This window comes from Monodelphis domestica, chromosome 7 (genome assembly GCF_027887165.1).
Source record: "Monodelphis domestica isolate mMonDom1 chromosome 7, mMonDom1.pri, whole genome shotgun sequence".
Taxonomy (NCBI): Eukaryota; Metazoa; Chordata; class Mammalia; order Didelphimorphia; family Didelphidae; genus Monodelphis; species Monodelphis domestica.
This window is the reverse complement of record NC_077233.1, coordinates 231,097,372-231,153,403: the sequence shown is the minus strand read 5'-3', so window position 1 is coordinate 231,153,403 and position 56,032 is coordinate 231,097,372. Positions and strand designations below refer to the sequence as shown.

Sequence of the window (56,032 nt, the reverse complement as noted above, 5' to 3'; positions counted from 1 at the left end):
GGTCTCATTTAGATTCTGAGAGACACCAATTGATCTTCACTGGAAACAAGACTATACATAACAGAATCATAAGATATCAGAGCTACAAGGGCTTTTATAGCTCACTTAGTGAGAAGAGATAATTGAATCCCAAAGAGGCAATGTAACTCATTTATGATCAAAAACAACCACCTGGCAGAGACAAGATGAAGATCTTACTGTCTTAACTCCCAATCTTTCCACCGTATTCTGCTACTTCTCTTGCTCCCTTGTGTGAATCTTCTCAGCCAGATTATCCTGGAGTATGAGGTACATAATTTGATATCTTCAGGCCAATATCAAAACCTCTGACAAAGGTCTAATTACCCAAATTTATAAAGAGCTAAACCAATTGTACAAAAAAATCAAGCTATTCTCCAATTGATAAATGGGCAAGGAACATGAACAGGCAATTTTCAGTTAAAGAAATCAAAATTATTAATAAGCACATGAAAAAAGGCTCGAAATCTCTTATAATCAGAGAAATGCAAATCAAAACAACTCTGAGGTATCACCTCACACCTAGCAGATTGGCTAACATGACAGCAATGGAAAGTAATGAATGCTGGAGGGGATGTAGCAGAGTCCAGACATTAATGCATTGCTGGTGGACTTGTGAATTAATCCAACCATTCTGAAGGGAAATTTAGAACTATGCCCAAAAGGCGCTAAAAGATTGTCTGCCCTTTGATCCAGCCAGAGCACTGCTGGGTTTGTATCCCAAAGAGATAATAAGGAAAAAAGACTTGTACAAGAATATTCATACCTGCACTCTTTGTGGTGGCCAAAAATTGGAAAATGAGGGTATGCCCTTCAATTGGGGAATGGCTGAACAAATTGTGGTATATGTCAAGCTTCTAACCCCAACTCGCGTCTAGCTCTCTCCACGGGAAGTGAGTGAATTCCAGAGGCTGTTCCCTACCTCACTTCCTGTGTCTCACAAGTGCCAATGGTTGGCTCTAGCTTGGCTTAGGACAGCCCAGGTGGGCAGTTAGTTATTTCTGATTTGTCATTGACTAGCACATGCCCGTGTAGTGTGGGTGTGCACAATTTTTTGGGTGCTATACCAAGATGGAGACTTTTAGAATTCACACTAGGAAGTGTCTAAGGCCAGATTTCTTTTGAGTCTTATATTTCAGAGTCAAATTTTCCATTTGACTATGATCTTTTTTTCAGGAATGTTTGAAAGTCCTCTAATTCATTGAATATCCATTTTTTACCCTGAAGTATTATGCTCAGTTTTGCTGGGTAAGTAATTCTTGGTTGAAGTCCTAACTCCTTTACCCTCTGGAATATCATATTCCAGGCCGTCAGACGCTTTAATGTAGAAGCTGCTAACTTTTGTGTTATCCTGACTGTGGCTCCAAGATATTTAAATAGTTTCTTTTGGGGTGCTTATAATATTGTCTCCTTAACCTGGGAGTTCTGGAATTTTGCTATAATATTCCTGGGAATTATCCTTTTGGGATCTCTTTCAGGTAATGATCAGTGGCTTCTTTCAATTTTTCTTTTGTTCTCTAGTTCTAGAATATCAGGGCAGATTTCCTTGATGATGTCTTGAAAGATTATATCTCAATTTGTTATCATGGCTTTCGATAATTCTTAGATGAGATCTTCTGGATTTAATTTCCAGGTCAGTTGGTTTTCCCATGAGATATTTCATATTATCTTCTACTTTTTTCTTCTTTTGACTTTTTAAAAATTGTTTTTTGATGTCTCATGGAGTCATTAGCTTCCACATGCTCAATTTTAATTTTTAAGACATGCTTTTCCTTTTTTCTTTTTATCTGTTTCTGGGTTATACATGTATTATCACATGAAACATATTTCCATATTTTTATTTTTTGTAAAATAATCTTATAAAACCAAAACTTCAAAACATACCTAAATGAACAAGTGATAAATCATATGTTTTCATCTGCATTCCTACTCCAACAGCTGTCTTGACTTTTGTCTTGCCACAGGGCTTGAATGACTCTGAAAGAGATAGTAGAAATCTGCTTCACTTAAATCTAATTGATGCACAAGTCAAGACATCACCCTGTGATGTTATAATTCCTCTTTGGAAAACAAAGGACAAACAAAAACAACATATGCCAGGTACTGTACTAAGAAATTTACAATGATTATTTCATTTGTTCCTTACAAAAATTTCTGGAAAGGAGGCACTACTATCATCCCCATTTTAAAGATGAGGAAACTGAGGCAAACAGAGGTTGAGTGACTTGCCCAAGGTCATGCAGTCAGTAAGTGCCTCTGAGAATGTAAAGTCAGGAGAAAAGAGCAACTTAAATCATAGCATAATAACAAATCATAAACATTTGCCCAAGAACAAACATGGGGAAGCTAGTGGAGATAGAAATTTTTCTGGAACTTTCTCTTAGTTCTGGGAAAAGAACAGTCATTTTTTTGCCATTTAAATTTTTTTATTATTTATTTATTTTATCATTAAGATTCATTTTAGCTCCTCCCTCACCCACTGAGTAGGCCAGCAATATGATATCAATTATACATGAAAGATAGCCACTTTCCAGTAAGAAGTAACTGGGGTTTCCTTTTTCTTCTAAAGAAAAGGATAACTGCTAGAGCCAACTTTCCTCATAGCTGTGGCTTTTCCTTTATTACAAATCAACTCCCCTGATTTAATCTCTCCAGTTCTATTGAAAAGCTTCCTGTGACCAGTGACCCTACCCATAATGCCAAGCTAAGAAAAATGCTTTATGTTGGATTATAGATTACAAGATCATTAGCTAGTATGCAAATGTCTCTTCTTTCACCTGCATAGATTTTTTCCAATTACATATAGATACAATTTTAATAATCATTTTTCTGACATTTTGCCATCTGTTTTTGCCCTCCTTTTCACTCCTTCCCCTCCACAAGATAGCAAGTTATACATGTGCTATCATGCAATACATATTTCCATGTTTATTAAATTATGAAAGAAGACATATATCACTTATACAAGAAAAAAATCATGAAGGAAATAAAATGAAAAAAAAATGGTATTCAGACTCCATCAGTTCCTTCTATAATGATGGATAAACTTTTTTGCCATTAGTCCCTTAGAATTATCCTGAATTCTGGCATTACTGATAATAGTTGTCATTCATACTTGATCATCATACCTTATTTCTGTTATTATGTATAACATTCTTCTGGTTTGGTTCACTTCACCTTACATAACTACATATAAATACGCCTTTCTCAGGTTGTTGTTTTTTTATATGTGTGTCCTGTTTGTCATTTCTTATGGTACAATAGTATTCATCATCATATGATACAACTTGTTTAGTCATTCCCTAACTGATGGACATACTCTCAATTTCCAGTTCTTTGCTACCCCTATCTCAGATCTCTTTAGGATCCAGACTTAGTAGTAGCATTATTGGGTCAGATGACATGCACAATTTTATGGCTCTTTGGGCACATTTCCAAATTGCTCTCCAAAAAGGTGCGATCATTTCATAGCTTTACCATCAGTGTATTAGTGTTTTATTTCCCCCACATTCCTTCCAACATTTATCATTTTTTGTCATATTAGTCAATCTGGTAGATGTGAATAGTATCTCTTCTTTTACTCTGGGTAATTTATGTTTTAAAATATTAATATTTAAAATTTATTTAAATATTCATCATTTTGCTTAGAATGTTAGATTTATTGGCATTTCTTTAGTTATGTTTTCTTTGACTTTTTGTACTTTAGCACTTCTTTACATTTAATAGTTAACTAGTAATAGAGGGGTCAATTCTCCTAACCCTTCCCCTATCTCTTCTTCTCAAATAAAAATTTAATCTGGCAAACATTTCCACAGAATCCTGCCAACAGATAATCCATCATGGCCCCATATATTGCTAGGGCTTCCTTGCTCTGTTTGACTTCCTAGGAGCCACCTAGACTCTTCTGTGATATTCTCAACCACTGCACCAAGGTAATTTTTATTTCTTTAGGGTATCTGCAAGTGAGATAGCCAGTTGGGAAGCAGAGAATCAAACTAACACCAATGTATCCACTTCTTGTTCTAGTGTCAAGAAAGGCCATTAAATAGGGCTAACTCTTGCACAGGATGAATGGAAAATAAATGAAATTACTATGAGAAAAAGTATATGAATCAACCCAAGTTTATAAACTAAAGGGTGAAACAGATTTGCTCCTATTTGCTGGTCTACCAGTAGATTTATAAGGGCTCTTAGAAGATATATAGTCCAACCTCCCACTCCTAATATTACCTCTGAAGAAACTGAGATTCAGGATCACTAGCCAGTGAATATGAGCAGCAGGATTTGAAACAGGTCTTCCTGACTCCAGATTTACAACTCAATCTACTAAGCCAGACTACTTTTCTAGTCCTGAACCTTTCCACTAAATCATTTCCTCTTTGATATAGCCTTCTATAGCTTCTTCTATGTACAAAAATCTCGTGTGGACAACATTAAATAGGAAGGGAATGATAGGAAATAAGAGGCAGAGATTACTAACTTTTGGAATATTCCTTCATTTTGGATACAAATCTTGTTATGGTTGTTTGGATTGCTGGATCAAAGTATATGTACTGTTTTATAACCCTTCAGTCTTAAATCCAAATTGCTCTCCAGAATTAGTGCATTAGTGTCTCAATTTTCCCACATCCTTTCCAAGTTTTGTCATTTTCATTTTCTGTCATAATAACTAATCTAAAAGGTGAGAGGTGGTGCCTTGGAGTTTTTTTAATTTGCATTTCTCTCTTTAATAGAAATTTAGAGCATTTATTCACATAATTATAGATAGCTTTGATTACTTCATCTGAAAATAGCCTGTTCATATCCTTTAACCATTTATCAATTGAGGAATGACTTGTATTCTTATACATTTGACTAATTTTTCTATGTATTTGAGAAATATTAATTTTTTTCATCATTATGATTACTTTGTATTATCTTCCATCCTATTTTCCCCTTGTTCATCCTACTGTCTCTCTCCTTTCACCCTGTCCATCCTCAAAAGTGTTTTGCTTCTGACCATACCTTCCCCATTTTCACTCCCTTCTATCACATACTCCCCTTTTCCCTTCTCTTCCTACTTTCTTGTAGAGTAAGATAGATTTCTATACCTAAGTATATGTATGTTCTTTCCTCTTTAAAACAATTCCAATTGGAGTAAGGTTCAAAAACATTTCCCCCATCTCCTCCTCCACTGTAAAAACTCTTTCTTGCCGCTTTTATGTGAAATAATTTACCCAATTCTACCTCTCCTTTAAATCTTCTCCTAGTGCACTCCTCTCTCTCTCTCTCTCTCTCTCACCCATTATTTTTATTTTTTAGATATCATCTCATCATGTTCAACTTTTACCCTTACCTGCCCTAATAATTATAAAGTTCTTAGGAGTTATAAGTATTATCTTCCCATGTAAGAGTAGAAATAACTTAACCTTATTGAATCCCTTATGATTTCTCTTTCATGTTTACTTTTTTATGCTTCTTTTTGGTCTTTTTGTAAGTCAAATTTTCTATTCGACTTTCAGGAATTCTTGAAAGTGCTCTCTTTCATTAAATATCCATTTTTCCCCTGAAGAATTTTGCTCAGTTTTGCCAGGTAGATGATTCTTGGTTACAATTCTAGCTCCTCTAAACTCTGGAATATCATATTCCAGGCCCTCTGATCCTTTAATGTAGAAGATTTCCTTCATACAACAACATCTAGCATCTTTGGATTAGAGGACATGGACATCATAAGGGATTCAATAAGGTTAAATGTGATGTGATTAATTATATTAGATGTGATTTAAAAAATAAAACTAAGGGGTAAGAGAGGAATGCACTAGATCCATTTTCCAGGTCAGTTGTTTTTACAGTGATATATTTCACATTGTCTTCTATTTTTTCATTCTTTTGACTTTATTTTTTGTTTCTTGATGTCTTCTGGAGCCATTAGGTTCATTTCCCCAATTCTAATTTTTACAGAATTATTTTCTTCAGTGAGTTTCTGTACTTCCTTTTCCATTTAGCCAATTCTGCTTTTTAAAATGTTCTTTTCTTTAGCAGATTTTTGCATCCCTTTTACCAATTGGCCTATACTATATATTGGCATTTTCTTCAATATCTTTTTGTGCCTCCTTTACCAAGCTGTTGATTCTTTTTTCATAATTTTCCTGAATTACTCTCATTCCTTTCCCAATTTTCCTTCTGTCTTTCTTATCTGATTAAAATTCTTTTTGTGTTCCTCAAGCCATTCTTTTTAGGCAGGAGACCAATTCATACTTTTCTTTGAGACTTTGGATACAGCCATGTTGGTTTTTTTGTACTTCTTTGGAGTTTGTGTTTTTGTATTCCCTGTCACCAAAATAATTTTCTATGTTAAATTTATTTTTTGTTGTTGTTGTTTGTACATTTTTTCTAGCCTTTTTCTTGAGTTTTAACTTAAAGTTGGGCTCTCTTCCTCTGACAATGGGGGCACTGTCCCAAGATTCAGGTTCTTTCAGTCTGCTTTCCGAACTAGCTTTGGGAATCTATAAGTTTTCAATTCTTCCAAGGTAGCATGCTTGTGGAGAGGTATGTTTAATACTCTCTGGCCTGTGCTCTGGTCTGTGAGGAACCACAAATGCTATTTTATGCCTTAGAACTAGGTCTCCTGCTCCCCTGCAATTGAAAGCACTGGTGTACTAATGTTCCTCTTTACTCTGGAACATTAACACCAGACTATGACACCAGACTATGACTTGGATATTTTCATAGGTACAATGCTACAGAGTCCTACAAAAGGACTCCTGTAATCTCTTTCTGATCAGTACAAAAAAGACTCCCAGATGAGAAAATGCTCTCTACTATACATAGTTTTCTATAACTTGGACATTTCCTAGTTGCACGGCCAGTACATGTCAGAGATGGGACTTGGACCCAAGTCTAGCTTATTCCAAGATAAGATCTTTACTCACTCCACCATGCCACCTCATTATAATTTATAAATAAGTAAATGTACATATATTGGAGGTATATACTAAAAAAATGTTTTTTAGTTATAAAGGAATCTGATCACAAAAATTTGATGACCACTGATCTAAATAATCTATTCTATGGCTAGCATCTTAAAATTCGATGATGTGGACATATGATACCTTTGTAGAGGCTCCCCCTTTGGGTTAAATATAGTCAACTTTCCTGACAGCATTTGTAATTCAAAGATTTGGGCTTGGTGAGTATTTTTTCATCATTGATGCCTGAACTAATATTTATGCATTTCAAAGAAATAATTAACCTTGATGGCTGTTTCCCTCTGTGTCAGATAAAGTGGACCTGTCCTCAAGTAGTGAACATTTCACTTGGCTCCTTATCTCTGGAACCCTCCTGGTTATGAAGCTGCTGATGAGACCCCATGTGCTTCGCGGCCTTTGGGCTGCCTGGCCAGCCTCTGGTTCTCTTCACCCTCGTCCCAGGAACCTCCTCACCCATCCCTTCTCAAGGACAGAAACAACACAGTGGGGAGACTATGAAATCCCCAAAGAGTTTAACTTTGCCAGTGATGTGCTAGATCACTGGGCACATATGGAAAAGGTGATGGAGGAGTTGTGGTGGGAGGGATGGGAAGGAATTAGAGCTAAATGAAAATCACACTGAGTTGGTCCTTACCATCCACTTGTAGAAGGATGTTCCCTAGCTTCTGGCTTGTGCCCGGTTTGGCAATAAATGGGACTTTTAATGCCTATGAACTGGCTATATCCATGAAAATGCTCTGCCCGGAGTCCTGTGTCCTAAGACTGATAAAGGTCTCTCACACCTATCCAAAGATAGGTGTGTTGAACCAAAACAAGTCTCTAGAGATACAGTTGGGACTAAAGTTTTCATATGCCCACTGTGTTCTGGAATGTCCTAACTGCCATGTGTGACTTTTTCTCTTTATTCCATTAAACATCTAGTAGGAACTGACTGTAGAGCCAGACACTACTGAATGACTGAACAATAGATCCTCATCATAATGAACAAGTAGCACAGGCATAGCACTAGCCCATCAGGAATTGCCAGTCAAATGCAAAAAAATGTACAAGAGAAATAGACAATTTTTCACAGATGGAAGGCCAATGTTCTAGAGTTTTTCTTGTCAACAAAATATTTTGTTACTAAAGGTCCTTACACTTAAAGTCTATGAACTTAATGAATTGATTTTTCTTTCAATCAATCAAAAATCATTTGTTAAGCTTTTACTATGTACTAAGCATTGGTGATGTAGTGGACAGAGTGCTGGGCCTGGAGTTAAGAAGTGTGACCATAAGTCATTTAGCCCTGTTTGTCTCACTATCTTTTTTCTGTAAAAATGAGCTAGAGAAGGAAATGGCAAACCAATCCAGTATCTTTGCCAAGAAAAACCCAAAAGGGGTCACAAAGACTCAGGCATGACTGAAAAAAACTGAACAATAACAAAGTATTGTACAGATATCCCTTCTCCCTCCAGATCATGGGGGTGCTATGCCCCTAACCAGGGGCATAGCACCCCCATGATCTGGAAAATTCTTGTAAAAAATTTTGGACTTCCCTTTGTATCAGAGAAGTCTGAAATTTTTCTTTCTATTTTATGAGGTGTTTATAATACCTTATTGTAAAATTTAGATTAAGTATTTAGTTTCTAAACTTTTTCTGTGTGGCTTTTGCATGTTATCTGCCACTTCCACAAAACTCCCCCAAATTTCCATTTAATTTCTTATGCTGCCTGTGATATATAAAAACCATGATGAGGAAAGTCACAGTGTGGAAGAAATACCCGCACTCACCAGTGGAAACACAGAAAAAGATAAAAACAGTCCCTGCCTTCAAGAACTCATATTCTCAAGTCATTAACAAGGTACATATAAGAAATATACAGAGTAGATGACAGCAATGTTAGTAATAATGATAATAATAATAAGTAACATTTATATAAGATCTACTATATGTCAAACACTGTTCTAAACATTTTTCAATTATTATCTCATTTGCTCTCACAACAACCCTGGGAGGTAGGTGGTATTATCATCCCCATTTTACAGATGAGGGACCTGAGGCAAACAGAAGTTAAATGGTCACAGAAAGGCACAGCTAGTATGTCTCTGAGGCTAGATTTAAACTCACATCTTGATGACTACAGGCTCAGTGCTCTGTCCACTGTGATACCTAGCTGAATTTATAGGAACATTCTATAAAACTTTTGAAGAACAATTACTAACATTACATAGTTTGTAAGATTAAGAAAGAAATCATTCTAGGAAAATCTTTTTGTACAACAAATATAGTCTTAATATCTAAACCAGGGTTGACTAAAATAAAGAAAACTGAAGACCAATTTCATTAATTACTATTGATTCAAAAATTCAAAATAAAATTCTAGCAGAACTTCTGGGATTTTTATAAGAACTTTATCTTAGAATATAGAATATGGGAAATTATCCTAATGGAGAAAACATGAAAACAACTGAGGCACCCCAGAAAAGCCTCCTGCAGAAAGTGAGATTGGAACTGGGACTTGACAAGGGAGCATTCCAGACATGGAGGACTGCCAGGACAAAAGCACAGAGCAGGGAAGATGGGGAAGAGTAGCCCAATGGCCAACATAGCTAGATCAAAGAATGAGTAAGTAGGGAGGAATAAAGGTGGGAAGGATTCAGTTATGAAATCTTTAAATGTGAATAGACTCACTATTTTATCCTGGAAGTTATAGGGAGACATTAGCATTTATTGAGCAGGAAAGGAACATGTTCAGACCTATCTTTGCTTTAGGATCATCATTTTGGCAACTGAGTGGGGGCTGGATTGAAGGCGGGAAGACTAATTTAGAAGGCTATTGCAATAGACTAGGTGAGAGGCAATGGGCATCCCAGTCTGTAATTAACCTGTTTTAACTATGTGGACCACAGGAGGGAAAAAGAGACCCACTCCCTGCCCTGTGGTGGGTAAATAACAAAGGGGATGAAGTGAAATGGAACTTCAGGGAACTGAGTGACTTGACTCGTCAGGCGGCCAATGTTTTAATGGAGACCTGCGGACTACAGCAGGGAGACTATCTAATTCTGATCCTGCCCCGGATTCCTGAGTTGTGGCTGTTGACAGTGGGCTGCATACGGGCAGGTCAGTGATGGGAGTTTAGTCTCCAGGAATGTCATTTTTTTTCAAAAAAATTTTTCTGGGTTATATGTGTATTATCACAAAATATTTCCATATTATTCATTTTTCTAATCTTATAAAACCAAAACCCCAAATCATATACCCAAATAAACAAGTGATAAAATCATATGTTTTTCCATCTGCATTTATACTCCTACAGTTCTTTCTCTGGAGGTGAATCACAATCAGAATTGTCCTCCAGGACTGTCATTGATAAACAATTGGCCCAGAGACAAGCAATGAGTGTCACAGTACTCAGAGCTTTCAATCATGCTGCCATCGCTGTTCAGTTATTCATTCATCCATGGTATTTTCTTGGCAAAGATACTGAGGTGATTTGCCATTTCTATTTCCATTGTGCCTCCATTTTACAGAAGAGAAACTGAGTCAAAAAGGAGTTAAATGACTTACCTGAGGTCACACAGCTAATTGGGAAAGTCACTTAATCTCTGTTTGCCTCAGTTTCCTCAACTATAAAATAAGGATAATTGTAGCAACTATCTACCTCCTATGGTTGTTGTAAAGATCAAATAAAATTTGTAAAGCATGGAGCATAGTCCCTGGTATATAAGATGCTTAAGAAGTGCTTGTTTTCTTCCTTTGTTCCTATTTTTAAAAAAGAGAGATCTTTGTTTCGGAACTTTTTCTATCTGAAAAATGAGATTATTAATCGTTGTTATCATAACAATAATAATCATAATATTAGTGATAAGCCCCTCAAAGTCTAATCTAAAATTCATGCTAGAGTTGGGGGAAAAGAGTTGGGGATGAGGAATGAGACTAGGAATAAGGACAGAAAAAACAAAATAAGGGAATGACAGCCAGAGTGAGTAGCGTGTACCCTGAGACTATTATAGAAAATGTAAGGGCTTGCTAAGAATGCTGAAATGCTGGCATATTGGGCTCTAGTGACACCACTGATTGGGTTAGTGCCCTAGTCAGTATGGTATAAATGCTCCCAAGAGTTAAAGAAATAGATAGGGCAGCTTAAGATTGCAATCTGATCCTATTGGAAACTGTATGAATGACCAATGTAGCATGTAGAACAATGGATTAAATGGCATTTCTTTGCATTCTGGTGCTACAAGAGGGCACGATGCATAGAAACAAATCAGAAATACCATATTCCATCTGTTGGAATATTTCCATGCCGATGGCACTAATCACTAAAACAGACAAACCATGAGAGAACATTAAACAGATTAGAGACATAAGTACTTTCATTATGTGTCCATTCTAGCTCATAAAAAAAATGAAAACAAATTTCACCAGTTATAGGCAAGAGTTTCTTGATGCTTTTCATCACAAGCATCTTCAGCCCCAGCTCATAAAACAGTATACTGCCAATCACTTCAGGAAAATAATTTTTTAAAACCGTAAGCCTAAATGAGGGGAAATAAAATACAAAATTGAATAGTTCCTAAAATATGATGAGAGAAAAGGGAAAGAACCTCAAGTCACTGAAAACCTTGAATTAATACATATTCCAGAAGTTTCACCTAATAAGGAAAGAGATGATCAAAACTGTAATGAGGTCTCAAGTGATTTTTAGAAGATCAATATGCTAACCACAGAATCATGAAGAAAATGAAGAGTATGACAAGAATCCAGCCAGTAGACCAATAGGTTATGCCAAAGTAATTTTTTTAATTTAATTTTTTTCAATCAGGAAAAATTCACCTTTTCTTCCTCTCACCTGCCTCCAAGAATGAAAGAAAAACAAATCCTTTGTTCCAAACAATTTTTTTTAGTCGAGAAAAACAAATTTCATATTGGCCATATCCAAAATGAAAGAGAGAAGTGACTCTTCTACCTCAGAGAGACTAAATTTTTAAAGCTAGTATCAGCTATAACCAACATGATTGAATGCATTGCTCTGTAGTATTTGAGAGAAAGTTTAAAAACTTTTCAGGACTTGAATACAGCAGAATATATTATGACAGTAAAAACCATAGGAGGAGAAATGCTACCAAGCAATTAAACAAAGGCATCAGATACTATCATGGCAGAAGTGAATGACGTCTTTGAGAGGGATGCTTTGTTGATAAAGAAATCATTTTTCAGTGATGTCTTATTATCTGTGATCTTATTTGGGGTTTTCTTGGCAGAGATATGAGAGCAGCTTGCCATTTCCTTCTCAAACTCATTTTACAGATGAGGAAAGTGAAGCAAAAGGGTTACTCATCCTGAGGCTGGATTTGAACATATGAGTTTGAGTCTTCTTGACTCCAGGCCCAGTACTCTCTATCTTGGACCACCTATCTGCCCAGAGAGGTCTATTGACACTCAATTTTAAATTTTAAACACAATTTTTCCATTTAAAGTAACAACAACAATAAAACATTAAGAGGGGGGTCTAGAAATAAATTCTAGCTTCCTTTAATCAACAACTGAAAATAAAAATCAAAAGGATAAAGTCATATAAGGAGTCAAAGCAATAATCATCAAATTATCTACTCACTATTTTTCAGGGACTCGGATATGACAAAGCCCATAAACCCAAGTACAGACGTCAAAATATCCTTGAAAATTCAATCAACAAAATTGAAACTGATTATTATCATAATTTCCCCCCATAGTCACTGAGATAGGACATTGATCCATAAAAATTCAAGGGCTATATTTTGATAGGTTGTCACCATCCCAGATACTCCTAATTGATCTACAACCTACGGGAAAACCAAAAGATTTCAAAGTAGAAAAGACCTGAGTGAGATCAAAGCACAGGGGAATAGGGTGAAGATGGCTTGTCCCCATCATCCCATCTGCTGCTGCCAGAGTTGTTCATATCAGGGATATTTTCAGAGAGCCTCCAGATGGCGAGCTCACATACTAATGCTTTTATTTAACAACAAATGTGGTTCTTTTTTACCCCTGTGCAATAGTGTGTAGAATATTGAATATAAAGGAACAGGAGTTGGGTTGCAGTTTTCAAACATTTACTAGCTGTGTGACCTGGGCAAGACACACCCTGTGTGCCTCAGTTTTGTCATCTGTAAAATGGAGAAGAAAATAGCAAACCACTCTAGTATTTTGGCCAAGGAATCCCTAAATGGGGGTTATGGAGAGTCAGAAATGACTGAAATGACTGAACAAAAACAGGTGAACCACTTCCTTCTGAAGACCCATCAAAATCAAAAACGTAAGAATGAAACAAAAATAGTAACTGACATTCTTCCAAGCCTTTACAATTTACAAAGTAATTTCATATACATCATTTCATTGTATCCTTAAAACTAACCAAGGCCAAATATCATCCTCCCCAGATGATGGTGGCATAGTGGATAGAGTGCTGGTCCTGGAGTCAGGAAGAACTGAGTTCAAATACAGCCTCAGACAATTTAGCTGTATGATCCTAGGCGAGTCTCTTAACCACTCTTTGCCTCAGTTTCCTCAGCTGTAAAATGGGTATAATAATAACACCTACCTCCCAGGGTTGTTGTGAGGAGCAGATGAGGTCACTGGAAGATGCTTAGTACCATTGACTGGCACATAGTAAGTGCTATATAAATGGCAGCTATTATTAATTGTGATTAAACTGGAACATTTTAAAACAAAACTCAAAAGACATAATCCACGGGAAGTGGGAAAGTATGACGAAAAGTGTTTCTGTTTTATAATGCAGAGCACAAAAATTATTCAGTCAACAAGCACTGCACTACGTGCTCTGAATAGGAAGATAAAAATGACTCCAAATGATCGCAGAAACCTGAGAAACTTACTCAAAAGTGAGTTATGACTTTCCCCTAGCAAGTAAGATTATTGTCTAAGAGCTTTCAACCAGGAAGAATGCCCTGAGGGAAAATAGGAAATGAAAAACTTGGGAACCATGTACTAGGCTAGATTGAATTTCCCTAGATTAATTAATGATACCTGACATTATCTGGTGCATTGGAGGCTCCCCAAAACCTGGTGAGGTAAGTGCTAGAGACATTATTATCCCCATTTTGCAGATGAGAAAACTAAAGTGATTTTCAAATGTCGGAAATGATTAAAACCTTGTTCTTCCTGAAACCAAATCCAGTATTTTATTCACGATATTCTAATCTCTCCTCAGTCACAAACTCCCTGTGTGAGATTGGATGTCATTTTCCTCCTCTGGGACTACTAGAAAATGGGAGGTTTAGTAGCTAAGATTCCTTTCAAAACTAAAAATTATATTACACTTATTTTGCTCCAGGGCTTGTCATCCTCCCTGGAACACCCCAGTTGACAGCCAAAGACATACTTTACCGGTTGCAGATCTCAAAAGCCAAGGGCATTGCGACCACTGAAACCTTAGCCCCACTTGTGGACTCTATGGCATCTGACTGCCCCCACCTGAAAGTCAAGCTGCTGGTATCAGAGCAGAGCCGCGATGGGTGGCTGGACTTTAAAATGCAGCTTAAGTGAGTCTGTAACCCTTCCTTCTTCCATGATCTTGGGAGCTCTGGGAAACTCAAGGGTCTCTTCCCAGGGACTAAGAAACAAGATGATATCACTGAAAAAAATCCTGGACTGAGTGTCTAAAGGTCTGAATGAAAGAACCAGATTTTCTATCACTACCTGAATGACTCTAAGTACATTACTTTCTCTCTCCTAGACTTAGTTTACTCAACTGTAAAATGAGGGGTCCACTCTAAGTTCCCTTTAAATTCTCAACTTCCTAACCCTCTAGTCTCCAGTGTCTAAGGTGAGTAGAGTTGTGCCTAGGGTGGGACAACAGGAGCTTTGCCTCAGGGTGTGAGAATTTAAAGGATTCTGAAAATACTTAGACTCCTTCAGCAGGTTGAAACAAGTGAGCTTAGCAAGAATATTTATTCAGCATGAAAAATACCATATACCATGTTTCCTGCACTCAAGGCGAACTCCTCCCTGGATTGATCCTCCCTTTCCCCTCTCCCTTCAAATAGCAACCTTCTTCTGTTCCAAGGATGCTCTCTCCCACCCAGAAGGCAATGTGCCAGGATCTCTCCCTCTTGGGTCCCTTCCAAAGATCTGATGTAACCACCCTTAAGTCTCCTTTCCCCCCACCAACTGATTTTGTCTTTAAAAGTTTATTTGAGGACTCTTTTTACTGCTTGCCTGGGGTGCCCTAGAATTACTCATTATTGCATTAATAATATTGGAGGTTCTTAACAAAAGGAAAAAAATGTTCAACTTAATTCACTAACATGCATCAATTTGTAAGCCACTAGGATATACCCCCTAGCCTTACTGCTGTCTTCTACATTGTGTGAGTGGTTGGAACTAGGTATCATTCTGGAAGGTTTGCATCAATCAATCAATCAGTATTTGTCATTATTTTCCAGTTTGTTTCAGACTTTTCTCCACCCCCTTTGGATTTTCTTGGCAGAAAACTGGAATGGTTTGCCATTTCTTCCTCTGGCTCATTTTATATATGAGGAAACTGAGGCAGAAAGGATTTACTGACTTGTCCAAGGTTACATAAGTAGTATGGGTTTGAGTTCACATTCGAACTCACGTCTTCCTGACACTAGACCCAGAGCTCTATCCACTGTGCCAACTAATTGCTCCACTAGTCTTTATAGTTGAAGTTAAAGGTAATGAATAACCACATGATTAAATTCACTGGGTCTGCCTATCTATGAATGTCTTTTCATGTGGCCTTTTATTTCTTCTGAATCACAGGATTGTAGAGTCAGAGCTGAAAAGTAGGGAACAAAGCCAAGATCTGAAACTAAGTTCTCTGACTACAAATAGTCACTGCTCCTCAGTTTTGGGGATTTTTTTCTTTCACCCACAAGGTTAAATACAGGATTCCTTAGCATCATAGGGGTCAATGTATGTTTTTCTTTAATATTTTGAGAGGGGGCAACTGGGTGGCTCAGTGGATTGAGAGTCAGGCCCAGAGACAGGAGGTCCCAGGTTCAAATCTGGCCTCAGACACTTCCCAGCTATGTGGCCCTGGGCAAGTCATTTGACCCCCATTGCCTAGCCCTTACCACTCTTCTTGGAGCCAATACACAGTATTGATTCTAAGCAGAAGGTAAGAGTTTTAAATGTATATATATTTGAGAACTATTTTAATATAACTGGGTTCCTTTGGAATCCTGTGTATTTCATTTTATGTATTTAAAAACATTATTTTTGAGAATTCTATTCAATAAATATTTAAGCACCTGTTTATGTTCCAGGAGGAGCTAGGTTTAGCTTAGGTGATGCAGTGAATAGGGACCAGTTATGGAGTCAGAGGCATCTTCCTGAGTTCAAATCTAGTCCCAGACACTTACTAGCTGTGTGACCCTGAGCAAATCTCCTTTTTGCCTTAGGTTCCTCATTTGTCAAATGAGATGGAGGATAAAATGAGAAATGACTCCAATTTATGGCAAGAAAACCCCAAATGGGGGGTCAGAGAGAGCCAGATAGAGCTCGGAGGTCCTGGGTTCAAATATAACCATAGACACTTCCTAGCTATTGGACCCTGGACAAGTCACTTAACCCTAATTGCCTAGTCCAATACCACTCTTCTCCTTAGAATTAATATTTAGTATTGGCTTTAAGACAGAAAGTTTTTTTTAAAGGGAAAGGAAAAAAACTGGTCCAAAGGTTTTATCAGACTGTCAGAGATATCCATGACACACACAAAAGGTTAAGAATCCATCTAATGCTTGCATTTTAGGCATTAACATCTTTAAAATGCTCAATTTGGTGAAGAGAGTTGGAGAATCTCTTTCAATTTAGTGGATGAGAATGTCTCTCACTTTTTTTTTTTAACTCGGAGTGAGTTTCATTAAATCAAAAAATAAAATGCAAGCAAGTGTTCATGAGGCTAAAAGTCATGCTGCTATAAATTGTTGTGAAACCCTGAATATGAGGGCTCTCATCATTTCATCTCTGGTCTAGAATGTCATATCATTGCTATTTTCAGGGATTAAGTAACAAAATATTTAACTATAATATAAAAGAATTTTTTTTAAAAGAATCTATACTCTTTTTTTTGTTGTTGTTGTGTCTGATTGTTCATGACCCCATTTTGGAGTTTTCTTGGCAAAGATCCTGGAGTGGATTACAATTTCCCTCTCTAGATTATTCTACAGATGAAGAAACTGAGGCAAACAGGGTTAAGGAACTGAGGTCAGATTTAAATCTAGCAAGATGAGTCTTCCTGACTCCAGGACCTGGACTCTACCACCTAACTGCCCAACAACAAGCCCCTACCCATGCTCCAGCATCTGTTCTATTCTTCTCAAGACGATAGGGAGCCATGGAGCTAATCACTATTATTTCCTCTCAAATGTCTTACAGAGCTGCATCTATGGACCACACTTGTGTAAAGACAAAAACACAAGAGCCAATGGCCATCTTCTTTACCAGTGGAACCACAGGTCTTCCCAAGATGGCTGTGCACAACAATGGCCTTGCTCTGAGATCATGTCTCCCATCTTGGTAAGGGGAGGTTGGAGGGTGGAACTTGATGGTGTAAGATTTAAAATGGTTGAGGTCTTAAACTGTAGTGATTAAAATAGTGGAAGATATAAATTGTGATAGATATAAGAGAGGGTGAGTAAATTTGACCACAGAAATATGTTTCACTACAGTGTCTTGGGTTTTAAAATCAAATATAAGGTGGTTGCCAGGGAAATATTCCCAATTATTCAAATACCCAAGTCAATTGGGTTTTATAGACATTTTAATTAAAAATACAATGAGTAATCAAAGAAATAGAGAGAGAGTAAGAAAGGAATAAGTATGAAGGGCCTCAAGCCAATATAGCCTAGACCTGAGTCTTAAAAGAGAAATCAGTCAGTTTTTTAATACTCACCACAAGGTCTGACTAAACAAGGATACTAGTGACACCAGGCCAGCATCCTTCCTCAAAGAGTCTTCCAACCAGAGATTGTTTCAAAGGGCCTCTCTCCAGAGCCTCCAGAGCTCCTACCCTAGAGGGACAGAGCCCCTCAGAGGAGCTCCTCAAGGAGCTCTCCTTCAGAATGAGAGTCAGAAATCGAGGGATCTGAATGAGCTCCAAGCTCTTATTTTTAAGGGCAAAATTTCCTCTGTCACCTCCCCTAAGTCCTTACATCTACCAATCACTGTAGATGTTTCTAAAGGACCGCCCATTTTGAATTCACAGCTGAGTAGATTTTAATCTCTTTAGTAAGTCAGAAAAAAATGCTGCTGTGTTGACAAATTTCATTAAGAAAAAACCTCTGAATAAGTTATCAGCCTTTTAGGTTTAAGTAGTTTACAACTTGCCCCACCTTTATAGGTACTTAGTATCCCATTGTATCAATTCTAAAACAGTCATGACTCAAAGAATTTCCTGTCCCTTCCATAAGCATGGATCAAAGTACTTTCATTGTTTAGCAAACAGTTTTCTGTCCTAAAGCAGTCTTAAGTAGGGTGGAGCAGGGACACTCCCATAGCTAGGAGACACTCAAGTAGAGTTCTCACTATCTGTTAGGGAATTTTTTTTAAGTAGAAGATTCCCCGATGGGGGAAACCCCTAACATTCATAAGTCTGAGAAATTTTGAGGTTTACATGGAAGACTCTCTTAGAGGCCAGAACATGGGCCTTTGCTTAAACTAAGGCAGATTTAATGAAAATCAGACCTAAAGAAACATGCATCATTTCCACGTTTCCTTCCGGTCCCTTTGGCTTCATTTTTCCTCGGTTTTTTGTGTCTAGAAGTGAATGCATAATGTTTGCCAAAGCCATTTGCTTGTACCTATAAGACGTGGTATAGGATTAAAATTAATGTCCAATACTTCAAGTATCATATTTTATAAGGTTTATTATCTAACAAAATAGAACCACGTAACTAAGTTTTTCTACCTGCTCCACCAAAGCCAAGACAGGAACAAGAGCACGAGAGACAGAACTCCACAGAATTTATACTCTGTCTATGTCAGAGTGACATAGACATGTGACAACACAAAGAGAGTGGGGTTCTGGGAGTTGTAGTTTTTTTTAGGGTAACAGATTCTACTTACACAATAGGCTGTTTCAAGCCAGATAGAGTTGTCTATAAAGTTTCATCTGTTCACTGATTAAGGGCCATTCCCTAGTATTTAGATGTATCATATGAGAAGTTCTTGTGTATGGCTTGGAATAGTAATCATAGCCAGTATTTATAAAGCACTTTAAGGTTTGCAATTACCTTATATGCTATCTCATTTGGGAAAAGGACTATTATCATCCCCATCTCTTAGAAGAGGAAACTAAAAAGTGAGATAAAGTGATTTGCCCAGTTACAAAGCTAAACAGTATCGGAGGCAGGATTTGAACTCAGGTCTTTTTTTTTTTAACCCTTACCTTCTGTCTTGGAGTCAATACTGTGTATTGGTTCCAAGGCAGAAGAGCAATAAGGGCTAGGCAATGGGGGTCAAGTGACTTTACACAGTTTGCAGAAAGTTTCCTCATCTGAGAGTTCCCTGTAACAGTGAAAATCTGGATCCATTACCTGTTAGTTCATCATGTCCAAAAAGTCATGCCCTTGTCCACCTTGCATACAGCTCTATCCAATTCCTAGATTTTCTTCAAGGCTCAGTTCAAATACTACCTTCTCCATGAAGCCTTCTCTGCTCTCCCCTAGCTGGAACTGGCTTCTCCCTCCTTCCTTAATTGCACTTAATGCTTCTCATATTTTTATGTATTTATGTATTTTATAATTATTTAATTATTTTAATATATTTGTCATTATTTAACCATAACCACTAATGTTTTGTGATGCTTTAAAGTTTACCAAGTGCTTATACATGAGCTAGCACATTTGATTCTCACAACAACCCTAGAGGTTAATACTAACAACAGTTATCCCCAATTAACAGATGAATAAGTAGAGGATGAGAAAGGTGAATTGACTTGCTCATTAGCCTCATTGTTAGTGTCAGAAGCAAGATTCAAACTCAGGCTTTTGCTTAACCCAAATCCAGACTTCTTTCCACCATACCATCCTGTCTCTATATTTGTATACCTCTTACCTGGATTGTAAATTCTTGGAAGGCAGGGATGCTCTTACTCATGGTTCTATCCTCATACGTTAAATATCTGCTGAATGGATAAATGGTTGAATGAGGACTCCTGCCCTCAAGATGACTTTTGTCATCATTATAAACCCATTTCTTACAAATGGGACCTCAATGCAGAGTCTAAGAGCATCCATCCAGTTCTGAAGTTATTAATCATTGCTTCCTCAGTTCTATTGACTACAAATTTCTCCCACTTATTTTTTAGATGCCTGTGATTTATTGGTATAATGAGCTTACTTCCCAGGGTAGTTGGAAGGATCAAGTGAGATAACAACCATAAGGCATTTAACATGATGAATGGCATATTGTAAACACGCTGTGATTGTTAGTTATTGATATTCATTATTAGTTGTAAATCAAATCAGTAATTGATGTTAAACTTAGAGTCTTGGATTTTCACTTCTGCCTGTCAGAATCCCTGGTTTCCTTCAAGATCCAGTTTGGACACCACTTTCTACATGAGTCCTTTCTTGGTTCCCCCAACTGCAAATGCCTTCCCCTCCAGAGTTACTTTATCTGCTTTATACATGTTTTGTAAGTTTTAGCAAAGGTGCCAACCTTCAAAGTCAGTTCCTCCATTTGGAGTCCCCTAGACCAGTGAAATGGCAGGTTCAGTCCCTAAATCTATATATAAGTATATTCAGTGATTTTTGTCTTTTTATCTCCAGTCTAGCAAAGTTCATGGCAAATAAAAAGTAGGCACTTAATACATACTTGACAATTGACTGGTCAAAATTATTGCCTAGAGTACTGAGAATGAGAGACAGGGCTTGAATCAGGTCCTCCGGACTCTGAGACCAGCATCTTACTGCAAAGTGCTTTTTCTCTCTCATTTCACTTTTTAAATACAAATTTTTATATTTTGGAGTTAGCAGGCAAGTCCTGAAACTTACAAGTTCTGATGTCTCTTGGTGCGTGTCAGACCCTGGCTGGATTTTATCAGTTGTGGGAGCAATGATAGAACCTTGGACCTCAGGAAGCTGCAGCTTCATCCACGGCATGCCTCAGCATGACCCTATGACCATTCTACAGGTAAGAAGAATAAGGTTTCAACCTACCTGACCCACTACCAGCCATTGGAATAGCACTAGGAGCCGGAGGACAAGGTTTCAAAACCCAGATCTCCCAATGAACCTCACCTCCTCATCCAGAAAATGAGGGCAATATGTTAGATGGACTCTAAGATCCTTTCCAGATTTTAATCTATTATCTCACTTAGAATGGCTCCATCTCCCTAAGCCTAAACTCTGACTTTCCCTTCTCTGACCACAATCTGGATCTGCTCTTTATGGTGGTGATAAATTGAAAAGCATTTATGAAGGGTCTGAATGCTTTTTATAAATATTATCTCATTTGATCCTCACAATGTCCCTATGAAGTAGATGGTTTTAGTGTTAGGGAAATTGAAGTAATCTGGTGTTAAATGACTTGCCCAAGGTCACACAACCAATAAGTGTCTGAGTCTGGATTTGAATTCCTGTTTTCCAAACTTCAGACCCAGCTCACTATCTAGTGCACCAGTCTCTATAAGAAGGACCTCAGATAGGAGGTAACATTTGAGCTGAACCTTGGAGGAAACTAGAGATTCTAAGAAATAGCAGTGAGGGGGAATTATGTTCTTCGAATGGGAGACACAGCCTGTGCAAAGGCATAAAAACCATAAGGGGGATGCCATGAGTGCATAAAGGTCCTAGAGGAATGACTGGGAGAGAATGGAAGAAGTTAAAAATTATCAAGGGAAGGAGGACTACTTCCTTTGAAACAAGAAGGAAGCCAGAGAGTATGGGTGATGATGCTGAGAAATTTTGAGGTGTAGAAGAGAGTTTATGTTGGATCAACACAGTCATCTTGGTAGAATGAGAGATGACCTTACTTGCTGTGAGTTAAGGGATGGATAGGAAAGAGGAAGGAGATTAGGAGCCTGAAGAACCTGAGAGATGGAAACATGTGAAGAATGAATAAGAGAGCTTGCTGTTGTTCATCCTCTGTTTTCAAAGAGGACCAATGATACTAGGAGGTGACCTTAATTGGCTTGTGAATTTGATTTAAGTGAGGTGGAGTTGCTGAGTGAAAGAGATTGCTAAGTAGCAGAGGGTTCCCAGGTGAGCACAGTCTTGCAGTTTTCTCCAGCAATGCATGGGCTTGTGGAAGTGAGAATACCCGGACTGTATGGCTGTACTAAAGAATGTGGAAGGAGAGTGGTGTATAATAAGACTACTGATTCATCATCCCTCTTCTGACTTTCTGTCACCCTCCCAGCCTGAACCGTATCCATATATTTTTCCCAACCTTCTGTAAATCCTGCTCTACTAATAAAACCCCCAATTTGAAATTTTCCCCCCACCTCCACCTTCAGGCTGTCCTTCTCTTCCTGATCCTTTCCTTCATCCTACCAATATGTTTAGATTTCCTCATCCTCTGAGCTAAAGACCTTCTTCCTTCTCTTCCCTACCAACCTCCACCACGTACTCATTAAGTTCTCATTCATTGTTAGTAATCTGGCTTCCTTCCCAAACTCTTGTTGACACTGCTCTCTCAAAAGTCACTAATCACCTCCTAAATCACAAAATCCAATATCCAGTCCTTTGATTGCTCTGCTTCACTGGCCAGTGAACTATTTTCTTATTGAAAGTTTCTCCTACCTTGGCTACCATCAAAGCCTTCACAATCAGCCTTCTTATTTTCCTTCTTCATCTTCTTCAATGGCTTTAACTTCTTTTCCTGTCCCCTAAACATTGTCATGTTTTGACATTCTATTTCAGACCCTTTTCCTTCTCTACATTCTCTTCTTTAACAATTTCATCTCCTTCCCCAGCTCCAATGATCACTCCTACCCAGATGCCTCCAAAATCCACTGATCCCTCTCCTGAGCTCTAGACCTACATTTCTAACTACCTGCTAAGTATCTCCAACTGGACATCCTGCTAGCACTGAATAGATCTAAGACTAAATTTGTCACTAACGTTCCCCCCAAACCAGTTCTTCTCTCTGACTCTTATTTATTCAGTGACACCAGCCTTCTCTCAAGTAATGGGGCTCATCCTCTTCATTTCATCTTTGACTCTTCCCTTGACTATACCTGCCATATCCAGCCCTGTTGATTCTTCATCTAGTAGCTCAATTCTTTGTAGTCTTTTTTCCCTCTCAAGGAGAATGACCTTTGCATTGGAATTGACAGAGCAAACAATTTATAACAGGGTGCTACTACCCAAGATAAGCAAGGGGATAATGAGAAAGTACATAGTCAACATTGGTGAAATCAGGTCCCTCGGTCCAGATGAACTCTGTCCTTTGGCACTGAAAGTACTAGCAAACACGACTTGTAGAAACATATCTAATGATTTACAAAAGATCCTAGAAAATTGCAAAATTGTCACAAAAAATGGAGAAAGGCAAATATGGTCTGGATTTCCCCCCAAAAAAAGAGAGCAGAAACTATAACTATAGACCAATGAGGTTGATTTCAATTTGAGGGAAAATTTTAGAGCAGATCACTTAATGGAAAGTTGATATTTAGAAAGAGGAGGAAGTGATTACCAAAAGTCATTACTTCCTCACATACACATCATGACAAGCTAACTTTGTTTCCTTTTGTGACTGGATTACAAAACTGGAAAACATTGGAGACATCGACTTTAATATTAATAACAATAATAGTTAACATTGATAAGGCACTTACTATGTTCCAGGTATTATGCTAAGTACTTACAATTATTATCTCAGTTGATTTCATAACAACTCTGGGAAGTAGGTTCTATTATTCTCCCCATTTCATAGATGAGTAATGAGACAGACAGACTTTTCCATGGTTACAAAACTAGAAAATATCTGAAGACAGATCTGAACCCAAGTCTTCCTGACTCCAAGTTCATCACTCTATCATCCACTGCATCACCTCACTGCCCTATCCTGTAGCAATGTATGATATATATTCCATATTATTTTAATGGTAATAATGGAGACATGGGCAAGACAGAAAAATATATAACCATTTGGATTCAGAACTAGTTGAATGGCCAGAATCAAAAATGAATTGTTAATTATTCAATGCCAATTTGGCAAAAAGTATCCAGTGATCACATCCAGAAATACATATATGAGGCCCTGTGCTTATTAAAATTTTCATCAGTATCTTAAAGACATTATGTGGCATGTTGATCAAATTTGCAAATAACCCAATACTGGGAAGAAAAGCTAAAACAATGGACAACAAAGGAAAAATACAAAAAGGAAAGCACTGGACAGAAACTAATCAAAATCTTATTTAAAAGTGATGAATTTACACTCATATACTTTGAGTTAAAAAAAATCAATCTCACAAGTATAAGATGGGGTAGTTATGATTAAATGGATTTGTTTGGAAAAACTCTAGGAATTTTAGGAGACTGCAAGCTCAGTGTGATTCAACAATGTGAAGAAGCAACCAAAATGCTAATGTGATAGTGTACTTCATGGCAAGCCATATCTTCCAGAAATAAGGAGGTGATATCCTTCTTTATTCTACCCTTATCAGACTTCATTTGGAGTATTGTGTGCTGTTCTGGACACCATGATTTAAGAAGGACATGGTTGGGGGCAGCTGGGTAGCCCAGTGGATAGAGAACCAGGCCTAGAGATGGGAAGGTTCAAATCTGGCCTCAGACACTTCCCAGCTGTGTGACCCTGGGCAAGTCACTTGACCCCCATTGCCTAGCCCTCCCCACTCTTCTGCCTTAGAACCAATACACAACATTAATTCCAAAACAGAAGGTAAGGGTTTTAAATTAAAAAAAAAAAGACATGGATATATAAATTGGAATGTGTCCAAAAGAAGGCAACCAAGATGATAACGGATCTTCAGGCCAGGTCACATGAGAATCAGATAAAGGAACTAGAGATTTTTAGGGGAAAAAATAAAATAAATGCTCAGGGGGCATATTTTAGTTGTGTTCAATGCCTGAAGAACTGCCATTTAGAAAGAGAATTATACTTCTTTCATTTGACCCCTAAGGGCAGAACCAGGAAAAGTAGTAAAAGATGCAATGAAACAAATATAGATTTGATTTCGGAAAAAAAATTCCTCATAATTAAAGTTGTTCCAAAGTGGACTATGCTGCTTCAAGAGGTAATGTTTTCAGAGCAGCCAGGTTGCTCAGTGGATAGAACCAGACCTAGAGACAGGAGGTCCTGGGTTCAAATTTGACCTCTAACAAGTCATTTAATTCCAATTGCCTAGCCCTTATTGCTCTTCTACCTTAGCATCAATCTCAATATCGATTCTGAGACAGAAGTTGAAGGTTGTTGTTGGCGGGTTTTAGTGACGATTTCTCCCTCCCTAGAGGTCTTCAAATAAAGGCTGGATAACCCCTTTTTTATCATCTGGATTCCTTTTGTATATTTTGGGTAGAATGGCTCCTTTCTACCTCCCAAATCCCATGATTCCATCACATATTTGTAATAGCTTTAATTCTCATCTCTTTGTCTCCACCAGAGTATTGAAATAACCTCCTAACTGGTCTCCTCACATCCAATCTCTTCTTCAACCCATTCTACATAGTCAGCTCCCAAATTAACCTTTCTAAAGCTCAGTTTTTACAGGTTCCTAGCTCAAAAACTATATTTCAACAGCTTTTTATCATCTAAAGTTTGGCCCAGCTGTGGGGTTTTTTTTTTACATTTTTAAAGATTTTTAATATTTTTAAATTTAAATTTTAAACTTTCAAGAATAAAAGTATGTTCCCACTTTTGCCACACTTATTTTCATGACTTCATATGTCATTCTAAAGATTTTTACATATATCCCTAATTCATGATCATAAAGTATATTTATACTTTTGAGGCAGCTTAGTGATGCGGTAAATAGAGTGCGGGATATGGAATCAAGAAAACTTGAGTTCAAATCTGACCTCAGATATTTACTATGTGATCCTGGGAAAATTACTTACCCTCTGTTTGCTTCAGTTTCCTCAAATGTAAAATGGGGTAACGGTAGCCCTAGTCCTCTAGGGTTGTTGTGAGGATTAAATGGGATAATCTTTGCTTAACACAGTTCCTGGCACACAAGGGCACTATATAAATGTTCATTTATTTCCTTTTCTCCCTCACTCATCACATTGGCTACTGTTTACCTTTGAGTAGTAGTCCATTTTTCCAAGTGCAACATCAATTATAAGACAGAGATTTTCTATGGAGTTTAAATCAGATGATTTCCCAGGTCACAGAAGCATGTTTATCCCCACCTCTTGGATAAATGTCTTAATCCTTTCTGATGGCAAAGAAAAGCCTATATACATTTGGGAATATCTAAAATTCTTGAACAATTCTGTCTCTCAGTATATCTATATATTTATCAGCTTTCATTATTTCTTCAATAGAGATAAGACTTCCAGACACATTAGAAGTTTAAAATAAAATCCCCTAAACACTTTAGGGTGGATGTTTTATGGGCTAATGAAAATGCCTACATATTATGGGTCCTTTGGGACTTCTTCTGTCAGCATTTCTGGTGTAACCTTGAATGGAAAAGTGAGTTTCTTCAGCACAAATCATCTTTCTCCAGACTTTAGTACCACAGTTTTGCATTGGCTGGCCACTTTCCTGAATTAAAAGCCAGCCTTCAGATACTCACCAATCTCCAAATATTCATTCTGCTTTTCTTCCTCCAGGCCTTTCCTTAGACCAGGTGCCTATAGGAGTCCTAACTATCCTTCAAGATCCATCTCTAATACTGCTGCCTCTAGAAAGCTTTCCCACCTCTTTTGAGCTCCCACAAGCATTTTGTTTGTACTTTTCCTATAACATTCTTCATAATTCTGCCTGATAATTTCTCTTTGTAAACAGGAGTGCCTGACACCCTTCTCTCTGTATAGTCCCTCTGTAAATGATTGTTTCATAAATAAATAAATTGGACTACAATAGAAGTTTCTTGAGGGTGACGACTATTTTAGTTTTATATTCCCAGTGCTTTGAACTCAATACGTTCATTTTTTTTATTGGATGTCTGATGTCCTTTGTTTTTTTTTAATAAAGAGTTTCCCCTTATATCCCTTCAACTTACCCTGCCAAGGGACCACTTCATATAACAAATAACATTTTAAGACAAAAAAAAGTATAACTGATCAACACATGGAAAAAATCTGCAGATTTGTTCAGTGTACAAAGTGTATATACCTTCTATTTCTACAAAGTCTACAAAGTTCTACAAATGTCTTTCTCCATATCTCTTCTTTTGAGCCACCTTATTTTTCGTAATTTTACAACATTCACTTTTGATTGTATGAGGTTTCTTCTGTTTATACTATTATAGTATTGTTTCATTTGCTCTACTTGCTTTACTCTGCATCAGTTTGTGTTGATCTTTCCACATTTCTCTGTATTCATCACACATCATTTCTTACAGCACAATAATATTCTATTATGCTCATGTAACAATTTTTAGCCATTCCCCAATTAATGGGCTTCTACTTTGTCTTCAATTCATTGCTATCACAAAAAGTGCTATTTTATATATATATATATATATATATATATATATATATCTTAATGTATACGGGAACTTTCTTCATTGAAATATGTCTGGGACAAAGACTGGATATTTTAATCACTATTTGCTTTAATTTCAAATTGGTTTCTAAAATTATTCTACAATTCACAATCCCACCAAGAATGCATTGGTATGCCTATATTCCCATCATCCCTCCAACACTGACTATTTCCATCTTTTGACAGTGCTGCCAGTTGGCAGAGTATAAGGTGAAACCTCATAGTTGTTTTTATATTAATTTCTCTTATTAGCGATTAACTCATTAGATTATTAATAAGTATTTGATGAGTTGTGATGAATGAATGAATCAAAGAATTAATGAATGAATCATATGGGAAAGAAATTGGGATTCTGGTAAACGAACAATGTTTCTGCCTTTAGAGTAAAAAAGCCATTATTTCTTTTTTCATTTGTCAGACTCTCTCCAGATTCCCCATCACTTCCATGTTAACTTCTGCATCTGTATATCGAATGCTTTTACAGCTCAATGTTTCCAGGTATGATTGGAGAAGCCAATAGTCACACTCATCCAGTTGGTTCTCATCTTTCTTTCCTTGGTTCTTGGGGTTGTTTTAACTGGTGTCTGCTCTAAAGTAACACCTAAAAAAAGGCAAATTACAAGCTGTCTGATGTGACTATTCAGGTAAACTTAAGATTAGTTATTCAATGGCTACTTCAAAACTCAGAACTAAAGTGACAATATGGTGAAATATACAACTGATCATCCCTCTTTACAAAATTACTCTGAACTACTACCTAATTTCAATCTACCTTTATTGTGATTTGATCCCTTTAACTTCTTTTAAAGATGATACTTCCTCTTTGCTATGCAAATCTTGCAATGGTCTTTGCCAAAAGCAACAAAATTCTGACCTTTCCCAAAATATTGGTTCTCTGTGGTCACAGAAGATGGAAATATGGTAAGTCAAAATCCACAGAAACCACACACACACACACACACACACACACACATACACACACACAATTTCAAGATAACCAATAACCCCACCCCTTCTCCAATAAGCCTTTTTGTAGAGCAGCTCACAAGAAACATAAGACTTTAGATATAAAATTTAGATATAATCTAGTCTGGACTCATTATTTTTAGGGGTGAAGGATGGAGATAGTAAGTGATGTATCAAGGTCAATAAGATATACATACAAAAGCCCAAGCATCTGATTTCTGGTCCCTATGCTTTTGCCCCCAAACCAACAAATAACAGGAATTGATAGACCTTTCACTTTTGCTCCCTGGACCTGGACTTATTCAAACAACAGTAAAAAGAGAAATACCCAGCTGATAAGCAAGTCTCATAGTATAGTAAAAAGAATATGGAATCAAGACAACTTATATTTGAATCCCAGTTTTACTAACTGTATGACACTGAGCAAATCACAAACTCTCTGGGCTTCACTTCCTCATCTATTAAATGAGAAATGTGTACTGGATGATCTCTGATATTTTCTAAGATCCTGTCCAACAGATCAGAGGGATAGGAGAAAAAAAAAACCTGATAAATAACCTATTTATTGGCCCTTAGCAAACAAAAGTCATCCATTAATAAATTAAGTTCAATGAACAAAACCAAACTCTGAGTGATTGCAATGGCAAATTTTGGACCCCAAGAGCAGATGATGAAACATGTACCTTATTCCTAATGCAGAGAGGATGGGAGACTGTGAGTGTCAAACATTGCACACATTATAAAATACAGTTACTGTGTCAGTTACTCTTACTTAACACTTTTTCTTTGCTAAAGAAAAAGAGAGAGAAGGGAGGAAAGGAATTAAGAAAGAAAAAGTGGGAGAGAAAAAGAAGAGAGACAAGGAAGAGAAAGAAGGTGAGAGAGACACTGTCAGAGGCATAAAGACAGAAAGGAAATAGAGACAGAGAGAAATGAGAAAGGGAGTTTGAAGAAGGAAGACAGAGAGAGAAAGAAAGAGAGAGAGAGTTTATTTATAGAGTTGTTTCCAGATGCTTCAAAATGAGCTCTCCAGAGTGTATATATATATATATATATATATATATATATATATATATATACATATATGTATGTATGTATGTATATATATAATGCTTATTTTATTTTATGTTCATTTTTCCCTCTGTATAAGTTACAAATTCCCAACCCTGAAGAACTGTGTTAGTGCGGGTGAGGTACTGCTGCCTCAAGATTTTGAGAAATGGAAACAAGCAACGGGTCTGGCTATCAATGAATTGTATGGACAATCAGAAACGGTAGGTGGGAAGATCTCTTCTCAAGAATTAGAGTCCATTGGGGCAACTAGATAACCTAATGGATAGTGCCAGGTCTGGAATCAGGAGAACAAGGGTTCAAACCTGGCCTTTCATCTATAGTATTACTCTAAGTAATCTCACCAATTCCCATTGGTTCATTTACCATTTCTATGCAGGTGACTCTCAAATCTATATATTCAACCTACATCTCTTCTGAGTTCCAATCCTTCATCAGCAATTCCCTTTATTTATTCCAAGGCAAACCTCTCTACATAACTCAACTGATTTAATTCCACTCCATCTAACAGATTATCCTCTCTATTATCCACACTCTCTCATTTACCTTCGATCTCACCCTAACTACTTGATGCTCTCATAATGCCAATAAACACGCCCATGTCTCCTCCATCCTCAAACCCCCTCACTTGCTTGCTCTGTCCATTTCCTCTAGCTATCATCATCACACATCTCTTTTCCCTTTCATGGTTGAACTCACTGAGGTTATTTACATTCAGTGCCTCCATTTCCTTTCTTCTAATTCTCTTCTTATCCTTCTACACTCTGACTTCTAGCCTAACCATTTATCTGAAATTGTTCTATTCAGAGTTACTAATGATCTCTTAAATAGGAAATCTAATAATTTCTCAATTTATATCTTTTTTTACTTTCCTGCAGCCTTTGACACTATCAATCATCCTCTTCTCCTTGATATACTCTTCTCTCAAGGTTCTGGAGACATTGCTCTCTCCTAGTTCTCCTCATACTTGTATGAGTTCAAATCCTGCTTTAGATACATACTAGCTTTGTGACCCTGAGTGAGTTATTTAACTTCTCTCAGTCTCAGTTTCCTTATATTTACAATGAGGATAATAATAGCACCTACTCTCGGGGTTTTTGTGAGGATGAGAGAACATTTTCAAATCTTAAGGCAGAATCTCAATGCTAGTTATTAGAATCAAAGGAGAGCTTAGACATAAGATTATTATATTCCCCACTCCCCAGGCTTGTAGATTAGGAATTAGAGAAAGATTTTGACATTAGGGATTCATTCCTTTGGGTTTATTAGGTCTTATAAGAGAATGAAGACATTCCTGAGAAGAGTTCTATTATTAATACTGAAGATTAGTTAGCTTATCAGATCTTTCCTAAAGAGAACCAACAATTAGCTAAAAACTAAGGCTGGTGAGAAGGAAACACAGTTTAGGAGGAAGATAGGAAGGAAAAGCATCCTATTAAGGGAAACTGGAAGGGTACCAAAAATTAAATTAAGCTAAGAGAGATATTAAAACATTCTGGAATGATATATGTTATAGGGTTTAGTGCTGGGAAAGATTTTTAAAAATATTTTTTCTGATATTCTGATTTCATAATGAAGGAACTATTTAGGCCTTCAGTAGAAAAAACAGGACTATTTCCATTAAATGTGTTATTTTGTTTGTGGTCAACAGGGAATAACTTGTGCAGTCTCGAGAGGAATGAAGGTCAAGAAAGGTTCCATGGGAAAAGTTGTTCCACCTTTTGACATGCAGGTTTGTCTCTCCATTTCATTCAATAAACATTTATTAAGTGCCTACATGGATGGCAACTAGGTGGATAGAACACTAGGCCAGGAGTGAGGAAAGCTCAACTTTGTAAGTTCAAATCCAGCCTGAGATACTTGCTATCTGTGTGACCCTGGGCAAGTCACTTGACCCTTTTCCCTCAGTTTCCTCATCTCTAAAATGGACTGAAAAAGTAAATATAAATCATTTACTTACCAAGAAAAACCTAAATGGGGTCATGAAGAGTCAGAAACAACTGAAAATGACTCAAAGACAACAGAACTATGTATGAATCACTATATTAGGCACTATAAAAAGATATATCCCAAACCCAAAAGCCCTAAATGTCTCAGGGGTCCTTACTCTGGGGTTTATGAACTTTGTTTTTTATGACTATATCTCAGAATTATTGGTTTCCTTTTAAATCCTATGATTTTTTATTTTTTACATTTAAAACCATTCTTCTAAACAGGGGTCCATAAGCTTCACTAGATTTGCAAAGGTTTCTATGACATTAAAAAGGATAAGAATCCCTGTTCTAGACAATCCATGTACACAGATAAGTACATACCAGTTAATCTAAGGTCATAGAAATTGATCTAGAAAAGACTTCATAAGTTATCTAATCTCACCTTCTTCTTTACAGATAAAGAAATGGAGGTCCAGGGAGTTTAAGTTAGTTGCTCAAGGTCAGGCAGGTAGTAAGCTTCAGATTTAGGATTTGAACCTAGGACCTCAGACTTAGTTCCATTTCCACTAAACTATACTGCCTCACTTTCCATTGAACCAAACTTTTTGGCCTCAATTTGAAGAGAGAGCACTAAGAATGAGGAGAATCTGGATAGGTTTCAAAAGACTGGAGGGAATTGGGGACAACTTAAATTTTGAAGGATTCAGAGCTAGAAATGAAGAGAGAATACATTTTTATGAAGAAGTGAGGAGGGAACTAACTTAAAATATTAATTTTTTAAAAAGAAATGAGGAGGGAGGAAGTGTGGTTCAGAGAAAAGAGTATTGGATTTGGAATCAGAGGACATGGCTTCAAATCCCCTATCTGACATTATTTGAGCAGTTGGGATAAGTTTTACAGAACTACTTTGTAGAACCCTATAATTTCACTGAACATTGCTCTTCTCCCACCCTCTGAAATAATTTCTATTAACTTTCAATTCATTTCATATTTACTCATATATGAACATGCTTTCTCCCCAATGGAATGTAAGCTCCTTGAGAGCAGGAACTGGTTTTGTTCTTGTATCTCTAGCACCTAGTACAATGCTTGAAATGTAGTAGAAGCATGATAAATGTTTATTGAATTTTAAATTCTTAATAAAGAAATTTCTAAAAAAATTTCTATTCACAAGTCGTCTTCCAAATCACCCAGCCTTAGAAACTTGGAGTCGTTTTGGAATTATTTTCACCTAAATCCCACCAAGTAGTCAGTTCTTAGCTTGGTCATTTTTCAATCTTATCTCTGCCACTAACTCTGTGAACCCTGAGGAAGCCACCTGAATTAATGAAAGCAAAAACATTTATTTACCATATAACAAATATATTTAAATATATAAAATACATAAATTAAATTATAACAAAAATATAGAAATAAATATATCAATATAATATGCATATCTATATATAAAAGCACAACAGTCCTTATTCATCAAGAATATTCAACTCACATTCTAAATGTAAACATCACACATAGAGAGATAGCCAAAGAATAATGTTTTGATCCAGGAAATCATTGGGATGGTAAGTGGAAATCAACAATTTATAAGACCTTCCCAGAAACAATTAGAGTATTGATTTTATTTCAGTTCTTAGACCTAGAGATATAAGGGAAAATGAGGTATATGTGGGGCATAAAATGACCAGGCTGAAGAAATATAGTCCCAAGGTATGATAAGCTGAGATGCTTGGTTCCTCTAGGATATGGTCTCTGGAGGTCCCATTTGAAGAGCAGGTCAACAGCAGTCACAAAGCAAGAGATGGCAATGTGAAAAGAGTGAGTGGTCCCGAGGAATTCAGAGCTGAATTCTAACTTAACTTCTGTATTTCCCATGTAACCCCCTAGGATTTCTGTCTCATATGAATCATTGGTGGAGTTTCTACATTGGGAGTTCCAGACTCTGACAAAGTTACAGATTCTTCACAAAATGTCCCCAGTATCACCAATTTACATTTGAACTATTGTTAATAGCCTCCCTCCCTCCAAGCTCTTAGCTGTCCTATAGATCACTTAGACAGATGATTTCATCATATTACTTCCTTGTTCATGAACCTGTAACATAAAGTACAAAACCATATTCTAGCTCAACTTGACATTCAACCAAGGGAATTATCTCAATAACCTATCTTACCCTTTGTTTTCAATTATATTTCTGACATTCCTCAACGTGATCTCCCTCTCTCCTTCTCTAGTCAGGCTGGTCTCCTCACAGCAAATATTTTGGTTTGATTATTCCTGCCTCTATCATTGGTGTACTTTTATTTTACCTGGAATCTCTTTCCTTCCATCCATCTGCTGTTTTAAATCCTAACCTGTCTTTCAAGACCCAGCTCAAGTCCTCCAGATTATTCTGAATTCACTGATCTCTCCTTTCTCTGACTTCCATATGTTTTGGCTAATGATTTTATATAGCAGAGTTGGTGAAGGTTTTCAAGTTCACATGCCCAAACTGCAACTTTAAGCTGCCTCTGAGCCCCACCTCATTACCCCAGAGAGCAGAGGGAGGAAGTGCTCACTTTGGGTGGTTTGACAGAGGGATGGAGCATGCAAAAAAATGTACTTGGGTGTTGGGAAGAGGGGAAACAGAGAAGCTCCCCTCCCTGTACTGGTTGGGCATGCGTACCAATGCTGGCATATAGCATTACTGCAGTAAGGGAAATATTTTTTATTATTTTTTCCTTCTCTTGTGCTTCTCTTTTATCTTCCTAGTGAAATTATAAGACTCTTGACAGAAAAATCCATTTTTTTTCCTTATCAGTAGCCGTACAGTATCTAGGTCCGTGGTGGTAGGAGATCAATAAATACTTTGTGAGTTGAATGGAACTAAAAAACAAGACCCAAATCCTGTTTAGTTCCTAGATGATGCAGGCTTATTTCAAGTGAGACATGGAATAGAAAAGATTAATATTTGTTAATAGGGAGGAGACATATAAAAAGCAAAAGCTTTGTATTCAGAGAAGCTGGATTCAAATTCTTGTCCTGATTCATATTGTATGACATTGAGAAAGTCACTTTTCCTCTCTAAGATTCCATTTTCTCATCTATAAAATTATAGTGAAAATTGGAGGAAGGTGAATTCCAAGACCCCTATTTTTTTTTCTTTTTTACTACCAATCCTATGAACTCTTAACATCTTTGAGACCAACAGTGGGAAAATGGAGCTAGTCAGTCTAAAATCTAATCTACCAAATTTTGAGATTATAGAAGTTAGTGAAGTCTTGCAAGGAAAATATCAAAGGATCACAGATTTAGAGTGGAAGGGACCTTAGAAACAATAAAGTCTAGCCCCTTCATTTTACAAATGAGGAAACTAAGACCCAAAAAAGTCAAGAGATTTGCCCAGGTCAAAAAGTGGTTGAGTGTCCGGAGGTGGAGTTTGTACCTTAGACTTCCTAATTCTATGTCTAGTGCCCTAACCATTATGCCATGAAACCAACCCAAAATGTATGATAATAACTATTCTGATTCAAACTTGGGAGATAGACTTTAAAAGGTATGAATGGAAAAATCCCAATCACATTTTCTGATCCAATAAGTTATTTAATTTATAAGGGAGAGGGGAAAGCCAAGAAATCAGCATGGTGGCAGAGTCTTATGCAGCATTGGCTCCCTTGATCATCACAACCACCCTCTAGAGCAAATTGTTATAGAATCCTTATTTTATAGAAGAGAGAACTAAACCTTAGACAAGTAAAATGATTTGTCCAAGGAAATATAATTGACCACTGACAAAGTCAGGAATTGAAATCTGAACTGATACAAAGCCCAGTGTTACTTCAATGATAGCTCAAAGCAGCTAAAGGACATAGCATATAACATGGAACCAAGAAGATTTGGAAATCTAGCCTCAGTAACTAACTAGATTTGTGACCCTGGGGAAAAAATCACTTAATATCTCTCTACCTCAGTTTCCTCAACTATAAGATGAGGATAATGGGCCCTACCTCATAAGGTTGTTATGTGGATAATGCTAGCTATCATTATTATTATTGTCCTGGTGCCTCTCTAATAATAGCAAATGGACCTGGAACAGTGTAACAATCATGCAGGTTGCCATCAGAGGCATATGCCCCAAGGGGGTCACCTCAAGATAGCAAAGATGTGAAAAGCAGGGAGCAAAATGGTAACACTCTTCCAAAATGGTAACACTCTTCTAAAATGGTAACACTCTTCCAAAATGGTAACACTCTTCCAAAATGGTAACACTCTTTCAAGTAGGCCTCCCTCCAGCATTTCTCCAAATCCTTCCCCTGTTTTTTTAAATGATTATCCTATTTGAGCAACCAATATAACAAGTTAGGGGCTCCAGTTCAGAAATTGTGACTCAGGTACAGATTTGACTCACCTGGCACTGATTCAGCCTCTTTGCATATCTCTCTTAATAGTTTCTGGTTTTAATTTAACTTCAACTGATATTATTAATGACACTAATGTTTTACTTGAATTAACTGTTGAACTATAAATCTTACTACAACAATTCAATGTAAACTCTCTACATTAAATTTCTACATTAAATGTATTTCCTATAAAGAGAATAGTGTTGAATTCCAGATGGTCTAGATTCAGGATAAGGAGATGGGGTTTACTTTAGGAGCTGGCTTTGTGAAAAGAAAGTACACCAACATGCCTGAAATATCTATTTTTTCTCTGAACTCTCTAATTTTTTATATTAGTTCAATTTCATTTTATTTTCAGTTCCAAATTCTCTCCTTCTTTTCACCCCTCTCCCATCCTTTAAGAAATTAAAGTAATTTTGTTTATTAAATAATCATCTCTTGTCTCTTTACTTTTCTTCCAGATCATAGATGAGGAAGGCAACATCCTGCCCCCAGGGAAAGAAGGGGAAATGGCCATCAGGATAAAACCTACTAGACCCATTGGTCTGTTCACCAGCTACTTGGTAAGACCAACCCCTTCCAGTGGGATAGTTGTCTTCAGGTATTTAAAGGCTGTCATATAGAAGAATTTGATTTAATGTGTTTAGTCCCAAAGGACAGAATTGGGGGCAATAGATTGAAAGTGTAGAAAAACTAGATTCAGAATATAAACAACGCCTTTATAATTCGATCTGCCCACAGACTTATTCCATATACAAAAGTGAAATCAACTGCCTCTGGAGGTAGTGAGTAACCCCTCATGAGAGATTGCCAAGCAGAAATGGTTTGACCCTTGGTGGGGGCATATTACAGGGAGACTGTTACTCAGTTATAGATTTCATATCATGACATCTGCAAATGATAAATCTTCCTTCTGCCTTCTTCTAAAGCTGTCACTGGTTAAAATTCTAAATAGTATCAAAACAAGTACAGACACCTGGAAAACTCTACTGGAGACCTTTCTTTTGGGTTCAAAATAATCCATTTATCACTACTCTCTCTCTCTCTCTCTTTGGGTTCATACAATCAACCAAGGTCAAATTCACCTTAGTATAAGATTATCCAGCCCACATCTTTCCATTTTGTCTACAAGAAAATAGTGACATACATTGTTAAATGTCTTGGCTACAAATTTAGATATACTGAGAAAAAAAAGGAAATGAGATTAGTCTAACATGAACCCATTCTTGTTCTCTCCTTTATCATATTCCAATAGTGTAGTTGACTAGGGAAAGTTTCTATCATCATTAATTTTCTTTATCTATTTCTCTTTGAAACATTAAGAACTTTTGTTTATAAACCTCACTGTAAGATTACAAAATACATAGATACTTCAACCCAATCTGTTGTCACTTTGAATAGTACCTTGGAACATAATATAATCTCCTGGCAAAGTTTTCTTAATAGTTTCTGGCTTGAATTTAACTTCTCTGATACCATCAGTGATGTTCCCATTTTACTTGAGTTTAGTATGATAAATTTTGGTACAACCTTTTCATTTAAACTCTCAAAGTCTTTCTACATTAAATACATTTCTTATAAACAACATATTTTTTTTAATTCTGGTTTTCATCTATTTTGTAACATGAGGCAATGCAGTACTATAGTGGATAGAAAGGTGGGTCTCTCAGGAAGACCTGAGTTCAAATCTAATTCCAGACACTTATTACTTATGTAATCTTGAGCAAGTCACCTAATTCTATTTTTCCTCTGTTTCCTCAACTTTAAAATGGAGATAATAACAGCATCTACTTCACAGGATTATTATGAGAGCTCAAATAAGATAATATTTGCAAAGCACATAGCACCATACCTAGAACATAATAGGTACAATAAACTTGTTTTTCCTTTTTTCCTTGTTATTGTTGCATTTAGTCCATTTGCACTTAGCATTGCTATATCCATATTTTATTCTACAATTCTTTGATAAATTATGATTCATTTTGCCAGAAAGGATTATAAACTTTCTTATTTTTCTACTTTGACTGTTGTTATAAGGAATTTTTTTAATGTTCCCTCTGTCTCCTTAGGAGCAGAATTTCTATGTTAGAGGAAGTTAAGTAATATCACTCTGTCTCTTCAAGAGCAGAAAAGTAGAATATTTTACTTCTCAGCTTTAAACTCCAGCTATAGACAAGACTTTGGTCTCAGCTACAGACTCCCCAAATGGAGAACAGGAAAAATTACTTAATCCTCTTTCTACCCTAAGTACTTGTATAATGCTTACAGCATAATAGGTGCCAAGAAAATTTGCTAATGATAATGAAGTACCAAGGCATAACAAGCAATGATTAAAAGAAGCCCTAATTTTAATCATCAATCCAAAGTAAGAATTCTAGAAAAATGGTGTCAAACTCAAAAAGAAATGAATGCCTGCTAGTCACATTTCAGAGCAGTAAGGTGATACAATGGATAAAATGCAGGGCCTAAAGTCAGGAAGACTAATTTTCCTGAGTTCAAATCTGGACTCTGACATTTCCTAATTGGGTGACCCTGGGAAACTTATTTAGCCCTGTTTGGCTCAGTTTCCTCATCTATAAAATGAGCTGGAGAAATACATGGCAAATAATTCCAGTGTCTTGCCAAGAAAACAGCAAATGAAGTCACAAAGGAGTCAGATATGACTGAAACAACAAGGTCATATACTGAAAACCAAAAATCAACATGATATATGCTGAACTTTATTTTTATTTATTTTGTTAAACATTTCACAATTCCATTTTAATCTTATTTTGGCACAAAACTCCCTGCTGGGGATGCTTTGCAGGGCTGCCAGCGTGGCACATCATATCAAGAGCATTAATATCCTGTTCTATTTTTCAACCCTTCACCAAAAGTATTGCAGAACCCTGGTGGAGAAAAAGTTGTTCAACCAGTTCATATGGGTACTTCTTTCCCAATGCCAAATTAATGATGAGAAAATTAATAGACTGAAAAGTCAATTGATGTACAGAAATATTTATAGCTGCTCTTTTTGTGGTGGCAAAGAATTAGAAATTAAGGGGATGTCTATTGATTGGGGAATGGCTGAACAAATTGTGGTACATGTTGGTAATGGAATACCATTGTGCTATAAGAAATGATAAGTGAAATGATTTCAGAAAAAGCTGGAAAGATTTGCAGGAAATGATACAGAGTGAAATAAGCAGAACTGGGAATGCATTGCACACAGTAACAGCAATATTAGATGATGATTATCTATGGAAACTTGGCTACTTTCAGCAATGCAATGATCTGGGATAATCCTGAAATATTTAAGACGGGGAATGCTATCCACCTCCAGAGAAAGAACTGTTGGAGTCATCTTTCATATCAGTGTACCTTTGCTTTTATTTGGGGGATTTGGTTATGCATGAGTGTGCTCTTACAATAATGACCAATGACCAATATGAAATGTGCTTTGCATAACAATAAAAATGAAAAAATAAAAATTTAACAAAAATAATGTAGATTAAACTTAAAAGTGTATTCTGCAAACATCCCCACCACCATAGAACCAGTTGCTAAACATTTATCAGCTCAGTCCTGAATGATAGAGTTGAGGAGGAGACAAAGGACCATAATCCTTCTCTGTCATATGTTATGGGAAGCAAGGAAAGTAAGGACTTCTGGCAGGTAGTGAGCATATCTGCTTTTCCTTTTGACAGTTTCTAGGCTACCACCACTAGGGAGACCAATGGTCACCATTTTGTTGGGCCAAAAAGCTAAAGGTAATCTGTGAGAATTTAATAATCTAAAATTTAAAAGCAATAAATACATACATTTAAAAAGTAATGCAACAGAATGAGAAAAACCAGAAGGCCAAAGTTGATTATCATCTCTGACCCAGCCTTAGGATCATAGGTAAATCACTTTTCTAACTCTTTTCCTCATCTGCAAAATGGAGGCATCAATAAATCTTGCATAGATTTATGAGAAAAGTACTTTTTCAAGCCTTTTTTTTTTAAACCCTTACTTAGTAGTACTGATTTTAAGGCAAAAGAAAAGTAAGAGCTAGGAAATGGGGGTTAAGTGACTTCTCCAGGATCACACAGCTAGGAAGTATCTGAAGTCAAATTTGAACCCAAGACTTCCTGACTTCAGGCCTGGCACTCTACTCTCTGTGCTACCTAGTTTCTCCTCTTTCGCAAACTAAAATGACATAAATGTGAGTTGTGATCACCTTTTGTATTAGCATCTTTCAGAACAAAGAATAAGGAAGCTAGGGATACCAGTTTACATCAATAAAGAGCTTTTGTGGTATTATCTCATCTGATGGTCACAACAACCCCATGAGGTAGGCAGTGTAAGAATTGTTATCCTCCACATGTATAACCGAGTGAAATCTCTGGGAGAGAGGAGAGAAGGGGATAGAGACAACATGAATCATGTAACTTTGGGAAGCTTTTGGAGATTTGCTTTTGGAATAAAATTTTAAAATGTTTTTAAAAAATTCAGTTGACTAGTGTATGATTCCAAAGAGACCCACAGTCTCTAATAGAAACCATCAAGTCCAACTCTCTGGTTTTAAAAATGAAGAAACTTAGGAGAGGAGAAGTTACTTTCTCAAGATTAAGTGTCTAAATTAAGACATAAATCAGGGTCTTACTAACTCCAAGTTTAGTGCTCCATCTATTATGCCATGCTGTTTCTCAAAAGAGATGGGTTCCAGTTCCAAACAGCAAAGTAAACTAACTCCAGGAAAATTTTGTTCCACAGTCAGACTCCATCTTAAACCTGAAATACATCCTGTTAATCATTTCAGAGGACTTGCTCAGTTCCTCCATCCCCATTACTGAAAACACCCTGTAAACCAATGACAAATTACCAGCAGAATATTAGCATCTTTTTTTTACATCATTAGCTTCTGTCTAGAATCAATACTAAGTATTAGTTCCAAGGCAGAAGAGAGGTAACGGGCAAGGCAATCAGGGTTAAGTGACTTGGCCTGGGTCACACAACTAGAAAGTGTCAGAGGCAAGATTTGAACCCAGGTCTTCTCCTTTCTAGGGTTGGCTCTCAAAGAGCCACCTAGCTGCCCCTAGCATCTTTTTTTCATGCAAAAGATAGAATTCTTTGTGTTTTTAATAATGGAGTGACACCAGATAACAGAAATATATTATGAAATGAGAAATATATATGAGACCTAGTTCTTGTATTAAAGGATCTTAAAGCCTAACATGGGGCAACTAAGTGGCACAGTAGACATAATGCTGAACCTGGAGTTAAGAGGATCTGGGTTCAAATATGGCCTCAGACACTTCCTAACTTTGTGACCCTTGGTAAAGTCATTTAACCCTGATTGCCTACCCCCTTGCTACTCTTCTGTCTGAGAACTGATAATAAGACAGAAGGGAAGGTTGTTTGTTTGTTTTTTAACCAAATCAGAGAAGAATATTTTCTTGCCAGAAGTTCCCCACCTAAACAAAGTCTTGGGTCTAACTTTTTTTTTTTAAACATCCAAAATACTTAGAAGGGAAAAGAGTGACTCAGAGAAGAAACAGACTGTCTGGAGAATGATCTGGATACTTTTACAATGAATGAATCCTCTTCTATTGTGAAATCACTTTCCAAAAAAATTTTTTTTCTTCTACTCAGAATGATCCAGAGAAGACTTCCTTATCAGAACGTGGTGATTTTTACATCACGGGTGATAGAGCCATGTTGGATGAAGAGGGCTATATCTGGTACCTGGGTCGCTCTGATGACATCATTAATGCTTCTGGGTGAGCTATTTCGTGGGAGCTTTCAGCTTTTACAATTATGGCTTTACCAGGTTTTCCTAAGGGTGTGCTAGAGTCAAGACCAAATCTATCCATTCAGTCCTTCTCCAAGGGTGTAGAGAGGTCCAGCTCCATGGCGGTGTCTTTGAGCCGGCGTGCTTCTGGGAAGTTACTTAGAAGAAAGGTAAAAGAAAAAGATGAGCTTGCAGCGTAGCAAAGAGAAGGTTGTCAGACTAGAGCGGATGGATGGAGTCTGAGCACTTGTCTGATGGCAACATTATCCAGTGGGACAATTGCTGGGACAGGTTGTAGAGACCATAGCCTCAGTCTCTGAAAGCCTATTTCCCTCTTCAGCTACCGGATTGGACCTTCTGAAGTTGAAAACGCCCTGGCAGAACACCCAGCTGTGGCAGAGTCGGCAGTCATCGCCAGTCCAGACCCAATCCGAGGAGAGGTGAGGAAAGAGGCAAGACATAGCGGGCGGTCCAGAGAAGGTCATACTCTAAGTCTTAATAATCAACAACTCGAAAGCTAAATCATAGCGATGGGAAAAAAAAAAATTGGGGGTATGTGTGCAGTTCCCTCATGTGGCCAGAAGGCAGCACTGCATTTTAAATGATTTTTTTTTTCCTCCCATGCATCTATCCCTATTTATTAGACATCTGCTTTGTAATTAACACTGGACTGAAGGTTATAGAGGAGATATATGTACAAGACATAGCTCCTGTCTTCACAGAACTTGCACTTTAAATAGATGTAACCTATCTGTGACTTTTAGAGAACAACAAAATGCTAAAATATATAAGTAAAGGAGTATAGAGAATAATTAACAAATGATTCAATAATTAGAAAATAATCCTATTAATAATGATTATAATAATTTCTATTTCTATAACACCTTGAGTTTCATTAGCTTCTACTTCCTCAAAACAATTCTGATCAAAGGCATCCAACTGATAACTGGAAATTCCCTTAGCACCTCCCCAGATCATTCAGCCAGGAGATATCATAAAATTTCAAAGCTGGAAAGGACCTCCCAGGTTAGTGGGGACTGAAACCATCCAGGAAGATCTCAAGAAGGGCACAAGACTGCAACTTGAGGGTAGGGATAATTAACAATAGCTAACATTTAGAAAGCTATTTTACATCTATTATCTCATTTGATCCTCAAAACAACTTTGCTTGAGATAATAGTGTCTATTTGTAGTTTTTCTAGTTACAAAATATGGCGGCAGCTAGGTGGCTCAATGGATTGAGAGCCAGGCCCAGAGAAGGGAGGTCCTGGACTCAGACACTTCCTAGCTGTGTGACCCTGGGCAAGTCACTTAATCTCCATTGTGTAGCCCTTACTGCTCTTCTGTGTTAGAACCAATATACAGTATGATTCTAAGACAGAAGGTAAGGGTTTAAAACAAACAAATATATATATATATATATATATGTATATGTATATTATTCATCTGATTCTTACCACTCTGTGAGGTAGCCAGTACAAGTATCATTTTATTTTTAAACCCTTACCTTCCCGTCTTAGAATCAAAACTGTGTATTGGTTCTAAAGCAGAAGAGCAGTAAGGGATAGGCAGTGGGGTTACCCAGGGTCATACAGCTAGGAAATATCTGAGGCCAGATTTGATCCTAAAACTTCCTGTCTCTAGGCCTGGCTCTCAATCCACTGAGCTACCTACCTACCCCCTACAAGTATTATTATTCCTGTTTTACAGGTGAGGAAACAGATAGAGAGAGAAACGAATTTACTCGTGATCAAACTAGTAGTAACTGGCTGAGCTAGAACTCACAGTTTCCAGATTGAATGTTCTAAGAATGAATGAATTAAATGATTTTACTATCTACCTAAGTGAAATATCAGGAAAAAGATAAATGTACTTCTTTCTAAAGCTAAAGGTAAATGCATTGCAGAATTGCCCATACTATTGTATTCCCATTGATTATTATGGATATCAGATTTGTATCTATTACACAAAGCTTATCCAAAGTAGGCACTTCAGTAAATCAGAAAATCTTAGATTGAAAAGGACTTTAACAGATACTTAACTCCCTACCCTGGTAGAAACACTAATAACACCCTTGACAAGTTGTTATCCAGCCTCCCTTCAAAGAAGGGAAGCAGCAGCAGGACTTGAAGCCCCATTTATTACTGGTATGATTGTGAGCAAGTTACTTCATTTCTCTGGGTCTTGGTGTCCTCATATTTGGAAATAAGGGGACTTGATTAAATAATCTGTAAGATCCCTGCCAGCTCTTAATAGATGATCCTATAAACTCCCCTAAAGTTCTATTTTGGAACTAACCTGTGCTTTTATCGGTCTGAGGTAAAGGTGTCAAAACATGAGGCCTGAGAATCATAGGAGCCACAATACTCCTAAGTACAACCCAAACCAAATTAAAATCTAATCAGGAAATATTTCACAATATGAAAAATGCAATTGAACATAGATAATGTTGATATGTGGTTTTCTGAATCAATGTGCCAAATTAGAATTCCCTATGTATGGGGTATTGGCCTCCATTCTATTTGAATTTGACACCACTGATGTAAGGAACACATTTTATGGAAATTCAGTAATGTAAATTGGTAAGTGGTCTGCACCATATAGTTTTCAAGAATTGCCTTGGCTACTGAGAGATTAAGCAATGTATCCATGCTTCCTCAGCTGGGGTTTGTCTGAGACAGAACTTGAATCCCAGTCCTCCTAATTCTAATACCAGACATACTGACCATTTTATTCTATTGTTTTTCCAGTTATTTTTCAGTCATGTCCAACTTTTTATGACACCATTTGGGGTTTTCTTGGCAAATATGTTTTTGCCATTTTCCTTTTCCGGCTCATTTTACAGATGAGGAAACTGAGACAAAGAGGGTTATGTGACTTTCCAAGGAGTCACATGGCTAGTAAGTGTCTAAGACCAGATTTGAACTTAGGGAAATAAGTCTTCCTGGTTCCAAGCATAATGCTCTATCATTGCACCACCTAGCTGCCCTCATTCCATTTTAAAGGACTTTAATTATTCAGTTCTTTCTTATGTTAAATCATTCTCTGCCTCCCTCAACCATCCATCCATTGGTCCTAGTTCTGTTCTCTGATAAATCCAATCCTTCTTCCACATGACAGCTCTTTAAATATTTGAAGGCAAGGAACATGTCCTAAGTCTTTTCTTCTCCAGGCTATACATGCCAAGTTCTTTCAACTATTTTCTTATGACTTAGTTCCCAGGCTCTGCAACATCCCAAAGCACCCTCTCCTGAACACATTCCATTAAAGAAACATCCTTCTTAAAATGTGGCAACTAGAACTGGCCTCAAAGTAAATTCCAGAATTTGTACCAAAATGGAAGAATTTGTGACCATTATCTCCCTTGATCTGCATGCTGTAGGTTTTATTAATATTTTGACAACTGAATTATACTATTGGCTCACTTTCAGCTAATGAATTAATGATTTGACTAGTCAAGAGCTAAAAATGGACCATATTAGCCAAACTCAATTATACAGTTCCCATCGGTGACCTAATTATTGCCCATCTCTACTTTTGTTTCTGCCTGTAGCCATATTCATTGTCTCTATATTTTTAAGAAATACAAAAAGGCTTAGGGGCACCATGATGGGTTGCATAATAATAATAATCCCTTACATTTATATAGTGCTGTATAGTTTAATGCTAGGTAGTACAGTAGATAGGGCATGGGTATTGGGATCACAGAATTCAAATCTGACCTCAGATACTTACTATGTGACCCTGGACAAGTCACTTCACCCTATTTGCCTCCATTCCTCACCTATAAAATAGTTGGAGAAGGAAATGGCAAACCACTCCAGGAATTTTGCCATGAAAACTCCAAATGGGATCACCAGGAGTCAGACACAACTGAAACAACTGAACAACATTAAGTTTAAGCTTTCATTAAAGCTGTGTGGCAGAGTGGACAGAGATCTGGACTTAAGAAGACCTTGGTTCAAATAACACATCATAGGACAGACAAGTATCAGTGGTCTCAGGAATTTCTGTAAGATCACAAAAAAAAAAATACCTTCTAACTTGGAATTGATTCTAAGACAGAAGAGCAACAAGGGCCAGGCAATTGAGATTAAATGACTTGTCCAGTGTCACAAACCTATGAAGTGTCTACGATCAAATTTGAACTCATGAAGATAAGTCTTCCGGACTCCAGACCTGGCACTCTATCCACTGTGCCACTTAGATGGCATATAGTAAATGTTTAATAAGTGTTTATTGATTAACCAACTCTTTAGCTCTTTTCCTTTTCTATCAATTCTTCAAATCTATAGTGTTCTGGACACAGCTCTTCCTTAGTTGGGCCCCCCAAGTGTCCTATGTTACACTTTCCCCCAGCTTCTGTCAATAAGTCCTGCTCCAATCCTGCAGGTAGTGAAGGCATTTGTGGTCCTGACCCCAGAGTTTATGACCCATGACCATAACCAGCTGGCTCAGGAGTTACAGCGGCACGTGAAGGAGACTACTGCCCCCTACAAGTATCCTAGGAAGGTAAGGTCACTCACAACAGAATTTTTTCTAAGTTAGGGAGTGGAGATGGGAAGAGAGCATAACTTTCCATCACTATCCAGTCTGTGTGAAGTCCAGTTTAGTGACCCTCTAAGAAAGTTTGGACTTCCAATGGCATTGACCTTCTATATTGGTTGAAATCATCTGGCCAAACGAAGAAGCATGAGGATACTTCATCCGGTGGAGAGGGATTTTCATTATTGTAATTCTCCAGCATATCAGAATCCCATAGGTTTTGGCTCTCTATTATTTGCTCATAAAATGAATAATATGGAAATGTTTTGTGTAATAATACATGTATAGCCCAAATTGAAGTGCTTGCAAGCTCTTGGAGAGGGGAGGGAAGAAAAGAGGATGACAATATGAATCATATAACTTGGGAAAACTTATGTGGAAATTTGTTATTAAAATTTTTTAATTTAAGAAAATACATAATAAAATTCCATAAAGAGAAATTCTACAAAAATACATAGATCTAACAGGACCAGGCTTAGAATCTGAAAGTGTGAGAGTCAAAGGAGACATTAGAGAATTTTCAATCCAAAACCCTCATTTTACACAAAAGGAAACTGAGGAAAATAATCACCTCTTCAACTGAGTGAAAGAGATTTGGTGGGATATTCTGGTACTGAGTCTAGAAGGATTTTGTCTTTTTTTTTTTAAACAGGTGGAGTTCGTTCCAGATCTGCCCAAAACTGTCACAGGGAAGATCATGAGGAGCAGTCTCAGGAAAATTGAAAGAGGATTTAATCAGTGATCTATTTCTGGACTCCAGCTCAGATGCTGTGAGAACATGTGTCTCTCTTAAGTAGAGTATGTGTCAGATACATATGCATATTTAAGCAGTATTAGGTTGGAATAAAAGAGGACTGGGGCACTTATTCTCTTCCCAACTTTACCAATGGCCATTAAAAGGCATTTCCAATTATAATTCTGAGTATACCACAGATCAAAACCCCTGATGTTGTAGGATTTTATCTTTTGTAATAGTTGACCATAATAACAATTAATTTCCAGTAAAGAAAAAAGGTTATTTGGATCTATGAAAGAGAGGTCATCATTAGGTTGTGTCCAGGCTACTGTCCCCATGCCTTGGATACATTCTTTCCTCCCCTCTTTTCATTAGAATCTTTAGCTTTCTTCAGAGCCCAGCTCAGGTGCCACCTCCTACTTAAGTCCTTTCTTGATATCCTGAGTCCTCTATTCCTTCTGTTATAATCTTGTATTTGCTAAAGTGTTTTTAGGCATTCCCAAATAGATCCATGAGATCCCTATAAGATCCTTGAGGACAGGAACTATTTTTGCTTTTGTAGACCCAATGCCCAGTGATTCATAAATGTTAAAAAGAATTAGGCTTTGGACAACTAGTAGGGATATCCAGTGTAATGATGACAGTGAGGATGCATGAAGTTCAGAGCATTATGGGTACAGAGCTAAAAGATACTCCTGGCGCCATTTAGTCCAACATCCTATTTTCTCAGATAAGGAAATTGAAGCCCAAAGAAATTAAGCAACTTGCTGGAGGTCAGAAAAGTAGTGTGAGAGGCAAAATTTGAAGTCAGATCATATGGCTCCAAAATCAGCTCTTTCCACTATACCACACTGTCTCTTAGTTGCTGAATTCTCAGGCCACATCTAAATTTCTCAATAGGAATATCTAGAGCCTGGCATCTGCTTTTCCTCAGGAAGTCAAAACTACTCATTGTCTTACCTCAGTACCCAATTCCTGACTGCTTACAGGTGTAACTCTTTTCTCTAAATATAGATAGTACTCAAAAGCTTACATTCCACTCCTTAGTACTGATAATGTTTGATGAATAGTTTGGGGGGGGGAAATCAAACTTTGTTCCATTTGACCCCATACCCCATCAACATAAGCATTTGCTAGATGTGTATCATTGCCTTAACTAAGCTAAATAAGGCCAAGGAATTTGGCAGATAATTTTGTAGTTAATGTTTTGCATTTTAATATATGTGTCACTTAGAATCATGTGATTTGAGCTAGAAGAGACCTAAGAAGGTATCTAGTCCAACACACCCATTTATAGTTGAGAAAACAGAGGCCCAGAGAGATGTAAAACTTTACCTACCCAGGTGGTAGTTAAATAGTAGAGAGAAGGGTAGAATTTGCCATTCCCACACACTGCTTGATCACTTCCAGCATTAGAACACAACCTTGTACCAAAATATTCCAATGAACAACGAATCAACCCCCTTATCCTTCCTGACAATGTATTCTTCATTCTATAGCTATAGTCCACCTCCCCTCTGCTCAAAGGAGGGAGACATGCCCTTGAATTGCTGACTGGTCACCGTATGTATCAAAATTCATTAGAATTCTGAATTCGTTAGAATTTCAGTATTGTTTTCCTTTTTGTTGTTGAAGCAACTGTATACAAGGTTATTTACATTATTAAGCTAATTATGTACATTGTTCTATTTCTGTATCATTTCACGTCTTCCCAAGTTTCTCTGAATTCTCTATATTATTGATATGTTAACATAACAGAAATAACGTTACATAGCTATTTGAATGTTCTCTAGCCCATTCGATTATTAGTTTCTAGAAGGTACTGTCTTTCTTTGTATAGTCAGCACTCATTGCTTAATAAATGGTTATTGACCAATCCTAATTAAATTTCAAGATCCAGGTCAAATGTCATCTCCTTGAATCCTCCTCAGTTATGTCATCTTTTTCTTCCATTTCTTTTTACTCTTTAGAATGCCTATACAAATATTAGCTATTAAGATGGCTATTGCTTTATTAATCCTTTCAGAGGGAACAAATACATTAAAATCTTAGGGCTGAACAATGCTGTTTCTATAGTATGGTAAACCATTAAGACTTTGGATCATCTCTCCAAAAACCTTCAGGTGCTCCAAGTGGGGCTATGCCAAAAAGGATGTAAATTAAGTCTAATTTTAGTAAACAGGGCTTGAAGGCAATAGGATCTTGGCCTTCAATTACTGGAGCCACGAATGAATATAAAGCCAGTTTCCAGTAGGCCATTAGGCACAGTGCCTGGGCCAAGCATTGTGTATACATGTTAGGACCCTCAAAGGTGCCAAAGACATGGACTCCTTTTGGAAATAAATAATGAGAAAGAATTGGTTCCTGATAGACACCAAATGATCTAAGTGGGGGGCGGGGTGAATCTGGCCCTAACACAAAGTTGCTATAGAAAATTAGGCAATAAAAATATAAATAATCAGAAGAAAACTTTGAATACAATTAAGAAATAGTATGGGATAAGAAAAGTCCAAAAGGCATCATTGAAAATCAGACTATCTACACATTAAGAACTAATAAAGCATCCCCCCCAAAATAAAAGAGTGTCTTGGCCACAATACCTTCAAGAATTACTAGAACAAAAGCTTAAAATGAAATTAAAGCTCTGGGGAGGGGGGAGTAGGGAAGAGAGAAAATAACTTTAAACAAAAAGTAGAAAATTTTACCCAGTAGTGAACTCATTGGGAAATAGAATGAAGCACATAGAATTCAATGATCTCAATAGAAAATAAAGAATATTAGAACAAAGTCAGAAGACTGAAAATTTAGATGTATATGTAAGGTATATTCTATTAAAAAAAATCTTGAAACAAGTTGAAAACACATCCTTTAAGATTTACCATACTGTGAAAGCAATAGCCTAACAAAGAAACTGTACATCATATTTTAAGAAATCTTAAAAGAATGTTGTCCAATTCTATTACAACTTGAAACAAAGTCAAAATGGAAAGAATTCATTGGTTACCTCCTGTAAGAAACTCCAAGAGAGAACTCTTTGTAATATCATAGCCAAATTCTTCTTCATCAAAGATAAAATGGTTCAAGCAGTCAGAAAAAAAACTAAATATCAAGGAAGTATAGTCAGAATCACAAAACCTGTGCTACAACTAATATAGAAATATTGAAATCCAATAGTGTCAAAAGCAAAAGAAAAAAGCTTCCAAACTATATATTATAGTGAGGTAGTAGATTAGGCAATTCCTCTGAAGCATTTAACTCTTCAATTCCTCCCCCACCAAAAAAAATTAGCATAAAATATAGAATAGTATAGCTAAATTGAGACAGCTAATTGGTGTAGTAAAACACTGAGCTTGGAAATAGGAAGACCTGAGTTCAAATCCAGATTTGGACATTTACTAGCATTGTGACCCTAGGCAATTCATCTAATATCTATTTTCCTCAGTTTTCTGAACTGTAAAATTGAGATAATCATTGCACCTGTTTAATAGAGATGTTTTGAAGATCAAATAAGATAATATTTGAAAAACACTTAACACAGTGCCTGGCACATAATTGATACTTTAAAAATGGTTGTGCATGTCCCCTCTCCCCAAATCCAGAGAGCAAAGAAGGTAAAACCTAAACAAGAAAAAAACTCATTTATTAGCACTAGAAAATTCTAATTCCTAAAAGGCTTACTCCACACTCCTTTCCCAACTAGCCTCGACATGTCCATCATAAAACTAACTTGAAGAAGTGTGGCTAGGACTTATTTTTAGATCTCTTCTCCCACCTCCACTGCAGATACTCTACCAAAATCCATCCCTACTCCTAACCTGATCAGCCATATGTAGCTGAGAAGGAAGAACGAATTGTAAATGTCCTACCTTCTGACTGTCTAACCTTACAATTGGGATCCCCAAAGCTACAGAGACTATGCCCTAAATTCTCTCCTTGTCCTCTCTCTATCTGGTAAAAAAAAAAGCATCAGATGTTGATCCAACCTAGTTAAAATAAAGAAAGAAGAATCAATATCACAAGAGCCTCTTTTTAACAGTCCTAGACACAGATACACAGAGATAAAGACAACACTAGATAATCTATGTAAATCAAAGTTTTATAACAGGAGAATCTTTGAACCAAGAGGCTGTGGTTGGCCTATTCATAGGGACAGCAAAATAATAAAATTAAAGAAAGGAGGGAAAAATCCAACCTAGAAGTTGTAGAGAATATGAGTAGACATTCTATACCCCTGGGGTCATGAAGGCTTGGCTTTGAGTGAGAGAAAACAATTGTTCAGGAAGAAAAAAAAAACATGAAGAGAAGAAGGTGAACCAGATATCCCATTGCCCATTCTGATCCAGTCTCACAGTCATACCAAAATGGCTTAAGGAGATTTATCTTCACGGTCACTTTTAGGCATACTATCAATTCAGAAGCAAGAAGATGGTTTCCCTGTACCACAAATCTTTTCCACTACATTCCTTATTGCATGAAACTCCCTTTACCAAAGGCAAAGCCTTTCTATATCCACTTACACTGGTGAAAATTGTCCTTATTAGTTCCACTGGTCCTCTGGTCCATTCTGGTCCTTACGTCCTCTGGTCTCTATTCTCTCTAATCCATATTTAGTATTACAGAATATTAAATAATAATAATAATAAATAATCTTCTTGCCAAAAATAATCATCTTAATGGATCTTTGTGATGACATAATTATCTCTACCTGAAAACCTTCACGGGTTCCAAATTATATTTGAGACTTACATTAAGAACATTAAACTCCTTAACCTGGTTCTCTGGTTCCTGTACCATCTGGCTTACCCTACCTTTCTAGCTTTATTTCACATTATGACCCTTTACAAAATCTATGAGTCAGACAAGTGGCACTAATTGTCCTTTTCCCAATGTATTGACTGTACAACCACAGGTAAAGAAGGTACATACACTCATCTTGAGCTCCTATCTCCCCCAAAGAGCCTTTGCACCAAAGGATATGTAAGACAGTGACAAAATCCTCAGCTAGAGCAACCAGGGCTCTAAGAGTGCTTTCCTACTCAGCTTCCCTTTGGGGCATTAAAGTCAGTCCTCTCAAAGGGGCAGTTCCCTGAGCCCCTGGTCGGGTCGTTGTTCTAAAGAATGGTGAGCCATGCCTATTAGGTGATAACTACTGTTTACCCCATGTTCAAGGAAATCTGAGGTTCAAAGAGACTGTGCTGCTGTGTTCTGTATCTTGAAATCCATCTCACCTAAAATTCCAGTGTGAATGGTGATGTGGACTGTGGCTAGCTGGATGGGCAGAATCAATGTCTTCTGCCTCCCTTAGTTTCTCTGAGTGTGTAGGCTGAGAGGGAAGAAGGAGACATGCTATCCAAATCAGTCTCTGGAGAAGAGGTCAGGCTGCTCCATACTTCAGTTTGGTAATATCTTTTTTTTAAATAAACATTATTTTATTTGGTCATTTCCAAACATTATTCATTGGAAACAAAAATCATTTTCTTTTCCTCCCCCCCCCACCCCTCCCACCACCTCTCCCATAGCTGATGCGCAATTCCACTGGGTATCACATGTGTTCTTGATTCAAACCCATTTCCATGTTGTTGGTATTTGCATTAGAGTGTTCATTTAGAGTCTCTCCTCAGTCGTATCCCCTTCCCCCCTTTAGTCAAGCAGTTGCTTTTCCTCGGTGTTTTTACTCCCACAGTTTGTCCTCTGCTTGTGGATAATGTTTTTTAGATCCCTTCAGATTGTTGAGGGACATTGCATTGTCCCTAATGGAGAAGTAATATCTTTTTAAACATTTAGAGGAAAGTGAGACCAGGGTATGCCAGTAAATGTCTTAACTAGCTCTTCATAGAGTTATGTATGTATATAACTTGTGTGTGCATTAAGATCGATACTTAACACAAGACACACTTTCAAGTTCAATCTCCATTACTGATTTTTTCTCCATCATGGTCTCTCTTTCTTTTTAACCCTAAACTTCTGTCTTAGAATTGATACTCAGTATTGTTTCCAAGGCAGAAGAGTGATAAGGGTTAGGCGATTGGGGTTAAGTGACTTGCCCAGAATCATGCAGCTAGGAAGTGTCTGAGGCCACATTTGAACCTAGAACCTTCCATTTCTAAGCCCAGCTCTCAATCCACTGAGCTACCTAGCTTCCCCTTCTCCATCACTTTCTCAATCATTAATAAAGCAATAAATTAATCCCTCGTGTGTAGCATTTCCCATATGTAAATCCTCTGAAAATTGAACAGTTGGCTCTCAAAAGCCCAGGCAAATTGGTCCAGTGCATCCCTGAATGAACCTCAAACAACACTATGACAAGGACAAAGTATTTCACATGTAAGGGCAGGGCAGAATGTAGATAATGACTCCATTGGGCAGAGAATGTGAGTGGAAGAAAGTGCTAGTGCCCATATTTGGTGAATGAAAGGACACCCCATTTGTACTCTAATTTTTCAGATGTAAACTCCTGACACCTCAGATTCTAGCTCTAAACATTTGCTTTCCTTGTGTCTGTTCACACACACACACACACACACACACACACACACACACACACACACACACACACGGGATTCTCCCAAATCTTTTTCAAGAGCAGGGCAATCAGTGGAACCATGACCGAAACTGAGCTAAAGGTATAAATAAAGGTTCAGATGGATTTTAGTCTGCTCTCTTTTTCCATTGTGTTCCAGAAGGGTGAAACACTTATCTTGATTATGCCTCTTTGTGAGGCTGATCCCTGTAAGTGAATTGTTTATATAAAAGGCTTAATAGATCCTATGACCACAGCTGTGATATTTAAGAATCTACGTGGGCCACAAAAGCTCAAACTGACAACAAAGCTGAGGTGGGTTGGTCTCTGGATTAAACGGCTGAAAGACGTTATAGGAGTCTGACTTGAGGGTGGAACTTGGTTATGATGCATAATAACAGTATAATTACAAAATTACATTGAAATGACATTGCTCAAAACATGATAGCTGCTCTTTTTCTACTGGCACAGCCCTGGAAATCAAGGGGTTCCCCTCAACTGGAGAAAAAAAGAACAAATGACGTTATATGAATATAATAAAATATTATTATATAATATGATTTCAGGGAAACCTGGGAAGACATATAGGAACCGATGTTTTCTCCCTCCTTAGACTGTAAGACCCTTGAGAATAGGGACTGTCTTACTTTTCCTTGAATCCCCAGGACTGACTTAGCATAGTGATGAGCACAAGGTAGACATTTAACATTTATTGACTGATAACTGACTGACTAACTGACTAAAGAGTGAAATGAGCAAATTAGTGAACAACTTACACAATATAATTTCTACAAATGACTGAACCACAACAATTTATATGATTACTGCAACATCATAAGGAAAAGGATTAATACCTCTGGTCAATACAGTTATCAACTTATTTTGTTGATTATATATATTTCTTACAAGGTGTTTGGTTTTCTTTTCCTTTTTTCAGTTTAAGGGAGAAGGTGGGAGAGAAACTAAATGTCTATATGAAAAAATAATGCAATTTAAAAAAAAATTTTTTTAATGAAATTACATGAGTCCAGGCAACATTCTGTGGAATGTGCTTATAGACTGCACCTGGCACTTTAGAGGTGTTAAGGAACAGGGAATAACAATGGCAAGAACATTTTATTTCAGTCACAGGATATGGCCATATGAAATGGGAAACTTTGGCTGAATATCCTATTTTCTTCCGAGGAGAGATGAAGGACCTGAAGTTAGGAGTAAGAAAACTTTATGACTTCTATGTATTGAACTGGGGTTCTAGCAAAACTCTGCCTCAAACTAGTTGTGTGCTATAAGAAAAAGACCTCTAACTAGAATTAGAAGACCTAGGTTCAAATCCTGCCTTTGATGATTACTACTGGTATGACTTCAGTTAAGTCACATAGCTTCCCTTTGCCTCAAGATCATTTGTGAAATGAGTGGAGTAGACTAGATAACCTCTGAAGTTCCTTCCAACTCTAAATCTGTAGTCAATAACTTCACCTCTCTTGGTCTCAGATCCCTTCCAGTTCTGATTCTTCCAAATCTAAATCCAATGGTTTTGTCATCTGTCACAACAAGACAGCTCAAGAAGAAACTATGCACTGGAATGGAAACCACTATGAAAAGTAAAAAATTGTTGTTTTTTTTATTAAAAAAGAAAAAAGTAGGTCAATTTTCTGAATTGGGTGCAGGTTGGACTAGATGGCCTCAGAGTTTTCTTACAACGCAGAAATTTTATGATTCTAAGTCTTCTCTCCATGGTGTCTGAACACAGATGAGAATGCAATGATGAAAAAACCCTTAAAACCATTTGATTTTTCATCTTGGTTTACAATGTGTAGTGTTTCACAGAAAGGTGACATTCTTTTCTACCACCACCACCAACCATCCAAGGCTACTAATGGGGAGTGAGGTGGCCACATTCTGGGATCCCAACTCATTGGCGAATCAGTGTAGGAGTTGGATAAGCTCCTCAAACCACATACCACAAGTTATAGTCTTATTCTTGCATGCATTCTTAATTACCATTCCCTTTGCCATCTCCTCAAAACCCAAACTAGGATCTTGGGGGTCCTGAATTCCTTACTTACATTCAACCAAAATGATCATAGAGGAATGTCTTCTAAATAAAATCCCAGGGAAGCTCAAAAACACCCTGAATCACCCTGTAAAAGTAAGATTATAATAATGATCAAATTTCCCTTTTTCCAATAGGAAAAAAGTTTGATATTGCCTAGCTGCCAATTTCCACTGCATTTCCTCTAAGATGAGTCAGCATCAAATCTGAACTTTGACATTCACCCACATCCAAACACCCTGCTTCCTAGCCTAATGCTTGGTCCTGCCAGACTCAGATAAAAATGCTATTAAAAAAATAAACACCAAATTTTATTGGTTTAGGAAGAGTGCCTCATTTCCTTCAAAGTCTAGCAGAATATGTCCAATTTCCTTTAGGTCCCAGCACACCAGACCTGCTTGCATCCTCTTCCCTGACTGTCTTTCATATTGCCCCCTCACTAAAATTGGCTTGGTTTA

General features: G+C 37.2%; 1 protein-coding gene across 2 annotated transcripts; it reads left to right on the top strand.

Moving 5' to 3' along the window:
- The first annotated feature begins 3,793 nt into the window (after positions 1-3,793).
- On the top strand, positions 3,794-48,894 carry LOC100619197 (acyl-coenzyme A synthetase ACSM1, mitochondrial-like). Of its 2 annotated transcripts, none has more exons than XM_056806559.1 (14): positions 3,794-3,950; positions 7,277-7,545; positions 9,876-10,086; positions 14,303-14,510; positions 17,371-17,511; positions 20,970-21,129; positions 28,037-28,116; positions 29,735-29,858; positions 31,307-31,387; positions 36,427-36,528; positions 41,582-41,709; positions 42,061-42,160; positions 46,113-46,232; positions 46,918-48,894. In XM_056806559.1, exons 2-14 carry the CDS (start codon positions 7,345-7,347, stop codon positions 47,005-47,007), a joined length of 1,746 nt encoding a protein of 581 aa, XP_056662537.1. In that variant the 5' UTR covers positions 3,794-3,950; positions 7,277-7,344; the 3' UTR covers positions 47,008-48,894. The 2 variants fall into 2 exon arrangements, with proteins under 2 accessions (XP_056662537.1, XP_056662538.1); XM_056806560.1 differs by lacking the exon at positions 3,794-3,950 and adding an exon at positions 7,102-7,186.
- The last annotated feature ends 7,138 nt before the right edge of the window (positions 48,895-56,032 follow it).

Excerpts from the sequence above, each read along its gene's own strand:
- LOC100619197 (XM_056806559.1), top strand. The coding sequence starts at position 7,345 with ATGAAGCTGCTGATGAGACCCCATGTGCTTCGCGGCCTTTGGGCTGCC. Across the intron at positions 17,512-20,969 it reads AGATCATGTCTCCCATCTTG|CAGGCAAGTCCTGAAACTTA; the intron begins GTAAGGGGAGGT and ends TTTTGGAGTTAG. Across the intron at positions 42,161-46,112 it reads CAGACCCAATCCGAGGAGAG|GTAGTGAAGGCATTTGTGGT; the intron begins GTGAGGAAAGAG and ends CCAATCCTGCAG.